This window comes from Camelus bactrianus, chromosome 6 (assembly GCF_048773025.1).
Source record: "Camelus bactrianus isolate YW-2024 breed Bactrian camel chromosome 6, ASM4877302v1, whole genome shotgun sequence".
Lineage (NCBI taxonomy): Eukaryota > Metazoa > Chordata > Mammalia > Artiodactyla > Camelidae > Camelus > Camelus bactrianus.
The window spans coordinates 35,736,142-35,797,089 of NC_133544.1; the positions used below are offsets into that span (position 1 = coordinate 35,736,142).

The 60,948-nt window shown below is 35.9% G+C and overlaps 1 protein-coding gene across 2 annotated transcripts; it reads right to left on the minus strand.

The window, feature by feature from the left end:
- Positions 1-14,030: 14,030 nt before the first annotated feature.
- On the minus strand, positions 14,031-59,707 carry PPM1A (protein phosphatase, Mg2+/Mn2+ dependent 1A). Of its 2 annotated transcripts, none has more exons than XM_074365444.1 (6): positions 59,299-59,707; positions 30,628-31,481; positions 28,177-28,294; positions 23,916-24,024; positions 22,416-22,473; positions 14,031-21,433 (listed from the first exon to the last, which is right to left on the minus strand). In XM_074365444.1, the coding sequence occupies exons 2-6, from the start codon at positions 31,459-31,461 to the stop codon at positions 21,404-21,406; spliced, it is 1,149 nt and encodes a 382-aa protein (XP_074221545.1). In that variant the 5' UTR covers positions 31,462-31,481; positions 59,299-59,707; the 3' UTR covers positions 14,031-21,403. The 2 variants fall into 2 exon arrangements, with proteins under 2 accessions (XP_074221545.1, XP_010960529.1); XM_010962227.3 differs by lacking the exon at positions 59,299-59,707 and adding an exon at positions 58,554-58,603.
- Between the last annotated feature and the right edge of the window lie 1,241 nt (positions 59,708-60,948).

The window sequence follows — 60,948 nt, forward strand, 5'->3', positions numbered from 1 at the left end:
AATGAAAGAGAGCCTTGCTGCGTAGTGTATTCTTTGTTGTAGGTATTTCCCTTTCATTACTTTCAATACATTTGCCACTCTGTTCTGGCCTGCAGAGTTTCTGCTGAAAAATTAGCTGATATCCTTATATCACATTGTTCCCTTGTATGTTATTTGTTGCTTTTCCCTTGCTTCTTTTAATATTCTCTCTTTATCTTTAATTTTTGTCATTTTTACTACAGTGTGTCTTGGTGTGTTCCTCTTTGGGTTAATCCTATATAGGAGTCTCTGTGCTTCCTGGACTTGGGTTTCCTTTCCCAGGCTAGGAAGTTTTCAGCTTTTATGTCTTCAACAATGTTCTCAGCTCCTTTCTCTCTCTTCTTCTTCTGGGACCCCTATAATGCAAATATTGGTGCACCTGAAGTTGTCCCAGAGTTCTCTTAAACTGTCTTCATTTCTTTCATTCTTTATTGTCTTTTGTTCAGTGTCAGTGATTTCACTACTCTGTCTTCCAGCTCACTGATCTGTTCCTCTGTATCACTTAGTCTGCTGTTGATTTGTTCAAGTGTATTTTTCATTTCAGTTATTGTATTCCTCATGTGTATAGCTCTTTATATTTTCTAACTCTTCATTAAAAACTTCTAACTTCTTGCTCTGTGCATCTATTCTTCTCCCAAGTTCTTTGATTATTATTACATTTGCTACTCTGAACTCTTTCTTGGGTAGATTGTCTATCTCCACTTCAGTAGTTCTTCTTCTGGGGTTTTATCTGGAGTTTTATCCTTTGTCTGGAACATGTTCCTCTGCCATCTCACTTTGTCTACGTTGCTATTTGTATCTTTATATATCTGGCAGGTTGGTTATGTTTCCGAACCCTGGAAAAGCGGCCTTTTCTGGAGGGGAAGTGGGAGATGTCCTATGCCTCCCAGCACCACACTTCCGTCTCATCATCCAAGCTGTATGCTCTAGGGGTTCCCCCTGTGAAGATTGCATGGATCCTTCTGTTATGGCAGGCTGACTATGTGGGCAGTCTAGTAGGCTTGGTTGCCCCCTATCCCAGTTAGTTGCCAGGCCTTGCCTTTGGCAGAAGTTGTCAGACGTTGTCAGCTGCTGGTTTGTGGGTCTTGATCATGAGGTAGCTGACTGTGGAACCCCAGGAGGCTCTGGGGCTAGTGCTGGCTCACGGGTGGGTGGATCAGCCAGGTCCTGGGTTAGTGCCTGACTATTGGCAGGCAGAACCAGGTCCTAGGGCCTGGCTGCAGGGCCCAGAGATCTCAGTGCTGGTATCAGATTGCTGGTGGGGAAACAATTCCCTGACACAGTTGGGGACAGAGTCTAGGGTGTCCCAGACCTTGTGTTGGCCTGGTCAGCTAGTCCTAGGGCAGGACTTGGCCTGCTGGAAGCTGGATCCTCAGGCTGTGGGACTGTGATTTTCTTATGCCTTGTATCTGTCTCCTGGTAGGTGAGGCTGGCCTAGAGTCTAAAGCAGGCTTCCTGGAGGGGAGGGCCAGTGCCTGTCCACTGAGCAGAGCTTGGTCTTAACCCTCTGGTGTGCAGGGCAATGTCTAGAGGCATGTCTAGAGGCATATCTAGAGGCAGCTAAGGGCTCAAGAAGTCTTTAGGCAGCCTGTCTGCTGATGGGTGGGGCTATGTCCCCACCCGGGTAGTTGTTTGGCCTGAGGCTTCCCAGCACTGGTGCCTGCAGGCTGTTTGTTGGGGCTAGGTCTTGGGCCTTATTAACTAGAGGGAGGATCCCACAATGGCACCTATCCACACCAGTGTCCACAGGCTAATAGAGGCTTCCAAGCATGGCTGCTGCCAGTGTCTGTGTCCCCAGGGTGAGCCACAGCCATGTCCCACACCTCCAGGAGACGCTTTAAGCCCAGCAGGTAGGTGTGGCCCGGACATCTATCAAATTACTGCTTTTGCCCCTGGTCCCTGTGTGTGTGAGATTTTGTGAGCACCCTTTAAAAGTGAAGTCTCTATTTCCCCCAGTCCCTTGGGACTCCTGAAACTAAGCCTTGCTGGCCTTCAAATCCAAATGCTCTGGGGTCTGGTGTTCCTGGTGTAGGACACCTCAGGCTGAGGAGCATGATGTGGGGCTCAGAGCTTTCACTCCTTTGGGAGAACCTCTGCAATGTAGTTGTTCTCTAGTTTGTGGGTTTCCCACCCAGGGGTATGGGACTTGATTATATTATAAGTCCACCCCCTCCTACCCATCTTGCTGTGGTTCCTTCTTTATGTCTTTAGTTGTAGGAGATCTTTTCTGGTAGGTTCCAGTCTCATTCACTGGTGGTTATTCTGCAGATAGTTGTGATTTTGATGTGCTTGTGAGAGGAGGTAAGCTCAGGGTCTTTCTAGTCCATCATGTTGGCCCCTCAGATGCTTTTTCTGCATCTGTTGAGATGATCTTGTGGGTTTTTTCTTTCATTTTGTTAATATGCTGTGTCACATTGGTTGATTTGCATATATTGAACTGTTCTTGTGACCTCCAGAATGAATCCAACTTTCTACTGTTTTTGAATCTCAGTTTTATTTATTTCTTCTCTGATCTTTATTATTTCCTTCCATCTACTGACTTTGGGTTTAGTTTGTTCTTTTTTTTTCTAGTTCTTGGTGGTAGGTTAGGTTGTTCAAGATTTTTCTTGTTTCTTGAGAAAGGCCTGTATCGCTATGAACTTCCCTCTTACAACTGCTTTTGCTGCATCTCATAGATTTTGTAAGGTCATGTTTTCATTGTCATTTGTCTTGAGGTATTTTCTGTTTGCTTCTTTGATTTCATTGTTGACCCATTTGTTTCTTAGTAGCATGTTATTTAATCTCCATGTGTTCATTTCCTGTTTTTCTGTGATTGATTGATTTCTAGTTTCATACCATTGTGGTCAGAAAATACGCTTGAAATAATTTCTATCCCCTTATATTTGTTAAGGCTTGTTTTGTGACCTATGTGGTCTGTCCTAGAGAATGTTCCATGCATACTTGAAAAGAATGTATTCTCTTTTTTGGTTTTTCGGGTTTTTTGTTTTTTTGGTTTTTTTTGGTGGGGTGTAGTTTCCTGTAGATATCATTTAAGTTCAACTGGTTTATTGTGTCATTTAGGACCTCTGTTGCCTTGCTACCTGGATGATCTGTCCATTGATGTCAGTTGGACATTTAAGTCTCCTACTGTTATTTTATTGTCAATTTCTCCCTTTATGTCTGTTAGTATTTGTTTTATATATTTAGGTGCTCTTATATTGGGTGCATATATATTAAAGAGTATAATATCTTCCTCTTGTATTGATCCTTTTATCATTATATAATACCCTTCTTTGTCTTTATGCCTTTAATTTTAAAGTCTCTTTTGTCTGATGATGAGTTTTGCTACCCTCACTTTCTTCTCATTTCTGTTTATGCAAAATATCTTCTACTAGCCTCTCACTTTCAGATGGTGTGTGTCTTTTACCCTGAAGTGAGTCTATTGTAGACAGCATATTGTAGGGTCTTGTTTTTTTATCTTGTATTTTTATCTGCCATTCTATGTCTTTGGTGGGTGTGTTTAGTCCACTGACTCTTAAAGTAATTATATATATAAATATATATATTATATATATATACTTACTGCAATTTTAATCCTTGTTTTCCAATTGTTTTTATAGATTTTCTTTGTCCATTTCTTCTTTTTATTTCTCCTTTTGTGATTTGATAATTTTCTTTTGTAGTATGCTTGAGTTCCTTTATTTTTGTTTTTTGTGACTCTCTTGTATATTTTTGATTTGTGGTAACCATGGAGTTCAAGTATGTTGACCCATAATTACATCTGCCTGCTTTAAACTGATAGTCATTCAAGTTCAAACACATTCTAAAAGATCTACATTTTTACCTCTCTTCTCCACGTTTTATGATTCTTGATGTATTACTTTACATCTTCATGCTTATCCTTTTACTGTTAATTGTAGTTATAATCACTTATAATTTTTGATTATTTTTAATCTATGTTCTGGCTTAAGTGATTTTTACTCCTTTTATGTATTTGCCTTTCCTATTGTAATTTTGCCTTGTTGCTTCTTTTCTACTTAGAGAAGACCCTTCAACATTTCTTTTAGGGTAAGTTTAATATTGCTAAATTCTTTCAGTTTTTGCTTGTCTGAAAAATTCCTTCTCTCTCCTTCTATTCTAAAGGATAATCTTGCTGGGTAGAGTATCCTAGATTTCATGTTTTTCCCTTTCAAGATTTTGATCATGCCATTCCCTTCTGGTCTGCAGAGAAATCTGCTGATAGCCTTATGGGGCTTCCCTTGTAACTGACTATTTTTTTCTTGCTGCCTTTAGAATCCTCTTTATCTTTCATTTTTGCTATTTTAATTATGATACATCTTAGTGCAGGTCTGTCTGTGTTTGTCTTGTTTGGGACCTTCTGTGCTTCCTGTATTTGGATACCTGTTTCCCTTTTTAGGTTTCGGAAATTTGGGGCCATAATTTCTTCAAATACATTTTCAATTCCCTTCTCTTTATCTCCTTCTTCTGGGACCCCTGTTATGTGTAGGTTGGTCTGCTTTATATTATCCCATAGTTCTCATATATTGCTTTCTTTCTTTCTTTCTTTTTTTTTTTTTTTCATTTGTCTTGCTGCTGCTGTTCTCATTGGGTGATTTCCATTATTCTGTCTTTCAGATCATGTATTCATTCTTCTGTGTCATTTAGTCTGAAATTCATTGCTTCTAGGTTGATTTTTTTTTTTTTAGTTTTTTTTTTGTGTGTGGGGGGGAGGGAGGTAATTAAGCTTATTTATTGAATTAGTTTTTTTTTTTTTTTAATGGAGGTACTGGGCATTGAACCCAAAACCTCATACATGCGAAACATGCATTCTACTACTTGAGCTGTATCCTCCCACCCCCTCAGCAATTTTGTATCAGCAATTGGATTGTCTGTTTTTGAATGGTTCATCTTTATAGTTTCTAGTTCCTTGTTACAGTGATCTGTCTTTCTATTGATAATCTTTCTTAATTCAATTAGTATATTCATTACCTTCTTTTAGAACTCAGGGTTAAGTAGATTAGTGAGGTCTATTTCATTGTTTTTTCTTTCAGGGGATTCCTTTTGTTCTTTTAACTGGGGGTAGTTCCTCTCCCTTTTCATTTTACTTTCTCTGTCTCTATGAGTTTAGGAGAAACAGTTATCTACTATGGTCTTGAAGGAGTCAAGCATTTTTATGTGAGAGTATCCCTGTGTCAACTGTGTATGTCCAATATTTTTGGTACAAGGGCTGGTTTCAGATGCCATCTACATCTTTCCTCAGAGTGTGCTGGCTGTTATCCCCTTGATAGGGGGTGTAGTTGGTGTTGTAGTATGTAAGCCAGGGTTTCCTCTTTGCTCCATGGCTGTCTTTGTCATCAGGGGTGGAGTCTACTGCCTAGTTGTTGGTGTATAAGCCCTGAGGGTTCAGTTAGATCAGGCTTTGTTGCCCTTGAGTGCATGTCCTGCCCCCCAAAGGAGGTGATTGATGAAGCAAGTGAGGCACATACGGTCACAGAGGACCTGTAAACCACCTGTGCAGGCATCTTTGTTCTGCTCAAAAGCGGTCCAAGTTTCCATCCCTTTCTCTGTTGTGTTCATCCCAGATCTAGTGCTAGGCTGTGGTGTGGAGTAGGCTGGGACTAGGGATTGGGGTATTGTGGCTGCAGGAATTGAGATGGCTATATTGCCACCTGAGATCTGGACTGCTTCTGTGGCAGACTCCTCCCAGGACCTGTCTGCCCCAGATCTAGCACTAAGCTGTGGTCTGGAGTGGGCTGAACTGCAGTGCTTTCACTGGGAAATGAACTACTGCGCATTCTTGCCCAGGGCCAGTCTTCCTGAGGTTTAGCACTTAGCTTCTGTGCATTCTTGTGGTGCTTCATGGTATGCATTCTGACAATGTCTGCTACAGCCTCACTCACTGCCTTGTGTGTACTGACAATGGGCTCCATGGCTCCACCCGGATCACACTTGAGGCTCTCCAAGCTGTCTTTGCATAGCTAGACTGAGTCCTTTCTCAGGCCCTATCTGCCTGAGATTCAACATTTAGCCTCTGTGCATTCTTGTGGTGCCACCCTGTGTGACTGATGATGGTCTCTGAGGCTCCAGTTGGTTCACACCCCAGGTGCTTAGGTCTGTCTCTGTGTAGCTAGACTGAATCTCTGCCCAGATCAAGCACCAGTCTGTGGTGTGGAGTGAGCAGGGCCAGGGTGTTCACCCCTTTGGATTGGGAAGTCTAGCAAAGTGGCAGCCACCAGCGCAAGGCTCTCTTCACCCTGATTGTTAGCAAGCCAGCATGTGCACACTCCTTGTGAATAAAGTGTAGGCTTCTCCAGACCTTTTATCTGTCTCAGTGAATTTTCCAGTGGGTAAGGGTGCTTGTCTCCTCCATGCAGGATCCCAGGTCTGGGAGCCCAGATTGTAGTTTGACCTGCTCACTCCTCAGGATGAGAGTCCACCCATGTGGACCTTCTCTTCCTTGTAGATCCTTCCCAGGGGTGCAGATCCCGACCTGATGCCTTTTTTTCTCTTACCTGGTTACGTGCAGATCTTTCTTGCAGCTTTGGTTGTATAGGAGTTCAGTTTCCAGTTAGTTTTTCATGTGAATTTTTCCACAAGTAGATTTGTTTTCAATGTGTTTGTCAGGGGAGGTAAGCTCCATGTCCTCCTCCTCTGCCATTTTGATCCTCCTCCTTCCCTTGGTATTTTGATACCAAGAATTGCATTGAATCTGTAGCTTGCCTTAGGTAGTATGGTCATTTTAACAATAGTAATTCTTCCAATCCAAGAACATGGTATTTATTTCCATCTGTTTGTGTTGTCTTCAATTTCTTCATCAGCATTTTAGTTTTCCACTATAGGAAAACTTTTTACCTCCTTAGGTAGATTTATTCCTAGGTATTTTATTATTTTTGATGTGATTGTAAATGTGATTTGTTTCTTTAATTTCTCCACTAGTTTGTTGTTAGTGTATAGAAATGCAACAGATTCCTGTATATTAATTTTGTATCTTGGAACTTTACCAAATTCATTCATGAGCTCCAGTAGTTTCCTGGTGGTATCTTTAGGTTTTTCTATATAGAGTATTGTGTCATCTGAAAACAGTGACAGTTTTACTTCTTCCTTTCCATTTTGGATTACTTTTATTTCTCTTGTCTGATTACCATGGCTGGGACTTCCAATACCATGTTGAATGAGAGTGGCAAGAGTGGGCGTCCTTGTCTTTTTCCTGATCTTAGAGGAAATGCTTTCAGGTTTTCACTGTTGAGTATGATGTTAGCTATGGCCTTGTCGTATATGGCCTTTATTATGTTGAGGTATATTCCCTCTATATGCACTTCCTGGAGAGTTTTTAATCATAAATGGATGTTGAACTTTGTCAAAAGTTTTTTTCTGAATCTATTGAGGTGATCATATGGTTTTTATTCTATTTGTTAATGTGGTGTTATCACATTGATTGATTTTAGGATATTGAAAAATCCTTGCATCCCTAGGATAAATCCCACTTGATCCTTCTGATGTATTGAGAGTGAGGAAACTTTTAATGAGACATGCCAAATGAATGCAATATATGATCATGGGTTGAGCCTTGGAGTGGGAAAAAAACATCTATGATAGACGTTTTGGGGAAAGTGAGGTAATTTGAATATAGACTGTAGATGAGGTAATGATTTTATCAGTGTTATGTTTCCTAATTGTGATAATTGTACTGTGATTATATAAGAAAACATCTTCATTCTCAGGAAATAAACATTGAAGTATTCAGAGGTAAATAAGCACGTTTCCAGCTTATTTTCAGTTGGTTCAGAAAAATATATCTACAGATAGAGGAGGGTGGGAAAACAAATGGGGCAAAATGTAAACAATTGGTAAACCAATGAGACTATTTATAGCAGGTGGTTACTGTAAATTTCAAATGCTGCCCAGCATTCACTCCCTTTCTAACTGTGCTCTGATTTCCTTTGGGAAATCTCTTCTATAGCATTATATATAGTCTTGGTGCATTACTAAATTTTGGTGTCTGCCCCATTATGAAGCTATAAGCATAGCTCCTTCCTCTAATTACCTTCATTCCTACCCATTTCCAAGCCTGGTTTTCTAGCCTTCCTATAAGCCTGTCAGCTTCTTATGTCCTTTCTATAAATCTCACTTTTTGCTTGAGTTATCTAGAGTCAGGATCTGTTGCTTAGAAAGGAAGAGCCCTAACTGATCCACCCACTGTGTGGTAGGCACTGTGATAGTATGTCTTGTATACATTGTCTCAGTAATCCTCACAGCCATCCACCAGCCTCATGGGGAAGACATGGTAGCAAGAACTGGAGATCCCATTTGTCTTGGCTAATGGGGAATTTTAAATAGGGGGTTTAAGTGTTATTACTGTAGAATCAGGGTTGATCCTCACCAACCAGCTAAAAAGAGAAGGAAGAAAGCCTGCAAGCTTTCTGTGCTCATTATCAGGTGAGGCAGAAAGAGAAAAAGAATAACTCAATCTATTGTCATAAATAAATCTGGTGATCTTTTCAATAAATGGTGCTAGGAAAGCTTGTAACCACATGCAGAAGAATGGACTATTAACTTACACCATATATAAAAATTAACTTTAAAAAAATGGAGCAAAGACCTACATTTAAGAGCTGTATAACCTTTAGAATAAAACATAGGTAAAAATCTTCATGACCTTGAATTAGGTAGTGATTCCTTAGGTATCATACCAAAAGCACAGGCACTAAAAAAATAAGTTGTACTTCATCAAAATTAAAAACTTCTGTGCCTCATAAGACTATCAACAGAGTAAAAAGATAACACACAGAATGGAAGAAAGTATTTGCAATTCACTTGTCTGATAAGAAATTAATATTCAAAATATATAAAGAGCTACAACTCAACATACCCAGAAAACCAAACAACCTAAATAAAAAGTGGGCAAAGAACTTAAATGTAGGTTTCTCCAATGAAGATACGTAAATAACGAGTAAGCACAAGAAGATACTCAACATTAGCCATCAGGAAAATGCAGATCAAAACCACAATGAGCCACATCCATTAGGACAGCTCTTATTCAAACAAAGTAATTGTTGGTGAGCATGTGAAGAAATTGGAACCCTCATGCACTGCTGTTGGGAATGCAAAATGGTGCAGCTGCTGTGGAAAAGAGTTTAGTAGTTCCTCAGTAAGTTGAACAAATAATCACAATATGACTCAGCAATTCCACTCCTAGATACATACCCAAAAGAAATGAACTGAAAACAGGGACATGGGAAAAACCCAAGTGTCCATCAATGGGTTAACAAACTGTTGCATATACATCATTGCAATAATAGCCATAAACATGAATGAAATTCCTATTTGCGCAATATGAATGAAACTCGAAAACACTATGCTATGTGAAATAAGTCAGAAACAAAAGGACAAATAGTGTATGATTTAACTTATATGAAGTATCTAGAATAGGGAAATTCCTAAAGATAGAAAGTAGAATAGAGGTTGCCAAGGGCCAAGGAGAGGAGATAATGGAGAGTTATTGCTTAATGGGCACAGCTTCTGTTTGGGACGATAATAATGCTCTGGAAATAAACTGGTGACAGCTAACCAACATTGTGAATGTACTTACTGCCACTGAATATGGTTAATAAGCTAACATTTGTTACACGTATTTTACAGGAAAAAAAATTGCCACAAGATAATATAGGTGGTGTGATCTTCTCGGAAAGGTCAATTCAGGTGTATAATGTTGACCAAAGATGTTTGAAAAAATACTAGGTCTTTTTTTTCTCCCAGTTTGAGGAATTTTTTAACAGGTTATTTTAAATCATGGTGGGAGATAAATCTAATATATTTTAATTATTAATATTCTTTAACTTATATAATAATCCATATACATTAGAGTTGCTATTTGATTTGTCTTTTCCCTGCACCACAAGAAAATGACTGGAAAGACTGTCACTGAATTTAGAAAGCATAAGGTACTCTAACTCAAAAATATAGATTCTGTGGCAAACATAAAATTCACTCTGGCGCTCCCCGAAGCACCTTGAAGAGATAGGGAATCCTTATCTAGAGAAGCTGAGACTGAGGCCCAAGCACCTGCAGGTGCGCAGGAACTTGCAGCAGACAGCAAGTGGTCTCCACGTGAACTGCCTAGAGTCACAGGTGCGGGTGGCAGTGGAGAGGCCTTTGATGGGGGCAGCTTTAGGGTATTTCAGGGTTAGTGTCGGCAGGGGTTTATTTATTTGATATTGGTGAAAAATTCTCCCCAGCAATACTGGGCAGGACAGTTGCAGCAGCCAGGAGATGACGTATCCAGTAAATGAGCAGAAGCCACACTGTTGAGTTTTGCTTTTTGCTTACTATTTATATTCAGAGAATTTCTGCTCCAAAGAATCACCTTTACTAAGAAAACTGTATCAGTTTTACCTCATGCCCTAACCACAGTTGGCAGAGGTGACTGTTTTAGAATGGAAGCAAGTAGAACACTGTGGGTGGAGGGAAGCTTTCTGAGAAAAAGTGTCTCGCAATGTTTGCATACAAATGATTGTATTCACCAGGAGTCAACTTGGGTATAGCTTTAGAAGCAGCTCAAAAATATGCACATAATAATTTTTTTTAAGATAGTCACATCAGAAATAAGCTGCTGATAAATTGGAGACTGTTTTATAAAGTTTTTCAAATTACAAAATGTCCATTGTGAAAACTTGGAAAATGATAAACTATCAGATGCCTGGCTGCTTTCAGCTCTGACGCCACATTCTGAATGTTAATGTTATGCAGTTTTGGCTCAGAGGGTGGTGGCGGTAGCGCAAAGGGCAGCAGCATCAGCAGAGCGAGAGCAAACAGGAAACCTCAAACAGCATTTCATGTGGTCCCCGCCTCCCTGCTCCCACGCACTCGCCTCAAAGTGCACAGTTCAAGTCAGACCACGGCTCCTGGCTCACAGGCCAGGTAGCGGCCAGGCCAGCTAAGGTTGTGGAGAATGCTTTCTACGTGGACCTACGGGTCTGCCAGAACTCCTGCCAAGGCTCTCTGCAGCCCATGTCCCTCCCAGAGACTCCAGAACACTCCAATTATGTGGAGGACATAACAGACAAATTTTTCTGACTGGACAATAGGCCAAAATTCTTTAAAGATTGAGGTTTGGGGCAGCGCTGCACTGGGTGGTGTATGAAGGAAGTACAACTCCATGTGTTACTCAAGTAAGTAAAACTGATTCAAGATAAGCAATGTCATATTCATAATACAAACTTAGTGAAAGCTCTTCTTAAGAATAAGCAAAGGACATAAAAAGTAGGCTTTCTTAGGGATCTACCTTTATCTAAACTTCTCTCACCGCCCCCTTAGAGGTCTGAGTGTGGGAAGTTCCTGCTCAGACCAACATTCTCACTGGCCTCAGTAGCCTTCCCTACCTGACACTTCTTTTCCTTTGCTCACTTGTTTCCTCTGCTTGGAAAACTTCCTACTTAGCTCTGTTTATGGAAATCTAACCTCATCCTCAACACTATGTGTCCCAGCTTCATCCCCAAAGATGATAGCAGTGACCTCTTCTTTAATTATGAGCACTTATGACACTGCCATCTGGTTCCACCCTCTCTGCTACCAGCACTTGTCTCAAAGTGCACAGTTCAAGTAAGACATCTAGAGTGTACATAACACCAGTCTCGTTGTCTGCAGGTGCACACACATGCACAGGCTTATTCATCCAACAGATGCATATTGTGCCCCATGGTGGTAACTAGGATTGTTCACAAATACTCCGGTTTGTTCCTTTCAGGTCCCCTTGAAGTTAGATGTGACTTGCTTTAGTCAATGAAACAATCCAGACAGAGGAAACACGTAAAAGCAAGTGCCTGTAAGACCCTAGATTTGAATGAGACAGGCATGTTCTGCACCAGGCATTCCAGTGTAGCTTAGCAGAGGGAGGGAGGTGTACCTGACTGAGAAATTACAGGGACCAGGTCAGATAGGGGGCTTTGCAGGGGGATCATATAAATAAGGACTTTTGAGTGAAATGGGAGCCATTGTAGGGGTTTGAACAGAGGATCTGAGGAGAGGCCAGGGAGGCACTCACTGGGCATGGTGGGAAGTAACTGTTAGTGTGAACCTTTCAACCTAACCTTCACTGCTGAAGGATTTTTTTTTTAAGCTTCCCAAGTCATTCTATCTTGCTGGCAGGTTGAGAACCACTGCTTTAGAAAAGCCAGGGAACCAATAAAAGAAGGGAAATCTGCAACCCTTATCTTAAGCCTAATTTTAATTGCTTTCCTAATGGAACCTACAAGTGGCAGTGGACAGCTGAATTTGGATCATCCCCTTCTTCCCCTAACATAGGGCCTGTGGAGGGACATGACGGAGGGAGAACAAAGAGACTTGACAGATCCATCAACCAGTGATGCATTATTGGCTGTTTTAAAACATGAGGATGATTTATGGAGACTAAATTGATTAACTCCATTTTGAATTTTGGAAAAATCTCCTTATTTTCCCCTCCTCCACATTCCCTTTTCTTCTTCTTCCCATGCCAGGGAAAAAAAAAAAAAAAGCCAACTTCATTAAATAACTTCAAGTTAATGTCTAAGAAAAACCACAGATTCTAAGATTTTAAAGTACAATTCTTTTCACATGAAGTATTCAAGTTTTTATACCTGAACAAGTGAGTTTTGAACAAAAGTGTTTGACTTTCAGTCCAAGAAAACTAAAATACCAAGACAGTGCCAACAGATTTACAGCACCAACTATGTGATCTCCAGAAATCACTACTGCATTCTTCCTTTATCTCAAATTATGGAGACTTGCCCTCAAGGAAGTTGCCTTCTGGGAGCCCTGCTCCTCCTGAGATGAAGCCTTTACTGACACTGTGGTCCTGTCAGATGTCAAATCCATCTGGTCATGAAGCGGGCAAACCTCTCTGAAGGTCAGGTTGAATCAGTAGCAGTAGTGACAGGCACTGTGGAGTTGACCTGAGCAAGGACATTTATACATGCATATATATAGACACTTACAACCCTACTGTCATTAAACAGTCCAGCCTGTATATGTTGTGAAAATCAGGACAGAGCACATGACAAACCCTTATGATGTCTAAGGATACAAAATTCAACGCCTTCAGAGTTTTTCTAAAAAAAATATATTTATAGAAGCCCTAAAGCATACTGCAGTCTAGGCACTTACATATTTAAAACAAAACAAAAGGAAAAAACAAGGCAATCATTCTGGTTTCAGAAAGAAAAGGAAAACTAAGGAAGGACACCAAGCAGCTTCCTTTCTATGATAAAGGCACAGTTTCATTGCCCTTTTTAATATTAAAACCTCTATTTTATTAAGGATCACTGCAGCTAAGAGTCTGTCAAAGTACATCAAGAAAAGCAGACAGTTACAATGCCTAATGACAAGCTTAAAAAGTCATTTCCCATGTGCTTCTAATCACAAGAAAATTTTAGTTGTTTTTGTTAGGAATGTTCTGGAGATTTTCAGTCAAAAAAACCCTTTTAGTTTTGTTAATAGGCAGTTAAAAGATCAATGGCTAAAATAATTGAGAATAACTCTTCTAATATGTAAGTTAAACTTTGTTTTCTTCATTAAATAGGACCAGCTGTACACTTAAAACATTATGCTGAGAATTTAAAAGACAACCCCAGAGTGGTTTCAGGATGCTAATATATGGTACACATATAATCTCTCTGGCCTAGAACAGTCAAAAAACTCTTCTAGCAAACCCTTTTTTTAAATACTAGGCAATTTTAGTCACTTGTTACCAAAAGAAATCCAAATAGCAAAATATAATACAAAAGATCTTCAAAAGAGCGCAGCACGGCTACAACCTAGGTTCGATCATCACCTAGAACAAATTAGAGCCTTCATCCACCTTTCACATGGGCTGCACATAAAAGAGTACTATTTTGAGACTTCGGTGGTGTCTCACAGTCACAGACTGAAACGGATCCATACATGTTAACCCTCAATAAAATGTTTTCATTTCAGTTTCAACGTTCAAAAGAATAACTACAAAAAACAAAAAAGACTATAGGACACACTTTAACAAGTGAACAGATACTAGTTACACGTAAGCCAAATAAATCTTTATTTGCCTCAACCTTACTTAGTTCTAAAACTTGATACCTTTGGTTATGATGCCTCATTACTGTTTTCATTGCACATTTTACAATGAATATATATGCTCTTGCAGTTCATAGAACTTCACTTACATCACCAATTCACTGTACTCTAAAATCTTAACTTATGCAAGCCCGTAAAATAAGTCACACTTTCAGACATGAATGGACACAGGACAGAGGTACAACCAATTTTCAGAATGAGCAAAGGGAGTAAGCATCCTGAACACACACATCTATTACGAAGCAGGCAGTACACCAGGGATACTAGCTAGATGGAGAAGCCCTTTTTCAGGCCACTCCCCATGCACAATGTCAACTCTTCAAAGGAGTAAGAAATATCATCTGCAAGAAGACCAATGGGAATGTTCTTGCCAAAGAAGAACAACTTCTGGCTTCTTTATTCCTGGAATGTTTTCATGAAAATAACCATCAATCCAAACTTATTGGCTTTCAGTCATCTTCCTAAAAATCAGGAACAGACAAGTCTAGTTAAAATGCTATCAGATCTTTTTAAGCAAATTATCCAAATTCAACTGAACAAAAATATTCTTAAGGTCTCCTAATAATTTCAAACTTTCCAGGTTTCTAGGTAGAACAAAAACACTGCTTGCAATATCAAACAATCATAGATACACACACATTATGCAATTGCCTGTTTATTTAGTGGCACCAGTTTTGCAAGCTAGAATTAGTTCTACTTGTCATCTCATACAATCTACAACCATTCTACAGGCTGAATGCAGTTTCTTCAATGGACGTGAAAACAAAAAGTACATTCTTTAAAGTTAGAACTGAATTCACATATTTTCTTTGGACCAGGAAATGGTACATTATACAACATATACATTTCTGGAATTTCTTTAAAAGTCTGGATCACATAAATTGCCAACAGTGGGTGAGTTACTGTGTTTTGTTATACTGTGTTTAGGAGGAATATTTCTGCAATTGTATTAGTTTTACATGTATGGATTTAAAAAAATGAATCCAAATATACTGCAACATGCTTTTAACATGTACATGGTTTCTACACTCATAACATTTATACAAATTAAATGAAATAAATCAATTCAAGAGTGAAACCAACCAGTGTTGGGGCATATTACTATAAATAAGATATTTTTTCTGCAGATCAGTTAAGGGCTAACCAGGTAAGACAGTCTGTTTCAAAATTCCCACAAATTGGAATTAAATAACCTGGAACCAAACATCTCAATTTTGACAACAAATGCAGTAAAATAATCAATTTTTTCATGGTAGGTATGCTTAAGAGAAACCTTATTAATCCTGTATATTGGTGGCTGTATGTTAGATCCTATTTTAACATTTTGTGTCAGTAATATCTAATTTCTCAGAAGTTGAAGTGAACTAAACATTTAATGAACTCTAACACCAGGAACCTCAAAATCTTTAAAACCTGAGTGAGAGCTGACAGTTAAATGTGTTGTTTGTATATATTAAATCTACACTATGCTGGTCAGAAATGTTCCATAAACATTTCCATTTTACCTCTTTTCTGCTGAGATTCAAAGTGGCAAACTTAGAAATATCATTATCCAAAACTAGTCCAAATACTAATCACTCTCTTTCTCCAACAAGTTACCAATTTTAAAAAGGATATTTTAATACCAGATTCTCACTGAGGCCCCCACCTACCTCCCTTTCTTTTAAAGAGCGAAACAGTTCCTTAAAACAGATCCATTATTTTGATGTCCTCAATGTATTTTTTATGGGCTTTGCAGGGAGAAAAGGCTGATGCCCTATTATACTGTAGCATGTGATCTTAACCACGGGCCCAGGAACCACTACAATACTGTGAACTTTAGGGAGTTATCTACATTATATGCATCTTCCTGGGTAACAAAGTTTCTAAGATCATTTGGTCTCAAAGGGCCTATAACCCTAAAAGGTTAAGAAGCACTGCTGTAATGAATTTGTGCCATTCATTCCACCTAAGATGACTAGTAATTTTGTTCTGCAGCTACTCAGTCTCTTACACAAATCTAACTGCAGATAGTACCATACAAATGCAAATGTTACTAAATGTCCCTCACTGGATCGATCAGGAGCACTATGTAAAACACTTATGTAAAAGGAAATTCTTAACAATTTTTCTAAGCATTTAATTCAATGAGAAAACTATTATAGAAAACTGGGTTTTGGAACAATGAGAATTGAAGGGTTGGGTTTTGTGGTGAAGAAACATTGCATTTATTTTTCTCAGTTGTTCCTATTTGGAGAAGCAGTCATTTCTATCATTATCTGCCTAGCTGGGAAAAAAATCATCAAAATTATCTGCAGAAGCGAAGATTGGTTCTTGCTGGTTTATGTGCTGCAAGAGTTCTTAATCATATACGCCTAGGCCCATGGAAGACTTCCTATGCTTTTAAATAATTAAAAGTAATCTTCCTCTGTCCTCCTCACTGGCATCTTCCCACCCCTCCATCTCCCAAGTTTTCTTATTTTTGGCCCAGCTTTACATAGTACTAATTGGCTTTGGTGAGGTAATGCACTAAGCTTTCTTGAAAACTCAAAAAAATGGAATTGACCTGTTTTGGTTTGAAAAAAGAAAAGAGAAGCCAAGAGGGTAGTTAGTAGAGAAAATGAAGCAACATTTTCTGCAAGATGAGGGGGAAAAATGCCACTTTGTTGTTATATCAATTTAAACAACCCTTTCCCCCATCTAATAAAAGTTTGTTGTCAACTACATTTTCAATTTTAATATATCCGAGTGTTTCTAACTGGTGCACTCCTACCTGCTGGTAATATAATTAGGAAAACATGAGAGTAGAGGCCACTAACTTAATATATAAAAGAGGTAAAAAAGAAAAAAATCTGTGTTAAAGTGAACAAAAGTGGAATCAAATGCCTCTCATCATCCTTGTGTAGCGTTCTATCAGTAATAAGAGACTATTCTGACCAACAGAAGAGAATTATATATTCATAACATTTAGAAAATGTATCCTTAAATATTTCAAGCATATTCTGAAGTATTGTACGTAAAATTTAAAACAGATACAACCCCAAACTCATGGCACATTACAGAAGGAAATTCAGCAAAATTAGGCTTCTAAAATTTTAAACTATGAAGAAGTATACCTAATGCCTAAAAGAAAAACTCATTAGAAGACTAGATCACTTAATTAAAAAATGGTCATCTCACCGGCAGTATTCGCAAGCAAAAGTATGTGAAGCTCTTAAAGGTCCCTTCAAAGAAAAACCTCAAATGAAAAACATTTATATACTAAAATATTTACATATTTTCTAATACCAAATCCTAACACAGTACTGTACAAATAATCAAAACATTAAGGGCTTAAACCTTTCATTTAAACTTCATGAATTAAAAGCACACACCATGAAATTCAAAATTAAAATAGAACGAAGAAAATCTGTAATGTGTTTCATCAGTTCTTTCACAAAATGAATTTCCAAAGAATTTGTCCAGTAAAGATGGGCAGTAAAATTATTTTTAAAACGTTAAAACACAGTAATCACATGACTAAAATTGGACACTAACACTGGCAATGTGTTTTCAAGAAAATACAGTTTTACTTAAGATAAATATATGTATGTGTGTGTGTGTGTGTGTGTATATATATTTTAATATGCCTTATATATATATATATATATATATATATATACACACATATATTTTAAATGCCTTAACTCAAACTCCAACAGCATTTCCGAGATTGGAGAATTCTAAGAAATCCATTACCTGTTTCTCTGACGTGCTGCTGTCAGCAGGAAGAGTAAAGGCCAGCCGTGCAAGGCAGTCAAGCATACTGAATAGACGTGTGAGCCTATTTAGTCTAATTTGATTACTATGCTAAGCAAAATTTTCTTTTGAATGAGATTTTTAACTTTGAGAAGAAAATAAACAGAAAAAAAGAGTTTTCAAGTGAACAAAGGAACTGCAAATGAGCTTTTTATGGCAGAGACCTGCCTTGTTCCGGAAAGTATCTGGCAGACAGTAGGTGGGCAACAGCTATTTTTTTGGATGAGTGATCCAGTTATAACATTAACATACGTTAGATTATAAATTCTATTCATATGTAAACTCCTTGAGACAAGGACCTATTCATTTCTTTATAGTTCCAAGGTGCTTACCCTAGAACAGTGTTTTGTAGATAATGCAATATATATTGTAGAAAAGGTGAGTTACTAGCTGGACTGGTCAAATAAATCACCAAAAGTACTGCTATTAATTCAGATTATTTGAAGTACATAGTTGATTTATTCTTTAATCCAGATTTCTTAATATTATGTAGTAAAAAAAATTAAGTGGCTGGAGTAGTACACTAATTGCATAGAACTCTAGAAGCAAGTTAATGCATCATAATTAAAAATAAGTTTGAAACAGTTCTAAAGCTGAATAAGAAAAATACTGTTTGGATTTTTAAAAGTTAATGCTAATATTAAGAACTGCTTCTGTTATCTGTAAAAGTATATTCCCTAAGAAAGTGGAAATTAAGAGAGCTTACCTTGCTAAAAGAATAAGAGATCAGTGAAAATTTTAATGTTAGGACAACAAGAATCTGCTATACAAAATGAATTTCCTATTAAAAGCAGCAAAGTGGGTTCATCCTGTTAAAATATTTAAATGGAAGTACATTTTAGTAGTATATTATCATCACAAAAGAACTTTATCCCTCCAAAGAAAATACAACACATCAAAAAATTTTGAGGCATTGCCCTGAGATGCTAATCAGCACACAAAAGAGGGTGGGAGGTCAAGAATTTAAGTGGTACAAAAATGAAGTGCACAACAGTGGTGCTAAAAGTGCCTTTTAAATGTGTGGCTGGTTCCCCACCACCACCATTAGCCCCAGGAATCAAGAATACACACAGACTGCCGTTATAATGTGTACTTCCTCCCTGTGTTTTTGTAATGAAAAATTCTACCTAGTATGGCAATATTGACTCATGTGGAAAAGATTTAGTCTTCTTAGATCACACTTAATATAGTTTTCTCTCACTTTCAAGACTAACTTCTGTACTGATTAATTTTAACAGGAATATTTTAACCTCTTTATAAAGACTTTCAAATTTTAAAAAGTCTCTAAATATGCTATTATGGTTTGAAATACAGCTTTCCAACACATATTTTACTTACTATTAAGATTTTGCATCTTAAAATCCAATTCAAGCTTTTGAAATTTCCAGAACTAAAAACCTCAGTCTACTTAAACAATTAAGGAACTGTAATAGGAATTTAGTTTTCAGTACTAGTATGTCTAGTAATCAGTCTATACTAGAAGCACTGTTATTCATTAAATGTATGTATTCAATAAATTTAGATGCTTGCAAAGTCATAACTTAGAACATTACCATACTTCGCACTCTACCACAGATTTAGACATTAAGCATTTATTGTAAGTTAAGTACGGAATTGGTTCTATAATTCCAACTGTTATGAATTTCTAAATATAAATAGTACTTTTTTTCTTCATGCTGGATTAAGATATAAATTAAATACAATTAAGTTACATTTAATCACCTCACAAATAAGAGGGATAATGAAAAGATTTTGCTGGTTTATGTAACTACCTAAATCTGAAACATGTTTCACATTACTCTTCCCACTACTCCCCTAACTTTACATTAGTTTTAAGGCTATATATACAAATACGTGTATTTCCAAGTTAGGGAAAAAACGAATATAACAAAATTATACTACCTTTTATACACAAAGTTTTGATTTTGTATTCAGTGTTGTATTTAAATCTTACATTTTAATAGTTTTCTAGTGGAGAATCTGCCTACTGAATGATTAAATAACATGGTGATAAATACAACATTCAACCTAAAAAGACAAAAATACAGAAGGGCACAGAACAGTAGTCTTTTCAATGTGACAGGATTTAAAACTTACTTTCACATGCTTAATCAGAGGAATTGAAACCTAAATTAAATTAGGTTTTTTTATATCTACAATTCTTTAAGCTTCTGAAAGTTATTTTTAAAGGCCAACAGCTAAATATATTCAACATGCTATATTTCAAATCACAAATACATCTTAACTACTTGGATTCTAAAGACATGGGCCAATTATAAATCACAGGCAAACACACACACACACACACACACACACACACACACACACACACACACACACACACACACACGACACACACCCCTACCATCGAGTGTTAGACTGTCAAGATTTGACAATTACTTTAATTAAACAGTAGGCAAACTCAAGCTGATACACATCTTAATGAAAAAATAAGCAGCCAGAAAGAAACCCATTTAAAAACAAATTAGGGAACCACAGAGACATAACTCAGTCTTTCTAATGGAAGGGAAACAGTTCTATCTATGCCTTAAGTAACAGTATTTTCCAATTAAGAGACTAACATCTTTCCCCATGAGAAACTTCTCATTTACAGTGGCATGGTGTTTTAAAAGGGCAGGGTAAAGGAGGAATTACACATACATGATTAAATTTCTTGTTTGTTAAATCAAGCTTTATTGATAAAATGGAATTCAGAATATCTTACTAGGAACAGCAGCAGGCCCAGCCAATCATGATAGCAAAAATGTGGCAGTCTCCTACTATCTGTAGGAAGCTGCTGCTTATCAATTGGTAATTAAATGTAAGGACTTGTAAAAGAGGTGCAAAGAATCAAGGCATTTTAGCCCCAAGATTGATATTCTTATGAATATATTGTATTACCTGCAATACTCATGGCAACAAAGAGAGAACAACCTAAAAGACAGTTAAATGAAGGGACCAGCTTTATCAACAATGCCAATCCCACTGCCAATAAAACTAAGATAGTTTTCAATTAACTCCCTGGATGTTCAGCTTTGTAAGAGTTTGGAATAGTTCTCCATAATCACATGCACAGTTGAGCATGTAGCTGACATGGCTGCTGCTCTCCCTGTCCCAACCCCAAGTCCAAACACAACATGACTTGAAAGGGCTATATATCTGTTGCATCACACAACAAGCCAAACATTTCTTGTAACTTTGATAGTGATTTAAAGCAGTTCATAATTAAATATGAGCATTTTGTACAAGGACAATTATACTTTACAAAAAACAAAATCATACAACAAAAATTGCTGGAGTCTGATTTACAACATGAATTATGGTTTGAAATCACGTTTACGTAAGTCTCAAATTTACAAAAAAAAAAAAAAAAATCAGTTCTGGGCTAGCTGTTGTACTGCTGAAGTTCTCTGGTGTAATCACTCTCACCCATGTCATATATGCCTTTCTTTAACGTGGAGGATGGATGTTTAAAAGGTTCAATGAAGTTGAGCTGTACTCTCCTTTGGAGGCGAAGGTAAACTCCATGGCTAGATGAGCAGTTTTACCACATATCATCAGTTGATGTAGAGTCCTTTATAAAAGGAAACAAAGCAAAACAAGCAACTAAATTAAAGCCTAGAGGTACGCTACCTTCCGAGTAAAGCAGAAAGGTAAGGTTTTGTAAAGAGGACCTTTGGAATATAAATGTTTTCTAAAGTATGTAAGTATGTGTACATGTGTATATGAAATATCAATATTTAATCTGTTCAAAGAATTGTTAAACCCTTTGTTTTACTTTGGAATAAAATATCTGAAATATGATTTTATCATGAGGTTGACCAAATGTATTTCTAAGCCAATAAAACCACTAAAAAGAATTTTTTTCTCTTCAATAAACCCAATTTATTTTTAGAGCACTACCTTTATAAACTTTTATTGCATAGAAGACATTAAGACCTCAAGTAATAAGAGATTTGAGGAGGCTTCATAAGGCAATATATAAAATACTTCAGAGCTGGGCCCAAATGATTTTAAGTTATCACTTTTCTGTAATCACCATACTACAACAGAATTTTAAAAGAAAACTTAACTGGAGAATATGGCATTCTAAATGTCTTTATATAAACAGAATTCTCTACTTTAAGTATACAGGGTTCTTGACAAAGGTATTTCCAACCATAAAAACTATTTAGTGGAGATGGGCATTCTAAAGTTCTGTTGCAGCTGCTTAAAAAACTCAGAATAATTCAAAATTCTGAGCAGAGATATTACCAACTTCAAAAAAGAAATTTAGTGGAGGAAAACTTCTGAAGTTGACTGCTTGTAGAGGCTTGAAAAAAAAAAAAAAACCAGAACAATTCAAAGGGACTTTCTTCTTTTTTGAGAGAGATGGCCACTCACCATGATTATGTCCTCAATCACTAGAACTGTGGTGCAGGCAGAGTTCAGAGCAATCAATCAGGGGTGTGTGTAAGAGAATGGGTGCACTGAACAGCTCTGCAAAAACAGGTAGGAAGGATATGCATTTAGAGTGGAGGGGAAGGAAAAGCACAAGGAGCTAAAATGCTACTTACTGTGTCATCGTTTTTGTAAGGATTCAGTCTATTGTAAACGGCTTCAATTACATTCCGCCTAAATTTAGAAAAAAATGCAGAAAGTTAATTCTTCAGAGCACAAAACTGCTTAATAACTCATAGCTAGGTGTTCATTAAAATGTCAAAGATAATCATACACTTAGTTTAGTTTTATTTCTTACTGTCAATAAGTGAGCCTTACTTTAAGATATTTGGGCCCCAATGTTAAAGCAGAGGTAAATATACTCAAAAATGTAACATTCTATTAATGCAATTAATAGAAGACTAAAAGTCATGGCTTAAAAGAAAATCAGTCTGTATGGTCTACTTCTATTCAAACTGGCACTAAGTGGTTGAGTCAGAACCGACGATGCAGTTCTTAGGATATGCTAATATATTCTAGTTAAGAGCTTAATGTTAGTTTTGAAGTAGAAATAACTTCAACATTTGTTGTAGTAAAATAATTTAGATATATTTTACATTTAAATTTCTGCTTTTTGTAATGCCCCTTTAAAAAAGCTCTATTAAAACTGAAATTTCAAATATGACATTTCCCTGGCATGTCTAGGAATTAGTTTTTGAAACACATTTTATTAAAAATAAAGAATCTGTAGTGGTATTTTTAAGTTATAGCCTTCCTACTTCTAAAATTGATTTAAAACAATTTTATAGACAATCATTTCACAGAAGGTCATACTAAAGAAATAATTTCCAAAAAATAAAAGCTTCAAACAAGAATTTTTACAATTACTATTTAGTGAAATGATTATAAAGAATATGACTACACTTACAGAACACAGTGGAAAATCAAGGAAATTAGTCAATATATCTTTGTCAGTCAATTACATGGATATCTAAGGTAAAAATGCTTTATGTCTTAAATTATAAAGTTGTTTAAAGTCTCCACTTGGTTTATAAAGAGATAAGCTTAATATTTAACACAGATGACTCCAGTTCTATGAACTAAAGTGCAAAGAGAAAAAAAGTAAGAAATGCATCCTTCTGCCTTCCCTCACACCAAAGCCCAATCAACCAGCAATCAACAACCAAAAACACTGGGAAAATCAGAGATGTAAGAAATGGCCTAGATGTTGGAAGAGAAAAATGCTTATCCCTGGGATGTTAGGTATCCAGGGACTGACAAAACCAGATGATAATAGTCGGAATAATAATGACACTTAGAATTTTGTAGTATTATATAGTTTAGTTTAAAAAATTCTTTCACTGTATTGTCTCATTTATGCTACATGAGGAAATCAGTGTAACCCAATCATCCTCTAAAGATAGCCTTCAGTGTAATTAGTTACAATGACATTCTTATACCTGGTCTAAGAAGCACCATATACCATTAATACTGAAAAGCACTGAATCACAGGTTAATTTTAAAGACACAGATAAACACACCACTTTAGAATTAGATAAATACACATCTGATCAATGGACACCTAACATTTTCATGTACTGAGATAAATGGTTAAGAGTATGCAGAATGTAACTTACTTGCTTGCCAGTTCACCCCCTGGTGGGAGGCTGGGGATGTTCTCACTCGCTAATGTGCGCATCACATGGACTAAGTCAGGGACGCCTTCCCCCTGCTTCTTTATGATTTCTGGGAATCAGAAGTACTTTTTTTGTAAGTGTTATCCAGTTTAATAATAACACAAAAAAACTGAAATAAAGATAACTTAGGTTTTTAAAGATGGCATTTACCAATCTGAGATTTTCTAAACTAGTAAAAGAAAAAAAAAATCAAGATGACCTTTGAAAATTTATAACAAAGGGATGTATAAAATGACACAAAAGATGACATACTTTCCAGATTAACTTCAAAGAATAAAAATAAGATAAAAATGTGAAAAAAATTTCACGTTAAAAATTAATGTATTACATAATAAGGGGTATGTGTGAACAAATGAGAATATTCTTCTTAAGATGCCAACTAATTACTTCTGAGGAGATTCTCTCCTCTTTTTAGACTGGAAACATGTTTCCTGAACTTTGAGCTGAAAACACAGTGCACCTATTTTTTTTTAAAAAAATAAGCAATTTCAAGATGTGAAACAATAAAAAAAAACATTCAAGTATGGGGGATTTACTGATTATATCCTAACCCAAATCATATTTACATATGTTTATATTTGCAAAATAATACTTAAGTAGCATGTGCAGAACAGGTCATGTACCTGAACATCATTCTCAGCTCTCTCAGTTTAATTTTTGTCTAAAGTATCTTTAAGCAATAAATAGGTATATACCATTTCCTTAGTTGATTATTTAAACAAAGCCTACAGAATGGAAAATGTCTAAATTTCATGACAAATTTTTTAAAAAGAAAAATATCTGATAAACCATACAACTACAACCATACAACTGCATTTAGAATTGTTAATTTCAAAACATCCAGTTATTAAATGGGTAGAGTGCTATGATTTACGGTGTTGCTATGCAGATGTATATTGTTATTCATACCACAGAATACCAACAATTATGCACAAACAACTTAAAGAGCTCTCAAACTATTCACTTTAAGTATAAGAAGTCTTTATCTGAGTTTTAGCATATTTATTCTAAATGCAAGATCATGCCAAAGGTATTTGTAAGTTACATGTTCAAGTTTTGTTCAATTTTTGTTTAAACTGGGGATCATTCTAGTTCTCAATTTGTAAATACCTTTGAAAATAACAATGCATATAAAGATATTTCATCCTCTGATCAAGTTTCAAAATATTAATTCATCATTAAAGCCATATATTAAAAGACAGACAGTGCTACCCATATCTCTTTAAATGGCTTAAGTTGTCCTTTTAGGATTAAAGCCAAATTTTACCATCTCTTATTTTTTGCCTTTTTTTTTTTTTAAACCAGTCTTAAATCTGAACAAAAAGCAAGGATCTCAGATTTGGTTTGCCAAGTTCCTTTATTGTATAATCTTTAACATCTAGTATATTTATTCTACATATGATTCTAATGCTGGAAATCTGCTGTACAAAAATAAAGGGATTTGATATTTACCTAAACTGCACAATTTCACAATCTAAAGCTGTAATACACTTAACATACAGTCTCTGCTAAGCCAATACAATTATTGGATAGATAACTAGATACAACAGAAATGAACACTGATGATAAATTCAATCAATGAGGTTTCAGGTCTAAAAACATTACCTTGAATTATCTATATTTGATGTATCTTACATCTCCTTTGTTAAAATATAAAAATTAGGATATTTTAATTGTGAAGAAAATTACAAGAAGACAAATTCTTTAAAAAAATAATATAAGGCTTTTAAAACAGTTAATATCTTATTCCACATGGGACAATACATTTAAACTATCTAACCACTAATACTAGACTAGCCTTGCTTCTTTCTGCTTTTTGAAAAAGAAAAAAATTTTAAGAAACAGTCCTTTAATTGCTCTTGGACTAATTACATTTTAATTAGAATTGCAAAAAGACTGAATGCTTTTATTAAAGAATATATATTTATAGATCTATGTTTCACATACTCATATATAAACATATTCTGCTATGCCCCATCCCCTCCACCAAGTCTGAGGAATTCTATCAGTTATCTCCAAATTAGCAACTTTAAAGCTTGGGCAGTCAGTAGCAAATAAAAATACATATACATAGGTATGCTCTTAAAGTGACTTAGAAGGACCAAAACCTTAAGTGGTATGGTTTAAATTATGAGTTGAATCTTTTCACAACCCTAGAGAGGCAAGTATTTAGAAGATCACAGGAGGAAAGCTGAAAACTCTTTGTCCTTTTCTGTGGTGTGGACAGAGAAGTCAAAAGTATTCAAAGCAAATAAGATGAGGTTTAGTAGGTCACAGCAATTTAGTGAAGGCTTATATTTAAAGAAGGAAAAAAAAAAAAGAAAAAGGTATTTGGTGCCTGTTTTGGAAGCTGAATGCAGTATTTATCACTTTTTAAGACGTATTAACAACTTCTACAATGCAAGTAGTTACATTCTTTCTATGTTTTTAAATTTAGTAGTGGTTTTAATTGATGTAATATTTATTCTCTAGTTGCAGTCTCATCAAATCTACCTCCGTATACTGTATTTATGACATAATTCTAATTAAACGGTACAAGTATAACAACACTTCAACATATCAAAAATACTAAGTACTAATGAAAACTCTGTGCAGGTGGCAATTCTTGCTTGATAATAAGCAATATAAAACTTAATATTGTAACATAAAATTATGTATGCTAATAAGCAATTATTTAAAATTGCATAAAAAACTTAAGAGTGCCCACTAAAAGTAGCAATTCATTTATAAATTCTGACCCAATTTCATAGTAAATAAAACTATTTATTTCTTTAAATCAGTAAGAAAACATGTACACCCAAGTTAATTAAAAATGCCAATAAATTAAGTATCAACATATCCCAATACACAGTCTTCTTAAGGTTTCATATTTTTTCCACTAACCAGCAGCTTGAACCGATGTGATATGACTTGGCAGCATTCTAAATATTTTATCTTACTGTATTATATATAAATAACTTATACTGAAATGAATCACTTTAAATAAAAATTTTCCAAGATCCTTGGTAATAGGAAACAAACTCATTGAATAGTATGTCCAGTGAATGAAATTCTAAATAGTACATACACATACTAGATATATCATTATCAAGCAGGGGAGAGAAAAACAAAATAGCCACTCTAGACAGTACTGAAAATCAAAACCAATCATGATTCTAATATCAGACTAATTATAACTGATATCAAACAGTAAAAAGGGTGAAAACAAAATTAAAGTGCACATTAATTTTAATAAAATGCCGGCACAGCAGGATATAATAGTGTGTAGGTCAATGCTTACATGCTGTTAGAGGTCTTTAACGTGCAAAGTAATGACATTAGGAGCCCAAAATGTATTTTAACACTATCATAGGCATGTCAAGTTTTTCTGCTTAAAGAAACTGCATAATCTACATGCTTACTGCATATATGCAGTAAACTGGAATTCTCTGAGACAATATTTATATCCAGTAGTACCTGCATCAAAAATCATCTAAACTTTTTCAAATAAAGGCATTACACTTGAGAGTACAAACACCTTTCTAACTGTCTCAAAGTAATCTGCAGAATTATAACAAACACACTTCTGGAATTTCCAACTTATTTCTTGACTTTATTCAGCATTTACATTTCTGCCAGGTAGAGACCTAGTATGTCTTCTATTCAGGTTTATGTTGTCTAGGTGAGGCAGTTTATGGCTTAGGCAAGAATTTCTGAAACAGTTTAAAATAAATTTTTAAAAGCTGTGGCACATGAAAGTTGTTATTAACCAGACTATGATCTTTAAGCTGTTTTTAAAAAGTCCCCAAATATCTTAAGTTCATACACACAGCTTTATATAAAAAGATGGTACAAATTACCACCATCATAAATAATCTGTTTATAATTAATTAAAACCACAAATAAGACTCTCCTGGCATAAAATTATTCATACCAGTGAATTCATCAAGAATTTGAAAGCACACAAACACTTTAGCCTTTTTAAACAAAAGTATCCTGAACAGAATGTATTGGGCCATACTAGTTGTTACTTCTAATATAACTGTGATAAGACAACAAAATACCTAAACAGCTACTACAGAAATGCCCTTTTCCACTTTTGCACACTAAACACTAAATGTCAAAGGCATGTATGTAAAGACCTAAAAGCTAAAATGTTAAAATTTGATTGTGTTGAGGTTTTTCTTTAATAAAGCTACTTATTTTTTGTTAAATGATCCACCTTCTACTCTGCTTTCCAGGTACTTGTCCAACTCTGCCTCCTTCTTCACTGCTTCTGGAGATACTTTGGGTGCATTTGGAAAACAGATCAATATCACACTCATGTTGTCTCGACTTCCCTGGGAAGAAAAAAGTTTGAGAAAGTATTTTGTTTTCGTTTGGCTCTTCAAAGTCTTGAGTACCTTTATACCCAAGCAAATTATACTTGTTCTAGTAAAAATATACATTGTTTTTAAGGAGAAGAAAAATGCATATATAGAGGGGCATCCTCCCATACATATATAGTATATATACTGTACAGTATAACCAACACTCCAAAAGACGGGAGAGAAACACTATAGGTTAAAATTATACTACAACAATTATTTTTCTTAAATTCTATAAGACAGAAATATTTCTGAACATTTCCTGGTGGCCTACTTAACCTGAAGTGATAACTAACACAAATATACATACATACATACATACATACATACATACATACATTCATTCAGTTCAATAAGATAGAAAATTTTAGTAGTATTCCTCACAACATGATTTGACCTGTATTTACATGTATACTTGACAAATTTACACTTAAATTGTGGGGCTAATTAATTTGCTTCATAGTAAGTAGAAATATGGAATTAAAAATAAAACTTCATATGTAAAGTTTATAAACCAGCTTTTAACTTTCACAACTTAAAAAAATGGCTTAACTTTTAGGAAGTACATTTATTTTTAAAGACACCTAGGTATTCAAAATGCTGTAATTAAAGTACTTGACTCAATTTTGGCCTCCCCATAAATCAGACTTCCTATTAGTAATTGGAATTAACTTTTACATTTTAAGTATTTAATTCCCCTAAATGGGAAAACTAACATCATACAATTTGTTTAGGCAAACAAAGAATTTAATATTAAAAAGAATATTGGGTGAAAACTGTATAAAAATGTGCCAAATGATAAGGTAGTGAATAATTTTTTAAATAAAGCATAATGCAGAAGAGATAAGGTAGATTCTGAGTCATAATTTACTAATATCTGAATCTGACAATTCTCTCAAGAAAACAGATTTTAATTTAGTTAACAAATGTTTAATTCTCAAGTGCTACAGAATAAACCTAACAAATGAATGCTACTTTGTCCCTTTTTAATACTAAAAGGTACAAAGAACACATACATCTTTGGTCCCCTACAAATTCAGAAATTAACAGTGTGCACTATCAAACTGTTGCTCTATCGATTTTTTTTAACATGTACGTTGGATATTACATAAACTTGATTTGTGTTGGATGTTACATAAACCTGATTTCTAAGTACAGATTTTAAGATTTTCAGTACAGCTGGCAGTTTGCATATAAAACTACAAAGAATATTATGCTGACTTTCTATTTGTGTCAAAATAAACTAAAATATATAGCCTTAGAAGAGTTTTATAAACAAAAAAACTCCAAAGAATTAGTTAATGAACATGACTGACAAAATAGAACAGTGTGGTAGAAAGAAGACTGAACCTAAGTCAAGGGCCTGGTTTCTAGTCTTAGTGCCGCAACTGAAGAAGTACATTGTGTAACATTTTTAAATTCTCTAGAGAAGGAAGCAGCAGGTATCCAGTACACAGTTTGCTAAACTAGGCACTTTATATGTATACATTAGCTTATTAATTTAATCCCTCAACAGTCCTATGAGTTAGATACTACTTCTTCCATTCAACAGCTGAGAGAGGCTGAACAATTTGTTCAAGACTGTACAGTCCAAAAATAATCGAGGTAGGATTTGATTCCAGGTCTGACTCTTAAGTCCATAGAGCCTTCTCCTGTTCATCTATATGTATGATCCCATTTGATCATCCCCAACAACCCCATGAGACAGGGTAATAATCTCTCTCCTTTTTTTTTTTTCCAATTAAAGAAACCGATTTTCCAGACAGTTTAAATCTTACCTGAAGTCATACAGAGTCTCATACCAAGTTCTTCTGACTCCATGTCCAAGGCTATTTCTAGTAAATCACACCACATGATCACTAAATTCTCTCTGTTGGTGCTACAAATTCATTAGACCATAGTCTCAAAGTACTTCCGTAAATGTACTGAGATAGCACATGGTAAAAAAATTAAAATTCTAAAGTACATTTCACATACAGACACAGAGGCCTAAGCCTCCCTATTCCCTTTAAAACATGCACTTTGATAAAATTTGTTACCTTTGATAATATTCCACAATATTAAAAAACTCAAGTAGTCATGGTTACTAAATGATTAAACATTCAGATTATAGCTCTTACATATTTGGCAACTGGGTAATTTATTTCTAAGAAGTCTTCCTATATTATTTTCATAATTGGTGAACAGTATTCTGCAATTGTACCAAAAACTTCTAAGAACTATAGATTCTAAGATGATTAGTATATACTAGAGTAGTAATTAAGATGATTTAAATTATTTTATCTTAAAAAAAAAAGTCTAGCTACCTTATACAAACAGGTGTCGACTACTTCATTGCAAACTTTCTCAAGGTCATCAGTGACTTCAAGTCTGGATCTTACAAAATCACAGAGCTCTTCATTTCCCATAACATCCCAAATACCATCACATGCAAGGATAATGAACTGGTCATCTTCTTCAGATCTTTCAATATCATGGACTTCAGGCTCTGGTGAGACAAGCTGCTCTGTAGGACCTTTTCCATGGACACATTTGTAATCAAAGTCCCCAAGGGCCCTTGATACAGCCAGAGAGCCATTCACACGCTGAATCATTACAGAACCACCTGCATTCTGAATTCGTTCTTTTTCCAGAGGATTACTTGGTTTGTGATCTTGTGTGAAGAAGTGAACCTTCCTGTTCCTACAAAGTAAACCTCTCGAGTCTCCACAGTTAATGAAATAAGTATGTTGAGGAGAAATTAAGACACCCACAGCTGTTGACCCACTTCTGTCAGCACCGTGTTTCTTCTCTGACATCACTCTCATGTGTTCATCAATCTCCAGAAAACCTGTTCTGATTCCATTCTTTACATTTTCCACAGAAGGTGCTCCTGCAGACCCTTTAAAATCCTGGTTATTGGTGATGTGATCTAACAAATGCTCACAGCAGTATTTGGCAACCTGAGAACCAGCGTGCCCATCATACACGGCGAAGAACGACCATGTTTCAAGTCCACTTGGCAAGCCAATCACAGCTGTATGTGCGTCCTCCATCTCAACTCGCCAGCCTTGCATGCTGCTTAGCCCGTATCGCAGCCCATTGCCCTGCCCTTGGGCGTTATGTTTTTCCATCTTTGGTTTGTCTAAAAATGCTCCCATTATGTCTTGATCCTCTAGGTCTGCAAAGGAAGAGAAACAGAAGAGTTAATAACTATCTTATAAACAAAATACATATCCAACAACCTTTTTAAGAGTGAAGGAAATACAAAGAAAGCTTTAAATTGGAATTTATATTGCTGACTTAGAACCTGATGATTAACAAGGAAGAATTAGGGGAAAGGCTGATCAGGCACAGCTCAGAACTGACAACAAGCAGAGAGAACTAAAGCATCATGATAAAAGTAGCTGACCTGATATTTCCCCAAGAAACAACCACCTGAGGTAGAAAAATGACTTGGCAGTGGCCATCAGCTTACATGAACCAAGTCAAATGGTTAATGATGCACTGAACATGTGAATCTCTTGAGAAATCTCAGAACTAAGTTGTATACGTATTAGTCAAGAAAAGCCAAATGAATTCACAGGACATACATACCAAAAGCCTACTAATTCAAACATCTCAGTTGAACGTTCAGGATTTTCCAAAGTTTGATTCCAAATATCTAGTTTTATTCCTACTACATGAACCCTCTGAAAAAGTAAAACTCTATTCACAATGATCCAAATTTGTATGTTCCTTCCTTTAAGACTTTGCTCATGTCAGTCTCCTTAACTGGAATCCCTTGCCATTCCTCCCTACTTATAGAAATAAGTATACCCATACTTTAAAGTCTAGCTCAAATTCTACCTTTTACATAGATTTTTCAGTCTTTGATAAAGCCAATAAATTATTAAATTACTGTAAATGGTCCAGCCCCAATTTGTTGCAAGTTGCAAAGCAAGTTTACACACATTTACATGTAACACAATTCAGTGTAACCTAATCTAGTGGTACTAACATGTATCATTATTATGGTACTCTATGACCATTAGGTATAAACAGTAAAGGAGAGCAAAAGGTCTAGGATAGCACTGTGGACAAGCCTGAAAGCTTAGCCAATCTAATCCTTTCCCAATAATCAAAAGCTTAAACCCCTGGTCTGGAATGGGGTTTAAGGCAGGAAGACAGTTGGTCAGGATTTAGGTTGGCCTTTACTTGAGTAATAGCCTAGGAATGTAGAGACTTGGACTCCAAGTCATCAAGTGAGTCACAAATGAACTCAAAGAAATCTGAAAGAATAATAGAATGAGATTTAACGGAGGTGAAGGAGAGATGGGGAGGCGTGAGGGAAAAGTTCCTAGGTGAATCAGGATGCACTTAGGAGACTAGGAGATTGATGATGTCAGTGATACTAAGCTCTGAGAAGAAGCTGGGAGAGAAAGAGGAAGAAGGAAAAACAATTTAGGAAGAAAACAGTTTCCAAGCAACCTCTCCCCACCACCTTCTTTACCCTACTAGAGCCAGACTAATACACAGCAGAGAACTCTGGCCGACTGGTGTAATAAAATGATATCCTGCCTACTTGTCTGCTTCCTATTACAATTCCACTAATGGAGGGTAAATAATGAAAACTAGCCATTATTCATTCCTTATGGTGGTACTCATCAGATTACCTTTCTGACACCAAGTTGATACACAATATGGCAAAGGTAAGTGTTTTAATTGGACAAAAGATACAATACTAATGATACCTTAATGCAGACAATATTTAAGATGAATTCTAAATCATTCTGATATGTTTTACAAGCATTACGTCAATTCATTCCCAACAACACTCTAAAGTGGGTAATTGTATTACCTCCAATTTATAAATGAACTTTAGTGAGACTAAAGAACTTGGCCAATGCCAATTAATAGATAAATTTAGGGGAATCAGGGCTCTGATTCAAGCCTGCCTGACTCTAAAGCACCATTTACTACTAAGGTAATGGTCTTAACCATGGCTGTACAAAAGAATTATCTGTGGGCCTTTCGAGAAAATAAGACTAAAAAATCAGAATTTCCAGAATGCCTGGGTTGGAACATAGACATTAGTGCATCTGTGGTAAAGATTAGATGGAATGCCTAGATAGGTAGGTAGGTAGAAGATGATTGAGCCATGGTGAGGTCAAGTCATCTGCTGAAGGTCAACAGCAAGCTGCCTCATCTCTGTATCTCAATTTCTTTAGCTAGGCTAAAGGGCAAGTGGGAGGAATCACAGTCAGTCCTTCGTATCTTCGGGTTTTGCATCCATGGATATGGAGGGCTGACTATAGTCCCTGTACTATGCTATGTTATAGAAGGGACTTAAACAGCCACTTTAGCATTTTAGTATCCATGGGGGCTCTGGGAACCAATCCCTGCCGATCCCAAGGGACAAATGTATACTTAAGGTACTTAATACTACTAATCCAGCATTCTTTATCTGTACAATGGCCACATTAATACTTACCTCTGAACGTTGCTGCAAGGTTTAAATGAGGTAATGACTGCAAAGTAGTCACACAGTATATGGCAAATGAGGCACTCAGCAAATGGAAACTATTTAATTATTACTACATTCCCACATACACAGCCACGTCTAGATTCTGATACTATGTAACAGGAATCTTTCTCTTTTATAGGAAAGTCCAGTAGTATTTTCCAGATATACATATGAAACTACCAAATAAGTAATTATTTGAAGATACATAGGTTATGCTTTCTAAAAACAAAACCTAAACTTTTGAAAAAATATATTATAAATATAAAAATGTAACAAGCCAAGTCAATCATCTGATAAATTTTAGGTTCAGCTCCACAGCAAATGCAAACATATGACAAGGGCAAGTTAATAATTTTGTAGTTGGACTTTCACATACTGAAAATAGGCAATTCAGAAATCTTACTTCCTGGGATTCTGAGTAATTTGTAGAATCCTGGTGAAGCACCCAACTATAGCTACATAAATACAGCAGATAGTTATGTAGCTATAATACTTACCAGAAATTCTTTACTTATAAATACCATGTTTGCATAGTCATTTTCCACAAGTGGACTACTACACAGTATTTTATGTAGTCAAATTATTAAATTGGCATATGTCTATAAATAATAAATCCCAAGGGGATTCAATTTGTCCATGAAAGTTTAAGTTAGTTTCTGAGAGAAATTCTGGTTCTCACCTAGACTTAAATTTATTCTGAGCACATGCCAGGTTCTCATCACAACACTAGCATTATCAGCTGATCTGAACTTTTCAATAAAGTTGACTATGACAGTAATAAGACTGAATTCATCTGTGATATAATCAGAAAATTTGGTGACCATTTTTGCCTTTTAAAACAAAACAAACTCCCAAGTTAAAAAATTCTAAAGCTGGTCAGGAAGTATTCATTAAAGTTCAGCCACTGCCTTTTATTAAGCAAAACTGATCTCAAATCATAGCAAAGAGTCTTGGACTTGGTCATTTGCTTTAATCTGCTCAGAATTATCCAAATTTAAAAAGCTCTATATATTCCACTGTTAAGATCCCTAAGCAATATAGTAACCCTGAAACAAGAGTTAATAAACTGACAATTTTGGCAGAGTCCTTTAGTAAAAAACTGAAGACTAAAAACCTATTTTTTTTTCCTATTTACCTATGGACACAGTCTAACATAGAACCCTTCGATGCTCCATTAACAGAGAACAAAATAGACATACGTAAACAATATGGAAAAAATTATATTCTCCAAGTAATTGACATCAGAATTCTTCTTAGGGAAAACCCTACTTTTTCTGAGAAGCACCATTTTGATCAGATATGTGAGGTGGGTAAGGATCAAAAGATATAACCACATAACAAAATATCACTGCTAAACAGGCATCTGAAGGAGGGCAGATGCTGGAACTTAAGGACCTTAGATGAGCACTGAGATAAGTCTGATTATAAAAATTGCGAAGGAAAATCTAGACTAGGTCTGCAAAAGAAATAAGAAATCTAAGGTTGGGGGAGGTCCAGAGGGAAAAAATTATATACCAAGAGAGCCCAGAAGCTTCCTGAGGGAAGACACAAGAAATGGAACACCAGCTAGCAGCACTGGTAGCAGTGTATAACATGGCAACATTGAAGTCATTTGCAGTGAGGAGTGGGATGTAAACTCTCTACTGCTACCAGATCTTGGGTATACTCTACGTTGCCCACTATGCTTATATATGAACGGACTTCGATAAATGGTCAGCTGACCTCTGGAACGCACATCTACTAAACAACAGATTACTAAGCAAAATATTGCACAGCTGGAGTTCAGTGAAGAAACACAAAGTCTTTGTGGCCTTATTTGTCTGCAAAGGATAATTTAGGCCACACAAACTACTTTTAACTTCCCTATGAATATGATAATTCAAAAACTACATTTTGTAATCCAAGGCAGCCACCTCAAAGTTATCTCTGCTAATGACAGGTAAGTCCATGAATAAAACTTTACAGCAATTTGAGAGGAAATAAAAAAGGCCAATCTTGGATAATTTTTCTCCCATTTGGAGCCTGAAATTTCTTACCAATCATTACTTTAAAAAACGATTACACATTTATTTTTACAAATTTGATTTTGTATAACTTATAGGTTGTATAATTAATCAGAGCTAAAATGTAGAAATGATCTGTCTAAACCTATTTTATGAATGAGAAGGTACAGAGAAATAGAGTGATCTGTCTAAGGTCACAAAGTTAGTTCAGAAGTAAGGCTGAGAATAGGACTTAGGTTTCTGGACTCACTCTATAATTCTCCTACACAAGTCATCCCGTATACCTGCAAACAAAGTAAATGGAACTCTGAAAATGCAGACTTTTTAACAGACAACACAACAAAGCAGATAGGCAGGAAAGATGGTCACAGAAGGAAGCTGAAACTTCTTTTAGGGTCATTTCTTCCTCTGCCTACTCTATATAATTTGTTTTCTAACTACACTGCAAAGATAAATGATCAAAAAAAAAGTAGGGAAGGAAAAGCAAAGAAGAAAAAAGAATGGAAGAACAGAAAGAAACCTAAACTTTTATTTTTTTCTCTGGGACTAACAGAAAACAGTGAACTAACTGCAATTTCTGGCAATGCCAATCTCAAATACTCAGACTAAATAAAATATAATAATGAGCAAAGAAAAATAAAAGAATGTATTCTTAAAGAATCAGAAGTTACAGTGTGGGGCAGATGGACTCACTATTCATTAGCTCCAAACTAGAAACTATTCATCAACATATGATATGACACTTAATGAATAAAACAATTACAGGCTGTCAACCCTCACCACAAAAACAAAAACAAAAACCCTCTGAAAGTAGGTTCATGAAAATGAAACTAACTACTGAACTAAAATTTTCAAATAGAGACAATGAACAAACAGCTACCACAGTTAAACAAACAAAAAATAAATAAATGAGATCACTTCAAGGCATTATTTTGTAACTCAGAAGGTCTTTCCTCATCTTGTTGATCCCAAACATACAAACCCACCCACATGTGTACCCATCCCATCCTCATACCTTTGTGTTATAATAGAGTACTTTCTGTCCTTTGACTTAAGATAAATCCCTCTATTAGAGCCCATGCTTCAAAGGAATCTTGTATGACTTAACATGTCTTCCCACGAACCCAACACTGTTATCATCTTTTACTCCTTATTCTATTGGAGTACAACTTCTAAAGACACTCAAATGTCACCCATTAAAAAAATAAGTCTTTAGGTGACTCATTCCCCTCTAGCTACCTATTTGCCTCTCTCTTCCCTTTACAGTTCATGGTCTTAAAAAAATTGCTGATGCTCCAAACTGTTGTCTGGCCATTCTACCAAAACAAGCTCCTGCAAGCTGCTTAATCCAATGGACATTTCAGCCTTCATCTGGATTGACTGCTCACAGCAGCACTCAACACAACACCCCCTGAAACACTCTTCCAATGGTTTTCAAGATGCTACACACTCCTAGCTTTCCTCCAACCCCTAGCTTTTCCACCCTTTTCTCCTTTGCAGGTCCATCCTCATCTTCCAAGTCATTAAATACTAACATTCAAGACTTGGACCTAGGCCCTCTTCTCACTCTGTGCTGGCTCCTGAGGTACTCTTTCGCTTTTGCCAGTGAATGACACCATCATCCATTGAAATGAAAAGAAATCAAGCACATATCTTTGAAACTTCTTTATGCTTCATCTCCCATCAGTCCATTATCAAGTTCCATGAATTGTATTTCCTAAATATTCTCAAATTGTCTACTTTTTTTCTCTAATACCATAGTCTTCAAGCTACATCATCTCTCAATGAATTATTCTATACCAGCCTCCTATTTTGTCTCTTCACATGCATGCTGGCCTCCCTCCAATTCATTCTATAAACTGCAGCCTAAGTAAATGTTTCAAAATACAAATACCAGTGGTGATCATTTTGTAATACACAGAAATATCAAATCACTATGCTGTGTAGCAGTAAATAACATAGTGTTGTAGGTCAGTTATACTTCAAAAAAACCCCATGAAAAACAAAACCCAAAACCAAACTCATAGGAAAAGAGATCAGATTTGTGGTTACCAGGAGTGGGGGAAAAGGGATTAGGATGAAGGTAGTCAAAAGGTATAAACTTACAGTTATAAGATAAATAAGTACTAGAGATTTTGGGTAATCTTCAAATGAAAGAGTATCAAATTAGTATTAGCCACTGCAACAGTAAAACTGAATCCTAAAAGCAACTAGAGATGTAATGTACAACATGATTAATATCATCAACACTGCTGTATGTTATATAAGAAAGCTGTTAAGAGAATAAATTCTAAGAGTTCTCGTAACAAAAATAAAATATTTTCCTCTTTTTTTGTATCTATATGAGATGATGAATGTTCAACTAAACTTACTGTGGTAATCATTTCACAATGTATGCAGGTCAAAGCATTATGCTGCACAGTGCTGTATGTCAATTACATCTCAATAAAACTAGAAAAAAAGACTATATATTTAAGAAATACAAGTCTCACCACATCACTTCTGTACTAAAAGTTATTCAATGGCTTCCCACTGTTCGGTGGGGTGGGGTGGATAATGAACTGATTAATATGGATCACATGAAAGCCCTGCGTGGTCAGGCCCCATCAACCTTCTCTAGACTTATCTTACTTCCTAATCCTCCCCAACAACATTCCCCACTGCAACCTTAAGGGTTTTCCTGAAGTACCTAGTACTTGTCATGTTTCCTTCCTCAAAATAATACAAATGCTACTCCTCTACTTAAGCTATTCCTTCATCTCTTACTTTAGTTAATTCATACTCATTCTTCAGATCTTAAGTATCAGCTCTCCAGGAGAGTCTCCTTAATAACCCTAAGTCAATTCCCCTACCACAGAGCATATAGTAGACCTTCAATAAACAGTTTCTTTCTCAAAAGAAAGAGCAGATCCAAGTAATAAAAATTTGGTAACAGAAAAAGTGCAGCCAGTATAAACGTAAAAAAATAAAGACTTTCTGATGGAGAAAACAGAGAAGCTATTAGAAAATAAATAAATTATTCCCTCAGTTGAAATCTTCAAACATATAAAGTTCACTGAATATCTAACATGATTTATTGCTAAAACCCACCCCTATTTACCCACAATTGAAGAAATTCAAGGAAAAGAGAAAAATACTGTAATACAAGCTTCTAGGAAAATCTTGAGTAATCTTCAAATGAAAGAGTATCAAATTAGTATTAGCCACTGCAACTATAAAACTGAATCCTAAAAGCAACAGAGAATAAACAGAGTTCTAAGAGTAAGGAATTATATAATCATCCAAACTATTATTCATGTCTACAGGGGGAAAGAGAAGCATAAGACATTTTAAGATACACAAGGACTAGAAGCATACACTCATACTTTATGGAAAATTCAAGAAAAAATCCAAACAAGCAAACTTCTACTGTTTTAAAACTCAGTCCATCTCTATGAACTGTCATTAGTTTAACTCTTTAATAACATTATAGAAAAATAACCCATTTTAATTCTTAAAAATAATGATCTAGAAAAACAAAATCCCAAACATATAAAGTAAAAGAACTTGAAGTTGCCCAATTATCCAATTTAATACTAGGGAGACACTCCTTTCCTTTCATATTTTTAGAATCCTCACATCAACAACAAAGCACATATGAAATATCAAAAAAATAAATAAGCTTTCATATGATTAAACTTAAAAGTTTTACATCCATCTATCCAATATGTGACTTCGGACAAGTCCTTTAGCTTCGTGTCTAACATACCTCATTGATAAATAAGCAACCCTGATTAACTGTTCTCAAAACAATTACCTTGTTCTGAGAAATGTATAAGAAATCACGTGAGAAGATTACAGTTCTAGGAATTCCTAGGTAAATGTCATTAGTAAATTAATACTTTAGTCTAAAATCATGCTAATAAATTCCCACTTCAAAACTTATTCTCACTACCAAGATGAAGATTATAAGAGATAAATAAGATTATTTTACTGCAGAAAAATCAACTTTTAAGGAAAACAAAACAAAACAAAAAAAACAGCTACCAACTAAGACTGCAAATTGGTAACCTGAATTTGACCCTCATATACTGTTAGCTCTTCTCCCCAAACAACATGCATTCTCCAGGGTCCCCACTACTACTTATTGACTGTATCTAGACCATTTTATCCACTTTTCACCATGGCATCTGAGTTTGCATCATTTGGTAAAGAGGACAATACCTGTGACTGCAACAGCATACAACGCATGAGGAGTTACTCTAATTTCATTTTTCACTAACTTCATCCCAAAGTAGAAAAACAAAATGAGACCCATAAGGCTAAATAATGGCTCCCAAAGATATCAGGTCCTAATTCTGTAAATGTTACCTTACTTGGGAAAAGAAGAGCCTGTGCAGATGCAATTAAGAAATTTCTGATGGGAGGGGCATTATTTTGGGTTAAACTGAGGTCTCCAAGTGCAATCTTAAGTGTCCTTATAAGAGAGAAGCAGAGGAGAATTTGACACACACACAGAAGATGATGTGAAGACAGAGCAGGGAGAGATCTGAAGATGCTGGCCTTGAAAATTATAGTGATGTGGCTATAATCAAAGAATGCTGACTGCCATTAGAAACTGGAAAAGGCAAGGAATACATTCTTCCCTAAAGCCTCCAAATTGAGTACATTCCTACAGACACCTTCATTTCAGCCCAGTAAAACTGATTTTGGACTTATGATCTCTAAAACTGTAAGAAAATAAATATGTATGAAAAATCAAACTAAAATATAGAAAGTATTAACAGAGCTAAAGGATAAAATTTAAGAGATAAAATATTACTGTATTATTTTAAATAACATGAAAAGCAATACGAGGAGCAAAGAACCTACAGAAAACAATCTACAAGGAGTAAAAACCAAAATAAGAGAAAAATCATCCAGTATGTAGGTAATAAGGATAAAGAGATAAAAGTGAGTAGACTGGTGAAAAGATACAAACCCTGTGGATTCAACAGTTTAATAATACACTGTAAAAGAAAAATCAAATAATGGAAGAGAAATTAAACTTCAAAGTAAGAAGAAATTAATCCCAAACTGAGGGAAAATCTGAATTGATGATTGAAAGCTTTCATCTCGGACCAGACAATTTTAGTAGAAACTGGCCAATACCAAAGCATAATTTGGTGAAGATAATGAATTTCAAGAATAGGAGAATTTAGACAAACAAAACATGCCAAAAAATAAAAACAAATCAGGCTGGCCTCAAACTTTTCTGCAATGTCAGATGATAGGCAATAATGAAATAATGCCTATAAATGTTGAGGATAAAGCGGGATATTTCAAGCATTCCAGACCCAGCAAAATTGGCATTTATTATGAAGGTAAGAGATAGATATTACCAGATACACCAGCACTAGAAAATTATATAAAAATTGTACCATTCCTGAAAAATCTGTTTAAAGACAGACTAATGCTCCCAAGAAATTAATCAAAACAAAAAACGGAATAATGGAGATCTCATAGTATATAGGGCTTTGAGGTAGGCAAAATATACTAGGCAAATGTAACCAAAAAGAAATCAAGGGCTGTAATTTTAATATCAGACACAGGAAAGCATAAGGAATAAAGCAATAAAGAGTATCTTTTTTTAATTGACAGAGTGTATTCTAAAATCATAATTTAACTTATAAATTTTATGTGCCAAATATTTTTATACCAGATAATTAAATACTATATGTTGAAATCAAAAGTATATATTCTGTTCAAAAACACTTAAAACAATGAAAACTTAAGCATTTTTGGATTATATATTGGAAAACAAAAGCTTTAATAGTTTCCTAAGACACTCACCCACCTCAACTTGGGAACCAAATAAAAGAAAGAAAAAAAGAAATGATACCGTATTATCTGAATTTAATACAATGAACAGTAGGTACAGGTAACAATAAAGAAAGAAGAAAACTTCAAACATCTGGAAATTGCTTTAAAAGGCATGCTTCTAGTCAGTTTAGCATTGAGTTTGTTTTTACAATTGAGAATAATTAGAAACAATAATAATGAGAAAAATCACATCAAATTCTTTGAGATATGATCAAATCTTATTCAGGAAAATTTGTACTTTCCTAGCAAAAAAGTGAAGGTCAATATACTAAATATTCAAGAAGTAAAAAAAACCATCACGTACATACACACAAAACCTAAGGAAAGCTGAAGGAATATGTTACAAAAGATTAAGGTAAATATGATAAGTCACATGAGAGAAAAATGAGTAAAATAGGTAAACCATGAGTTAACCTAATTGAGAAAAATTATTATTCAAACTTAGAAACCAGTCTATGTGTATCTCACAGATAGAGATGTGTTTTTTTGTCTTGTTTTTTTAAAAATACACTGTATAATTCTTCGTCAATAAACTTGAAAAATATGGAAGAAATTGACAATGTTCTAGGAAAATTAAAATTACCAATTTTTTTTCAAGAAGTGCTGGAATAAAGACCAGGAGCTCTGGTACAAAATGAGAAAGCTATCAAAGAACTATCCCTCAAAAAACCTCCAGCACTCACAAAAACAAAAAGCAAAATGGCTAAGAACTATCCCCGGTTAAAGAAGACCAGAAATATGACAACAAAGTGTAATGTGTGGCTGTGCACTGGCTTATTTATATTTGTGTGTGTAAAGAGAACATGCATGTATTCAACCACAAGGAAAAAAAGAAAGTTTACAAAATAAAAGTGGCAACATGTTAACGGCTGGTCATTTGGTAAATATGGAAGTTCAAATTTTTTTCAAATTTTCTAAGTCTGAATTGCTTTTACAATAAAGTTATTAAAAATAAAATGCATCAAGACAATTTCACATCCAAGATCTTTCAAGCCTTAAAAGAACATATAACTCCCAAATTATCTAAACTACCTAAAGAGAAGAGGGGAAAAAACTTCCCGCTCTTAACATACATAATCTTGATATAAAATTTGACAAAGATGGCACTAAAAAATAAAACTGTAGTCCAAACACAGTCATCAACACAGAAGCAAAAAACTAAGTAAAATATAAGCATATATTACGGAATTGTTACTTACAAATCACCAAGTAGTGTTCATTTTAGGAATTTAAATATAAGCCAACTTTCAGCAACCTATTAATATGTCACCTCTTTAAAGATTCAAAGGAGAAAAAGCATATGATCATTTCTACATAGGCTAAAAGGGAACTGATAAAATTCATTCCATGATATGATAATACATATTTCAAACCAAAAAGGAAGCCTAGTGATTAGAACAATTTCCAAGAAAAAACAAGAACAAGGGATATTACTCATATCACTATTATTTAGCAATGTCTAGAAATATTGATCAATGCAGTTAAGATTTTTTTAAAAAGGCATAAATTATGAGATCAAATAACTACTTGCAGATAATGACTATGACGGCAAACTCAAAATCTGAAACATTATTAGAAGAAAACAAAGTTTAAGAAGGTTATATGACTACAGAAAATCATACAAGAAAACTATTAATAATTAATTTAGAAAATGAAGAAAAATGTAAATGAAGGTATATTTAAATAATTACTAAGAAATATTCAGGACCTTTAAGAAGACAGCCTCAGAATAAAAGGCATTCCTTTTTCTGATATAGGAAGATTCAATACTATAAAGACATTTTTCATCCCTTTATTAATAATAAATTCAATATAATCACAAATGGGTCTTTTTGTTCTCAGACCCTGATGAAATGATTCCAAAATTCATGTGAAAGATTAAATGTTTGAGAATAGCCAAAACACTCTAAAAAACAAGAGAATTTGCCATACCTAATACTGTAACAATTTTAAATTATGGCACTTAAGAGGGAATACGAGTGCAGGAATAAACGATCAGTGGAATAGAACTGAGACTTCAGAAAGAGAGCTGCAGGAATAAAAATTCAATAATTGGTGTTAGCTGGAATATTATTCCACTCCTTCCCTGCCACTGAGAGAAGATGAATCTCTATCACACATTTTTATTTTAAAATAAATACCAGGTGATTAAAGATTTAAAAATAAGTTTGAAATACTAATAATAAAACCATACAAGTACACCTAGGCAACTACTTCTGTAATCTTCTTATGGGAGGACTTTCTAAGTATGGACTTTCTAAGTATGACACAATGGCAAAAAGGAAAAGACCAACTCCAAAGGAATAAAAAAGTGACTCCAGAGGAATAAAACCTCTGCACTATAAAACAAAGCTCATTAAGTCTGAAAAGCAAATATCTTAAAGTATCTGTGATAGAGATGGTAAAAATATTCCTTAAATAACAAAAGTCTCTTACAAGACAACAAAATGAACAATTTAAAAGAAATGGACAAAGAACATGACAAACTCATAAAAGAGACAGAGAAAACTAACAGACAAATTCATAAAAGAACGTTAAGTGGCCAATAAATATATGGAGCAATGAGCAATCTCACTAGCCATTTAAATATTTATTTTTCACATATTACTTTATCAAAGATCAAAAATTTACAATGTCCACTATTAGCAGAGAAGCAAAAAATTATAGGTAGGAGAGCAAACTGGTACCTTTCTGAAAGCTATGTACGATCCATATTAATTTTAAATGATGACTTCCATTTAAATGGTTTTGTATATTCACACTTTGAAGTTCTCCTCTGTTCCAAATGTATTTTATTTAATTGGGGGGGGGGGGTCGGGAGGTAATTAGGTTTATTTTATGTATTTTTAATGGCAGTACTGGGGATTGAACCCAAGGACCTTGTACATGCTAGTCACCCACTCTACCATTGAGCTATTCTCTCCCCACCAAGTATATTTTAAAAATAGATTACTATAAGACAGAAAATAAAGACGACCAAGCAACATGCTAAAGATAAACTCTTGAAATACAAAGTACTTTATGAAGCTTAAACTGTGAGTTTCCTGGCCTCAAGTGACAGTGATGGACAGAAGTCCATGTCCTGTATGGACAGTAACAGGAATTTAAAACTGAAACTAATGTCTGTGGTGGAAAGGCTCTCTTGCCTATAAAAGCAGCAGGGAAAAGCTACTTACTAACCATTGCTGCAGGCTTTAGTTTAAATGAAGTTATGTGCTCCTTCAGAAGCATAGACTTTCTTTTAGTTTGTGTTTCTTGGAGAGAGAAGCAGGGAACCAAGCCTCTAAATATAAGACATGGTTTCAGACTGGGCACTCTAGGGTAAGGATGTAGGTGCATGCAAAAACAATAGATAAGAAAGGTGGAAAGAAAGAGAAGAAAGGGAAGAAGGAAGGGAGGAAGGATGGAAGGAAAGGAAGAAAAGAAAGAAACAAAGAAAGAAGGAAAGAAAGAAAGAGAAAGAAAGACAGACAGACAAAGGGAGGGAGGGAGAGAGGGAGAGAGAAATAGAGAAAGGAAGGAAGGAAGGAAAACATTCCATTTAAGACTGCTAAACCAAACTCCAAAACACACAAGGAAAGCTAAACTATGATAGCCAACAAAAATCAACAACTGTAGGAATTAAATCTAGAAGAAAGAGTAATAATCAGAAAATAAAATGTGTATGTTCAAGATCCCTCCAAAGCTCAAAAGAACACAGACATCGAGGGGGGAAAAGGATAAAAAAACAGCCAGAAATCAAACCAGAATAGGTGGCAATGAGTGAGCAATTGTGAATGAGTGAGAGAGAGAGAACCTGAACATGAGAAAAAATATGAGAAATAAAAACCAAGACCACAAAAACTAGCTGAACAAAGTCAAGGTGTGAATTAGTAAATTGGAAAATGTACCTAAGAGCTGCCTAGAACCTTACACAGAGATTAAGAAAGATTACTGGAAAAGCAATATTCAAAGATATAAAGGCTAAGGAATTTTCTAGAACTGAAGAAAGAGTAGTCTTCAGATCAACAATGTATATCAAAGAATGCCTACAGATAACACAACATAGACACACCTAGGCAAATCATGGGTATGTATTCAGAACATCAAGTACCATAAAACAAACTAACAAACACTAACATTTATATCACACTTGAAACATGCAGGGCTCTAAGTGCTTTACATATATCAAGCTAATCACTACAACCTTGTGACATAGATACTTTATCATTACCTCTGTTTAGAACTTGCCTAAAGTCACACAGTAAATAGTGCTGACAGGATACTGAAAAGGAATCTTTTTAAAAACCACCAGAGAAAAAAATTACATACAAAGGCATAACAATTAGGAAGAGACCAGACTTCTCAGAGTTCTAAGTTGCCAAGTTTCATAACACAATGAAATAATATCTTGAGGGTGCTAATGGGGGTAGGGGGGAGAAAAAATCTATTAACTAAGAATTTTTTACTTGCAAAAAAAGAGTAATGTGTAAAATATATTTTCAGGGGAAAAAAGGATATTTACAAGCCATACTGTGTTGCAAAAAAGATTACTAAAGGATATACTTTAGGAAGAGGAAAGGTAAACCCAGGAGATGCAAGGACCTGTAAGCACAGAAACTGGTAAAATATACTGGTTGATTAAATTAGGTATTAACTATAAAAAAGGAAATGAATTTTTTTATGCTACAAAAAGAAATAAAATGTAGGCAATTACACACATGATGGAGGAATGTTTGGTGTTTAATCAAATACAAACTCATAAAAAAATTCACCAAATATACAAGGAAACAAGCTGCCATGAGTAGGAGTTAACATATAACAAACATAACTCCTTTATGACTTCTGATATTGGAATTAGCAAATATAAGATATAAAGTACATATAATGAAATGTTAAAGAAGATTTTTCAAAAAAAACACACAAAAATGAAAAATAAGAAACTATTTAAAAATTACCAGGCAAACTGGGAAAGAATTAAATGATACTTGTGGAAATAAAAAAAATAATTGTTGATATAAGAACTCAAAGGACGACTTAGAACAGATTAGAAATAAATGCAGTAAATTAGCTCACTGAACTGAAGAAATTTTAAAAAAAAAGTTCACTTCAAAAAACCTACAACCAAAGGATGAGAGAAAGAGGAAGGTGAAAAAGAAAATTAAATACTCCAACAATAGTAAGTAGTATAAACAGTCCACAGATGTAGGCTCTAAGAAATTTAAGACCTGGACACTGCAGTACTCCTGCAAGCACAGGAGTTGTAGAGTTCTCTGAACTCTATTATGAACATTTATTCCACTGAGAGAATCAGAAGACACCAGCAAAACAATGGTGCCTTATTCTACACAACAGAGCAGTAGAGCTTAATCTCATTTAACAAATGCTCCTCTGGGATCTCATAATTTCTAAATATACTTAAATCATAGCAATCTTTAAGTTTTCACATCTTACTTTAGTTAGAGTTAGAAGTTTCTTATAGGGTCCCATTAGGTCCTAGGGCCAAGGTCTCTAGAACATTCCTCCAATTTTCCTCAAGACTAAAAATATTTTCACAGGTTTCTCTGATTAAATATTCTTTTAATAAAGCTCAATCTTATAGACTAGTCAGTTAAATTAACAAGTACTCTTAAGTTTCTCCTTCTCAAATATTATCTATAAAATAGTTATGGAGATTTATACAGAAGAGTTCTTTTGTAAATAAAGGAATACTTGTTATTAAAGCAAAGTATACACAGACATTGTGTAAACTTGGTTCCCAATACCAAAAACATTCATTTAAATCAGACAGCACATTTTATCTGTTAAATAATAAATCTCGATGATTCTAAAGAAAAGTAACCTATCTTCCTCATCTGTTCCTTAAAAAATTTATACATAAAATATTGTGGGCATATTTCTGATAAGGAGCCAAGTGTAGGACTTTAAACGTATCATTCAAGTGGTTAAATATAGGTACTAACAGTTCCCATTAGTCTGCACTCACCTCCTCCCAAATTTCCAGTTTAGCTTATTACAGGACTTTACTGACTTTATAGCTGTATGTGGGATTCCAGCTCTTTGGGGGCACTTTTACTGAGTGTCCCTAAAATCTCACTAACAATTCTAATCCAATTAGAAGGCCCTGATCTATCAAAGGAAGTAAGATTTTTTGGGGCAGCAGCAATTTCTCAATTAGTGCCATTCTCTGACTAATTCTAGAACTTGGAAGCAGCCCAGTGTGGATGTACCCCAAAAAGGATTCTGCCTCTCCAATTTGGAAACCCCAGGGGCACAGTGCCATCTAATTCTTTGTGGGATTTCTCTAAAGAATAATACCAAGGTGATACGAGTTTCCCACTCTGCACTGGTTCAAACCTGAGCATCTTCTAACAATCCAAAAGAAATAAATGACTATGGTTCAGCTTAAAACTTCCCACAAAGTTGTGGGGAAAAAAACAGGGCACTAAACCTCAAGAGAAAATGGAATCATCATTTGTGCTTCACTGACGTAAGACTAAAATTCAAAATTCAGAATTGAAAATTTTAAATTTCACTTCTTTTAACACATGACATTGTATCTTTACTTTCTTCCCTCAAAGTCTTACTCTCCTCCAAGCAGCCTCTAATCTTTATTCTTCTGCCCACAAATTCAGTCTCCTTGAAAATTTTATACCATTTCTATTCTTGCTCTTTACTACCTTGTCCTTCCCCAGCCTGAACAATCTCTTCTGTTTTCCCTTTCTTGCTTTTAATTCTTCCTCATTCTTGGGTTTAGGGGGAGTAAGAAGGCAGAGTTCAGGCAAGCCAGCTGCAAAGGAAAATATTTTAGTGAATTCATGCCAGTCTGAGTTTGAGAGGTAGAAGAGAAATGTCTACAACAGCAACATGTTAGGAAAGCTGAGGGGCTACGGAGAAACCCGTAGTGAAAAGCACTACTGGAGGTGAGGACTAACAGTACATGTTCCCTGAAGTCATAATACTAGTCAATAGCCTGGTTAGTGGTTTAAAATTTGGATAGTGTTTCTAATTACTGAATAATTTTTCCCAGTCACAGGAGGAGGAAAGAGCCATTATTAAAGCTATAAAAGGAGACAATTATTCATAGTTAGCTATCTCATGAGATATATAAGATGTTTATAAAGGCTAGAAATCACTGATCAAAAAATCATCTGGATTTCATTTATACGAAATATCCCAAAAGCAAATCTATAGAGATATAAAGCAGATGAGTGGTTGACAAGGGCTGGGGGAGAAGAAAATGGGGAGTGGCTGCTAACGAGTAAAAGGTTTCTTTTGGGTGTGATGAAAATGTCCTAAAATTAGTGTTGTACGGTTGCCCAATCTGTTAACATACTGAACACTACTGAGCGGTAAACTTCATATGGATGAATTTTATGCTATGTTCGTTACATATTACAAGGCTGTTTTAAAAGATTACTATGGCTTTACATGGCTTTCTGGATCTATATTTTACATAAAAAGGTTAAAGAGAAGACTATACATTATACGTAGTAATATGAAAAATACTATATTAAAATTGTTTCAAAGATTAAAAAGCTTACCTGAAAATTTCTCAACTGTTCAGTATTTCTTTATCTTACAGCTTCAACTAAATATTTACTTCATTTTTTAAATTAAATATTTACTTAACCTCCCTTCAACAAACCAAATTTCATCCAAATGAATTCTAATGCAAGACTGTTATTGAATTAAATAATATCCTAATTTAAATGCTCTCAATTAAAAACTTAAAAATGAAATTTCAAAAAGCAAACCAAAACTGACCAATCAAACCAACAGAAATAAGTCAGATAAAGCTCTGTTATGCTAAATACTATTTCCATAAAGCCCATGACATAGGTCATTTTTTTCTACCAAATATTATTCAAAAATAATTAGTTTTTGTTGAATTAGGTAAAAATTTACAAGCACCCAAATTACAGTCAGTTTACACAGATTTTAGCAGCAGTTTCAATTTCACTAAATGTGAGTGAGGCAGAGCTTGCCATTTCTGATGTTTCCTTCATGTTTCATGATTTTTTAATGTATCGCCATCTTCTAGACATATGCTGTGATCTGAAACATACTCCATAAAGTAGTCTTCTTAAATTTCTACAAAGGTATGTACTGCACAATTTTTTTAAGTAAACTTTACAAGTACACAACTGTCTGAAAAATACCTAAGCTTAATTTAGCTGGAGGGTTCTAGTAACTATAAAAATTAGATACTGACCTAAAGTTATAGTATAAGCAAAACAAAAGATATGGATGGCATAGAGCTATTTAGTTTTTAAAGTTTTGTAAGAATGTTCTGGTAGTCATAATCTCAATTTGCCTCATCTGTTAACTATTTCAAATTTCTCATTTTTGATAGCTTGTCTAGAGATTGAGCAGTGGATTCAATTCCTAGCTTGCTGTTTTTTAATCCTTGCATACGTGAGGATTCAGACTCTGACTGATCCAGAAACCAATTAACTGACTTCCTCTGCCAATTCATCATTTTCTCTTTTCCTTAAAGCAAACACCATCCCTCACACAGAGCATTTATAAGTGTTTGCTTATAACCCTGTATATTTAAGTTGAAAGAACAGAAAAATGAAACATTAAATACTCAAGATGGTAAAAGGTTCATTCACACACAAAATATGTGAAGATTCTAAATATTTTACATGTATCAGTAATATCCCTGCCGGAAAAAAGGACCAAAAATTATATGCCTCTGAGACATAGACTTCTGTCCATACAATCTAACAGTCTTCAAAACTGAATCATTCACTAAGTCCATAAATTGTAATATGAGATGATTTGTGCGTACAGAAAGTAAGAGAAAAAAGGTTTTTTTGAAAGTGAAAACTCTCTCTCTCTCTCTCTCTCTATATATATATATAATATATAGCTGGAGATATACCTCTTATACTTGATTAGCCACATTTCAAAGCACATGGCCCAAAATGAATTTCTCATCTCCCTACCACTTCTACCCAGTTCTCTGTCTCAGGAAATAGATCTACCATCAGTCATGAGCTCACAGAATCCTGTATTTCCCTTATAGCACATAAGGCCCTGCGAATTATCTCTCAGTTTAGATTTTAAGACCCATGAAGAAAGGAATCATGTCTCTTTTGTTCATAAGTACTTAATACACAGTGACACTTGATTAATATATGTCATTATTACGACTTCTCTCTTGTCAACAGAGTTAGGAATTGTCTACCCTGCAAACAAATTGTATCCTACCATTTCCATTTTGTTATTCTATAGAATACATAGTTCTGATTTTAAAAATCTCTACAGAAATATCATAAATAATTTCAAATAAGAAAATATTGAACCCTACAAATCTGCAGTTTACCAAACACTTGATTTTCAGATTACTGTTCATTAATGACTTTTAAAAGCTTCATCATTAGTTACACACTCATCACTGAAAAAAATGCCATGAGACATGCTGAAGGGGACAAAACAGAAAAGATGTAGTTCTGACCAGAAGTTTGAGCCTATACATTCTCTCCCCCTGGGCTACTTACTCATCTTCTCATTATTCAACATTCATGAATGGGTTAATTTTTTTAAAAGTCTTTTCTATGTCAGAAGCCAAGTATCAGGAAATACCCAAAGGAATAATTTCTAGTAGCTAAGAAATCCACTTTCAATGTATTTGACAAAAATATCTTGAACTTAGTCTGGGAATTTTACTGTATAAAATGAACAATCCCCTTTGCACTTGAGCTCCTGATTCCAATGACTGTAGCAAATCAGTACAAGATCATTCTAGATGGTTGACTACTTGTTAAAGTATTTTCTTATAGTATCAGGAAACATTTATACAGACAGAAAAAAATTAAGATGACAGATATGGAGGAACTCAGGGTTAAACTCTGGATTGACCACAAAAGAAAGCAGTCACTTCTAAGATCAGTCTCTTGACATCCAAAAAAAAGCCTTAAAGTCTTTCAGCAAGAATGATATACTACTACTTTATAAAAAGTGAAAACTTTGTTTACTGCCTATTTATAGTCTGAAGTGTATGATGGAATATTGCAAAAATGTTTTCTAAAGTCTGGTAAGTTCTGCAATTCTTTTTGTAAAACAAAACCAAAAAAGTAGTATACAGCCACTCCTTTGCTTACCCTTATTGTTAATATTTTCAATTCTAAATGTGGTAACAAAGGTAAGTAAGCAAGCTGCATCTCCTACAGTCTTAATACCAAATCTGACACAATTTTCTACCACTCATACTAAAGAAAAACAGCAGTGCTAAGAAGCCAGGACATTCAAAGTTGGCAATGAATTACGTTCTTATTCTCTGAAGCAGTACGACAGTTCTTGAATAACATATTCTTTAAATAACTAAACTACATACAGCATGACTCAAAACAAACAGAAACCTGTTTATCTACATCCCTGCCTGAGACAGTCATATCACAGATGAATACAAAGCACCATCCTAAATTTAAGCTGGATTATATGTGACCTATGCTTTCTCATCGTCTGCTATATTTCTGGCTCATATTCAATTTTGTCATGTGCTCATGAGCAGAGAGAATACAAAGATTAAACAGTCATACGTAGAGCACCTATTTAAAACGAATGACACCTGGAATTTCAAGGAATTTACTTTTAAAATATCTTAATATTGAAATGTTCCATTTATAGTATAATCTCTATTGTAAGCCTACGTAGTAGCCTGTGTTTAAGACTATCTTCTTAAACTCAGAATTTCATTTGCAGGAAGGACTGATGAAATCATTTATGTCAGTGGGAGGCATAGTAGTGAACATGAATAAAATCAGCCATAAGACAAAACTATGTATGGCTTGTAGTATTAGTTGTATTATAGCTGTAACTTACATACTTTTTACATTAAAACAATTTAATGGTTCCTCTTGGTGAAAAGTACTAAAGGGAGCAGACATGACACATGATGCTGTACTTTTCAAATTCAGTGTACACTTCCACCTCAGATTCCCAGTTCAATCACAAGATTCACTCTCTGGGTACAATGGACCTGTAGTCATACCCTTCATATACAAATATTTTCTAAACTATTACAATCATCAACAGATCTTCTTTTAACAGTAGCACTGAAACTGCCATGACCTACATATATAATTACTTTGAAAAGTCCAAGGACATGTGTTTGGCTTCTGTTACTAGCTATGAAACTTAGCCTCTACCTTAACTTCCTTATCTGTTACAATACAGGTATTAATAGTACCTATCTCATACAGATATAAAGATTTAATGAGATAGTACTATGATGTCTGGCATGTAAGTGGTCAATGTTAGCTATCATTGTTACTAGCTAATATCAAGGCTAGAAAAACTTAACAGGAACACAAAGAATCAAATTCATAATTCTGGTCTCATCACTATCATATTCTAACAAATGGATCTAAGCAGGCATGGATTGCCTATATAAGATCATTCATCTAAAAAATTCAATAAAGAAAATTTTACTATTTTCTAAAAACTGAAAATAGTTTAACAGTTTGATAAAGTTTAAAGCTTAGCTTAGAGGTTTATATAAATACAGACTATTCACACATTATACATTTGATTCAAATTAAAATAGTTGATAGTTATCTCCTTTTTAATTAATACATTGTCTAGTAACTATGATTCCACAATTCTCTGTTTAAAAGGATGCCTAGTTCATAATAATATTTGCAATTATAACTCTAGAAAGAGATGCAGGATAGTTATGAATGACCTGTTAGCCCTCAAAGCCAAAACATAGAAAGTTAAATGAAATTCTTAGGTTCAGAATCAGTCAACATAATTTTCTATATCAACGTAACAACTCTGCCACCATTTGGATTTGTATAATCTCCACAATTAAAATCCAGATTCAGCCAAAGTAATATTAGAAGAGAGTCAGAAATATTTGCCACCAGAAAGCTATTAACTTCTTCCACCACCTCCGACAGCAATCACTGCTACCCTCAGGAGGATTCTGCCTAATACAAAATATCTGAATGTCCACTACCCACAGGCACTCTGCCAGGCTTTGGGTATTAAAAAAAAAAAAAAGTTATTGTATTTTACTTTTCCGAATTTTTATAAATAAATTGAACACACAATTATAATTAAAATACAAATATTTAGCAGTAAAGTACATGATTAAAGCCATACAAATAGTACAATAGATACTACTGTAGAAGTACACAGAAAGGAGAAATGAAACACTGTGATCAGGAAAGTTCTTGTGGAGGAGAAAATAATAGAAATGAGCTTTTCTTAAAGAAGAAAACAAAGTCTGGAGAAGGAATGACAAGAATTCTGAGCTATCAATTAGCATGAGCAAAGATCCACTGAGAGAAAAGTACAGGGTGTGCTGCAGAGATGGCAAGTGTATCAGTTTGGTTAAAATAGATCAGTCCTGAGATCCAATCACAGAAAGTGTCAAAGCCAAACCAAGAATTCTAAATTTTATTCTAGAGGCAAAAGGGAGTCACTCTATATTGAACAGAGAAATAATATGAGGAAAGTAGTATTTTAGGAAGAATTTGGGGATGGTTTATAGAATGGAGGAGATAAATGCAGTACAAGATGCTAGCAGGAAAGACCACGGAGTGTTAAAACGTGGTTTGGGTACGAGGTAGTAAGACCTGAACTGTTCCCATACAACTGTTCAACTTTAAATAACCCAGGATCCACACACAAAGCCTTAATGCCTTTTATGAAGATCCCCCCCCCCTTTTTTGGCGTTAATTAGAATAATTTAGTTTTCTTACTCTTTCACATCTTTTCTGTAGCAGTATCTCCTTGCCCATTTCTAATCATGAACTGCAACTCCTCTTCAAAACACCAACTAATGTCCTTCCTCACTTATCATTCTACTCTGAACATTCACCTTTGCTTTATTACTTACTCTTTATCCTCTATTTAACCATCGACTCCCACCTAATCATTAACCTAATGACTTCTCTCCAGCTTCATACAGTCCACTCATACTCAACCTTCTTTTCCATTACCTCTTAACTTTTAGTCTATTCATATACGAGTTCTACATACAACCTTTAAAACCTCTTCTAAAGTCTCTACTCAATCTCTTACAGTTTGTCTTCCAGGTTCACTGCTAAAACTATACTCAAAGACAAGCCTCTCATACTCACTAAGTTTCTACTCCCCTAAGTATCACAAGATTTCATATACTCATAATAGCACTACCATTTATTTGGTATGTCTTCACAGCAGAAAATATGTCAAGTGCTTTACATGATTATTTCATTTACCCTTCAAGATTACCTAATGAGAGAGGCTTTTCCATTTGACAGATAAAGAAAACGGAGGCTTAGCAAAATCAAGTAGCTTGCCCAAGAGTACCACACTACAAGTTTTACAACCCTCTCTGGAGCCTTCAATATGGCTCCACTGACTGTATGTACTCAGAAACATTTCCCTAAATTCTTCATTACAAATATCAACCATCTGAGAATTAATACTGATTTCATACCTCAATCTGGACAATGATAGATAAAGACATAAAACTTTATCTCTGTTGACTTCTGAAACTTTGGGAATAAGAAAATTATTTTTACTTCTTAAATCTTTACTGAACGTTCAGAAGGGGCTCTTGCATTGGAAGGCTAACTACCTACATTTGTAAGGTCCCTTTTAATTCTAGGACTCTGAATCTTAAGTGTTAACATTCAGCTTTTCAAATATTGATCTCTAGGAACAACAAGGCTAATCTAATTGGGAAAAATCTACTCAGGAAAGTTTTGAGAATAATTTTGTATCTATAGATCTGATTCTGGCATCTTACTAAGACTCTCCAAGCCCATGTTTTTCCATCTGTAACACAGAGGGTTGTGGTAAAAAATTAAAATCTGACACAAATAAATGGTCAATAAATTGTGGCATTTATTATTCACTTTCTTCTGTTTCAATAAGTAGTTTGGTCTCATTGGATTTGAATTCAAATCATATCAGCCACAAAAATTTAAAGACTTTCATTCCTAAATATGAATATTACATAAACTAAGTCAATGGAGTCCAAATAAACATATTTAGAATTATAAAAACTCAAGCTCCCTTCCTTATCACATTTACTCAAGGTATGTTTAAAACATCTCTAATTTTATAAACACAGTATCAACAGTCTAATACACATTAATATCCAGTACTTTTCTCTCAGTTTCTTATAAAATTTCTCATCTATTACATTTTAGATAAAGGTATATAGAAGCTCACCTCTCTTAATTGTTTACTTTCTCTAGCTCCTACCTGCCTCAGCAAAAGAAAAGCTAGGTAAAGAGATTATCTAGGTAGTGCGTAGCTAGGACACACAAAGGTCAAAATCATCAAGGAATATATTCTGGAGATTCCCAGATAAAATATAAAATTGTTAACTCGTGTAATATGGAGCACATCAGACATCAGAAAGAATATAGGTATTCAACCTTTTGACTTTGATATAATTTAACCCAAGCTACTTTCATATAAAGATGGTTAATAAACCCAGATTGAAATTCAGAGAATTTCCTGGCTAATAGTGAAATACCAAATAAAGCAACTAAATTTAAAAAATTTTGTCACCAACATTAAATGAGATGGAAGACAGAACATAATCTAGCATAAAGTTACTAGCCAGGGTACATACAGGAAGGCACAAACTTTCACCTAGTTGCCTCATAACACCTTCCCCTTCCCCCAAGGTCCAAGTATTTCACAGGGCCACACCCTGTTTTATCTTCTGTTTAACTCTTATAGGACTCTACTAGCAACCATTTTCTTATAAGCTGCCTCTTTCCTCTGATTTAAGGATGGAAAGTAGTCAAGAGTATCACTCAGAGTCAGGTGCCCAGGCAAGAGTTAGATAAGTCATTCAGAGGATCATCAAAATATCATCTTATACTTATTTCTACAAGATCACAAACTCACATCTTAGAAATTAATTCAGCTCTCATGCATGGGCACTTCAGGGATAACAAGTTCCCTATGGACATATGTCAGTCTAGTTTTAAATTATTTTTTTCCTGTCAATAATCACTTTATTTTTTAAAATTTTATTCTTTAATGAAGCGCATTTGATCCACAATGTTAGTTCACATGCACAGCAAAGCGATTCAGCTATAAATACACATACATATTTTTTTAGATTCTTTTCCATTATGTTATTACAAGAAACTGAATAGTTTCCTGTGCTATACAGTAGATCCTTGTTGTTTGTTTTATATACAGTAATATATATCTGTTAATCCCTAGTTTTAAATTTTTAAATAAACATTCACAGTTAAACCAAAATCAGTTATGCATGCTATTGGCCATTACCATAAACAGTCTAGGTGTAATCTGAACAAATTCAAAGACTGTAGATTTTTAGAAACTTCTTAGCAGTATTTACCATGTGACAATAATTAGGTATTTAAGAACAAATTTTCAAATGAAGGTTTATTAACAAGTCATGATAAGCAAGATCCAGCTTGAACTGACAGGAAAACCCTTCACAATGTGTTCTTAAAATACCCTTCACATCAAACTACCAAGGGTCTTGTGCTTGTTCAAGCCTGTAGTCTCAACCACTTTGTCTCTTGTGAAATCTTTACCCACCCATCTCCCAACGGTTTTTCTAGACTTCCCAATTCCAACAGAAAAGCCAATAAAGGCTACCTACAGGAATATCCTTCCTAAATAACAATTAGCAACTTAAAATTCTTTTAAATAAGACACAACTCATAAAGAAAATCAGTGTCAGAATGCTGAAACATCTAAGTGCCTGGCACCCAAGAGGCATTTAGTCAAACGATATTGAATAGACAATGTTAAGAAAAGAAAAAAAAATTTTAACAACTAGACAGTACATTTGATACAATAACCTATCCCTTTGGCTCTGCTGATGTTTTGGAGCACAGCCATGACTAACCAATTATTGTCTCCCAGTGCAGTGTTCCCTTCAACAATTTATACTGTGATTATGGGCATCACTTCAGCTCATCAAACTAAAACATAAGCCATATTTATATTATATATTAAAATACACACATGCCATGTAAAAAGAAATTTTGATGACTCTAGCATTCAGTCATTTTACTTCTCAAATATACTGAGGTAGCTAGCCAAACTTTACCAGCCTTAAATATACATCTCCCATACTATAATTACTTCACTGATGTGAAAAGTATTTAATACTATCTAGTCAAAAATGTCTTAAGCAACTTCCACGTGCAGTTCATTAGTTCTGATAATGTGGTATTGCTGTACCTTGCACGTTAAAAGTAATCATTCCTTTATGATTGAATGTTCAAACAGATGTATGTCAGTTACACGTAAGAACAGAACTACAACATCAAGTAAGTAACACTGCTTCAAATTACTTATTGGCAAAAGAAACATTAAATCAATAAAGGTAACATCTCTACTTAAAAAATAGGCAGTGGGGTGGGTCACTATCACCTTAGCTAGTTTCTTAATCTGTAAGGAGTTACAGAAACACAAACTGGAAAAGGCCCAATATGTAAAAAGAGAAAAAATATAAAATTGAAGTTGTTCGAGTTAAAGAAGAGTTAGGGAGAAAACCCTAATGGACTCCTGAGAGTTCTGGACCCCCAAGGCTCAGCAGAGCACTGTTAAAATAAGTAAGCCTTCTGACTTCAGAGCGCTCTGCATCTAAAAAGTGACTGTGTTTAAAATCCCAATATGCAAGTTTTAACAATTTTTTAAATTTCGAATTTCCTTCAATAATGTCAAAATCACTTACTCTGGGAAAATTAACTACCTCCCATAGATTTTTACATCTCACACTCTCCCAACCACTTTTTAAAATGTATTTGGCTCATTACTCCAATTATCAGAAAACTTAGGATTGGGGTGGGGGCGACGAATAGATTTCCTGGCTTGGACAACTCAAGTATAACCTTTATGAATCTGAAAGTACCATTTGGTGCTTGAGAAAAGAGAAAGAAATATCTCAGGTGATGAAATTTCCAAAACATACCTAAAACTCTCCACAGCCAGCTTTCAAGAAAATATTTAAAGTCTACAAGCAGAACAGAACCACAAGTCAAACTTCCAGCATCAAGTCCTTTTACCCACACAATTTACACGATTAAAAAGACAGACGAGAAAAAAAAATCAGGACGATTTACTTCAATGGATTTGTTCGATGTCTTAAAAATGAATGAATCGGAAACATCACTGCCTTGAGTTCTGAGGGAGCCTCGCTCTCAGCTCTGCCCCCTATAAAACCTGAAACAAATTCTCCAGGATTTGGTGTTTCGAGGCCAAGCCTGGTCCAAAGGAAGCCTCCCCACTTCTTTCTCCCGGCCTCCCTCCAGGGGTTGGAGCCCAGGCGGCCCGGTGGGTGGGGACGCCGGCTGCCCCCTCCCCGCTCGGGGAAAGTTCCGCCGGCAGCTCTCGGGCCAGGCGGGCCCGCGGCCCTCGCCCGCTTGGCCGCCACAAACACCCCGCCCCGCCGCCGAAGCTAGAGGGTCGCGCCCCCTCCCCGCGCCGCCGCCACAAACACCCCGCCCCCGCGTCCCCGCCGCCGCCCTCGCGGAGAGTTAACCCCTCGCTGCCCGCCGCCCGGCTCCGGGGAGGAGGCCGGGCCAGGGGGTGGAGTTGTCGCGTCTCCTCCCGGGAGCGCCCGGGCAGACGCCCGGCTTGTTTACAGGCCCCAGGCCTGGCCGCCGCCGCGCAGGCCCGCACCGCCCGCCTGCCCTCGGCCCGAGCGTTGCGCTTACCCGGAGCAGCCGCGGACGGACAGGTCCCTGATCAGCCGAGGCGGCGGCGGCGGCGGCGGCCCGGGAGGGGGCGGGAAGGGGGTCACCGCGGCGGCCGCCGGCCAGGACTGGCCGGGTAGGGGGCGGAGGAGGGGAGGAGCCGGGCTGCGTCCGGGCCCCCGGCTCTCGGCGCTCTCGCAGCTCAGATCATCCGGGCGTTGGAGCGGGAGGCGGAGAGCGGATCCCGGAGGAGGAGGAGGAAGAGCCGAAGATTCATCTCTTTCGCGCCCCACCTGCCTGACGCCCCCCACCCCCCCTCCCCAACCACCGGTTCCTGAGCTGCAGCCGCCCGAGCACCCGAAGCTGCGGGCCAGGCTGGCGCGGAGACCACTGCTCCCTCTCTCCCGCGCGCGCTCCCGCCCCTAGAACCGCCGCCGCCGCCGCCGCCGCCGCCGCCGCCGCCTCGAGCGCGTCCCCGCGCAGGCGCGCTCACGACGGCGCCGTGCTGCCCCTCCCCCACGCCTCCGCTGGCCCCGCCTCGCCCCGCCTGGTCGGCTCAGTTGCAGCTAGAGCTACGGCGCGGCGGTGCAGCTGGAGAGACCCGGATGTCGTTGGGCAGGAACTGCGGCGCGGGCCAGCGGGCGGGGGGAGGGGAGGACTCAGATGACGTCACTGCCCTACCCAGCTTCTCTCGCCGCAGCTGCCTCGCGGTACCGGCCCCAGACCGAGGCCGAAGGGAGCATCCGAGTCCCGGATCGGGACCGGGGCCATTATGCCCTGCCGCTACCACCTGTCTGCGAATACACATCCCACGCCTGCAAAGACGCGGTTCATAGAGGCCCAAGGGTCGAACCCCTGCTTTCGACTTGCCTCGGGCTCAGTCGCGGCCTGGTCGCGGCCTGGCTGCCGCGGATCAAACGCACGTTTGTTGTCAGGCCGCTGCCAGACCCTCTCTCCCAAGGCTCCACGCCTCCGGAGCCATCCTACCGTCAGTGACCCCGGGAGGCCCACGCAGGTGCCCCAGCCACGCAGCTCGCATCCCGAAGGGCAGCAACACATGCAACCTTACCACCACCCACCCACACGCGAGTGCAACTGATATATGCATGAGGCACATGCTCCGAGTTTCCGGCAGGTTTTCTGTCTGTAGCTCAAGGGATTCCGCATTGTATTTATTTGCTCCTGTTAGACAGTCACGTGATTCTGTCACAGGGGACCTCTAACGACCTCCAATGAGGTTAAAGGAACGAAGGCTTTTTCAAAATCTGGAGAATAATTAAAAATGTAACAGCTGCTTTTACTAAGAGAAATTTGCTAAACCTAATTGAAACTGCACGTGAGGGCAGCCGAAATCCAGTTTAGCTAGCTAGGCTATGGAAAACCCAACCCACGTTGTTTGCAGACACCGAGGATAGAATGACAAACCCTAGGCAGCCAATGAATCAGAACTGGGAAGCAGTACATCACCAGCATGGTTTCCCATTGGTTTGGGTTCCTTCCCCTCTCTTGTCAGAGGCTTAACCTGTTCAGGGATTTGACCAGCACATTTGCAGGAACAGTTGTTTAAAAGAAAAATTCGTATTTTAAAAAGATGCTCTGGTATATACAAAGAAAAACTAAATATTTCATTATAGGAGGCAGGTACTTTAAAAGAACTCCTGAAAATACTAA

What these genes read in the sequence shown, in the direction of transcription:
- PPM1A (XM_074365444.1), bottom strand. Translation starts at nt 31,461, where the DNA reads ATGGGAGCATTTTTAGACAAACCAAAGATGGAAAAACATAACGCCCAA. An exon ending in CCTGGAAAGCAGAGTAGAAG is followed by an intron (nt 24,025 to 28,176) that starts GTGGATCATTTA and finishes TCTGATTCCCAG; the next exon opens with AAATCATAAAGAAGCAGGGG. An exon ending in CTTACAAAAACGATGACACA is followed by an intron (nt 21,434 to 22,415) that starts GTAAGTAGCATT and finishes CCTTTTATAAAG; the next exon opens with GACTCTACATCAACTGATGA.